The sequence below is a fragment of the Myotis myotis genome, unplaced genomic scaffold (assembly GCF_014108235.1).
Source record: "Myotis myotis isolate mMyoMyo1 unplaced genomic scaffold, mMyoMyo1.p scaffold_m19_p_17, whole genome shotgun sequence".
Taxonomy (NCBI): Eukaryota; Metazoa; Chordata; class Mammalia; order Chiroptera; family Vespertilionidae; genus Myotis; species Myotis myotis.
Window position 1 is genome coordinate 24,413,328 of NW_023416321.1, and position 69,879 is coordinate 24,483,206.

The window sequence follows — 69,879 nt, forward strand, 5'->3', positions numbered from 1 at the left end:
GCACAGGAAGGGGACTCCACTCTGAGTCCAGAGAGTGGAAAGGGCTACCAATAAGGCTGGACATCCCATCAGCTTTGCTGAGTGGAAGCTTGCAGTCAGATTTAATTTAACAATATATATTATTGTAATTATTCATTATATAATTATATGCACTGGCTATTTTCTATGCCTCAAATGTTCATTCTCTAGATATCCACATGGCTTGTTCCATCACCATCTTCAGGTATTTGCTTAAATATCACAGTTTCACTTAGTGTTTCCCTGATTTCCATTTTTAAACATTTCAAACTCTTCTCCTCTTGACAATACTTATCATCCTTCCTTGCTTTATTTGTCTTCATGGAACTGACCACCATGTATTGTACTCTGTATTAGTTTTTTATTTGTTTACTGAATATCTATCCACCCCTACCATAATGTAAATTCCATGAGATCAGAGACTGTATATCCCCAGGACTTACCACAATGCCTGCCCCACACAGAAGATGAGCAATAAATATTCATTAAATGAATGAATGAATTAATAAATTGCAAGACAAATAGACTTAGAGACATAGAAGCATAGAACGACTGTGGAACCTCAGAGGGAAGGCAGGGGACAGTGGGTGAGTGGTAAGTGATCAACCAAAATAGTTGTGTGTGTGTATATATATATATATATTACCCATGGACACAAACAATAGGGTGGTGAAGGCCTGGGGCGGTGGTGGGGGTGGGGGCGGGGCGGAGGTGGGCTAGAAGGGGCCAATTCGGGGGAGGAAAAGGGGACATATGCAATACTTTCAATAATAAAGCTTTAAAAATTAAAAAAAATAATAAATGATGGGACAAACTCATAACTATCAACATTTAGGGGCTCAGATAGGAATGCTGAGAATCCTTACTTAAAATAATTTGAATTACCACCTAATGTCAACCCCAATAGCTAAAGCCAAATGATTCTTTTGAGACAATAGCCAAAAATTTAATTCAAAATTAAATTGTGTAGATGAATATAAACTTTCAAAAGGTCATTACTGCTTTGGGAAAATTCAGTGAACTTTAATGAGATTAAACTTGAAGAATCCTACAGTTGGCAGAAAATTCTGTCACTTATTAGAATTTATTGAAGAGATTGATTTCTTTGTATTTCCAGTAGAATGCCAAGAAAGGGAAGGGCATTGAAGGTGACTTTTAAAGTTCCTGTATTTCTTTTTATTTATTTATTGTTTAAAGTATTACATATGTCTCCCTTTTCCCTGATTGAGCCCTCCTCCCCCAAGTTCCTGTATTTCTAAAAATAGAAATGTCTTCTTGGAGGGTGAGGCGTCATAGAAGCCAATGTCATCAGAGTCCTACTATTTAGAACACTCCTATTGCTCTAAGTCTTGACATGTCACTGAAGACCTAGGTTAACCTGTAGGGCCACACTGTAAGGGAAAGGGGTTTCCCAAGATAAAGGCTGAGTATGTTTCTTGGGAAAAGGCAATTGAAATCTGGCTTTGACATAAATGAACTTTAGAGGTGGAGCTTCTGGGTCCTGCTGACCTGTCTTGTTCTCTTACTGATTTGGATAGTGTCAGTTCCAGTAATACCCATGTGGTCTCACCTGTTCTACCTGTTGGCACACTACCTGGAAGGGGCTGGGAAAAGGTAGAGATGCTCACTCTCTTGGTGCCCTGAGTAAGTTGGCCTGGGTTTAGCCTACTCCCATATCAGTGTTTCCTAAGACACCTTTGCAAAATGTACCTGTAGCAGAAGCTGTTGGTGCCCTGCTCAGGTCCTCCTGACCAGCTGCTGAACACCGTGGCTGTTAACAGCTCATACCTGCACCATCTCAGGATTCCCCTTGGCTGGGAGCTCCCTAGCCTAGAAATGCCCAATAGACTCCATATGCCTCTTTCGGGGAATCAGTCAACCCTTGATTGCTTCATCATTGAGAATGGTATTTAGAAGCCAAGATCTGGACACTGGGAGTGCTCATTTCTATCAGGGAGTGATTGCTTCTAGCCCAGGGAGGTGGGGGTGGGGAACTTTCTTCTGCCAAGGGTCATTTGGATATTTATAACATCATTCGCAGGCCATACAGAATTATCAACTTAAAAATCAGCCTGCTATATTTGCTCAAGCATTTAATTAACTCACCTCTAATGCCTTGGCAGGGCCAGACCAAATGATTTCTCAGGTCTTATACGGCCCAAGGGCCGGACATCCCCCACCCCTGTTCTAGACTGTCTCAATGGACATAATTAGGAACTATATGTATGGATACCAACTCATGCATATGTACACACATAACTATATTCATTTCTGACCGTGTCTTTATATATAACCATGAGTTTTTACTCCTTACTCCAACTACAATCTACATAGTTCATTCTTGCCTTTACCCCTGTTGTAATGTACCCCGCGAATCACAGAAGGATGCCTCAAGAAGTCGAATTAAAGAGTCACATTTATTGCAATCCGGGACTATGAGGGGCCATTCCCAAATCTCATAGTAACCATTTGGTCACAGTTCCAGGGTTATATAGGCAAAAATCATAAAGGTATTGATTACATCTCAGGGTTTGGAATGAAGCACCTGGCTCGCAAAAAAAGCAGATTACAGAAGCAGAATTAAGCATGTTAATTACAGTTTCGGGTCTCGGGGTCACTGAATTGACAGAAATACATTTTCTAGAGCCTTTGGGTAACCTGGGTTAAACTTAGGCATGTTATCTAAATTACAGTTCTGGGTTCACTCATTATCTAGAGCCATCGAGGCAATTTAGAGTAATTGCACTGTCCTGGTCTTAGGACCACTGAGTCAACTGGAACGCACCATCTGTGGCCACTAAAACAATTTAGGATAATTGTGCTGTCCTGTTTCCCAGGTACAGAAGAATGTGCTTCGATAACCAGTAAGATCACAATCAATGGGATAGTCACGTTACAATCAATAAGGCATTCAATCGAATGGGATGACTTATACAATTTAGAAAAATCAAAGTAACCTTTCTATTGTTAAGCCAAGCAACAGGGTTAGAGTTAAACTACAGTTTCAATCTGAAATGATTGCTACCATACTTCACCCCTTTTCTTATTTATAATTTCTTTCTCAGACAGTAAAAAATATGGCTCTTCTTACTTACAATATATTTCCTTATTTTTTCAACCTTAGTGTGTGTATATATATATATATATGTAGTTTTCAAAATTGCTGAACCATACCCCTCTGAGAAACAAATTTACCAACTAGAGTACAGCATTTATGGATAATTCTTTTTATCTTTAGCCTTCAGTTGCCAGTCAAAACACTGTTTCCCAAAGTTAAATAAGGGCGGCTCCTTTCTTTCTCACTCCCTTCAGTGTGGTTATGTGAACCATTTGTAACAAAGATTCCTTTGTAATAGACTATATTCCATTTTAGGTACCTTTCAAAACTTGATAAATAGTTTACAATTTACATACTGTAAAACCACTCATCATGACAGACAGTTCTATAGGTTTTAATAAATGCAAGGAGTTGTGTACCACCACATTTCCATATCGAACACTTGCATTATCTCCCAAATTACCTGCTCCTTTGTAGTCAACCCCTCTTCCAAGCTCAACCCCAGGCAACCTCTATAGTTTTTCTTTTTTCTAGAATGTCATATAAAAGGAACTACACAGGATATAGCCTTTTGTGTCCAGCTTCTTTCACTTAGCACAATAATTTTGGGGATTCATCCATTTGATGTATCAGTAGTTACTTTATTTTTATTGTGGAGTAGAATTCCATTGTATAGATTTTATACAATTTGTTTAAGTATTTACATGTTGGTAGACATCTGGGCTGTTTCCCATTTTTGCTGTTGTGAATAAACTTGCTATGCACATTCATATATAGGTCTTTGTGTGGATATATGTTATCACTGCTTTTGAGTAAATAATTAGGAGTGGGATTGCTGGATCACAACTTTAACAAGCAAATGTTTCACTTTGTAATATTCTCCTTCTTTTTCTTCTGCTTTCCTAAAGTCTAGTAGTGAGGAGAGCCCAAGTAGATTATAAAGTGCCAATTAGGAAGGGGAAAGGGAGAGTGGCGGGCTGTTCTGATGTGGCTCAGATGGGCTGGTTTAGGAAAGAAAAAATTGGGGGAGGGGATGGGAATGAGTAGATATAAGGAGGCAGCACAGTTGGGAGGAGAGACCATGGGTTTGAGTCAGAATATCTGGACTTACCTCCCAGGCTCTTTGATTCCTTTCCTAAGACTGTGAGAAATGTAATTAATGCCTTTGTTTCTAAATATGTGAAATGGAAGCAATAATATTTAGCCTTCATGATGATTTGTGCAAGTATTTTCTAAACCCCAAAATTTCTCCAAATTATGGTGTTGTTGCAGAAGACCCCAGAAAAACCAAGCAACGCTTTGAAGAAGTGGAGAGACATTGTTTTAATTACACTGGCGGACTCCGGGAAGCAATTTCCAAATCGGAGTACCGAAACATGCAGGGGCCTTCATTTTATATCTCCCTGTGGTCTTTGTCCCACAAATATGAATTATGCTTCCGGTCTTTTTTGCGGACTTTGCAAGAGGCCCTCAGGTGTTGGGGGTTTCCAGGCCATATCTGATGGCCTGGCCTGGTGCCAGCGATAATAACCATAACCCTCCCTCTGGGCAGTGCACTGTTCACAGGTTTATGGCCTCTGTAACAGATTCTGCAAGACCAGTTTCTGGGAAGGAGGTAATGACTTAATTATACATTAGCTTGCTGGCATGAATTCCAATTGCTAGCCCCCCAAATATCAGGATTACAATTGAATTAGCCCCTTTTCACCTTCTCAGTGTTATTTCAGGGAGAACACAGTAATGCAAGCTCTGAACCACCCTGATTGGGGACGAGGGTGGAAAGGTTGCTGGTGTTGGTACAAAGGTTGCTCTTTATGGTTTGTAATCCAAACTTTTTTTTTTTAAATATATTTTATTGATTTTTTACAGAGAGGAAGGGAGAGCGATAGTTAGAAACATCGGTGAGAGAGAAACATCGATCAGCTGCCTCCTGCACATCTCCTACTGGGGATGTGCCCGCAGCCCAGGTACATGCCCTTGACCGGAATCGAACCCGGGACCTTTCAGTCCGCAAGCCGACGCTCTATCCACTGAGCCAAACCGGTTTCGGTGTAATCCAAACTTTTGACTTTTAACAAGATGTTAGTATATAAGTAGAGTGGGGATCATGATATCATTCTTCATATTGGGGTACAAACTCCTTTAAGAATCTGATAAAAACTATAAACTCCTTCCAGAAAATGCTCCCCACAGAATTCTAGGAAAGAGTTTATAGACCCTTTGAACACCACTCATGGACTCCAGTTTTGAGAATGCTGATTTATAGATACCAGTAAACAAACATAAAAACCTAGTTACCTGTATAAAAATATATCAATTATGCTTACTTATACAAATAGCTTATATTTCCATACCATGTGGTACAGTCCTATTTTGCTTCTAATGATGTCAAATTGACTTTGATATAAATTTGATTTGGTTATAAAACTAAATTGTTGATGCAGTCTTCACATGTATCATTTGTTGTTCATGTGGCAGTTTTGTCTATTCACAACTTTAAAAGGAAAAATTAGAGAGCTTGTTTCTTAAGAACTAGTATTCTGACTCCACGGTTTCATCTCTTGAAACAATTATTTCCCGGTTGAAAATTATTTGCTTTTATGGAATAAACTGGTAGGTGAGAGGCTGTGAGGCAGAGTGGAAGGTGTTCAGGCTTTAAAAGACAGACCTGGCTAGAATCCCAGCTCCTTCGCCACTTATTAGAGTTCTACCTTAACAGCGCTTTCAGCCCTAGCATTCACTAACTCCATCAATTAAATGGGAACAACAATATCTACTTAATGGTTTCTATGACATTTAGGGACAATGCAAATGAAGTGCTCAGGCTGTATTAGACGTTAAATAATGGTGCTACTATTATAGTGAGTCCTTTGTGTTACACAACAGCAGCTATGTTGACCAGGGCTCCCAATGCTATATAATCAAACTGGCATAAGATTCCTGATTTCAGGGAACAATGGCTTACTCTGTTTGAGGGAGTAGCAAAGGTCAAAGGCTGATAGCTGTTGACACCACCTTGGGGGTGCCAGGGAGCCAGACAAGAGGTTATGGTGTGCCTTGCCTTTGATAGTCCATTGAAGCATGACTTCTCAATGGCACTTTCCTGGCTTTTCAGGAGGCCAGTGCAGTCTCTAAGGTCTAAAAAATCCGGAACTAACTCATACAGGAGAAAAAATAGTTCAAGAACATCGTTTCCTTCCTTACTGCTAGCTTCCTTTCTCTGGCTTAGTGAATACCAACACAAGGACGAATGAATCTTCTGACAGTTTTTATTTTCTTCCAAGAATATAAGAATATGTCTGTATAAGTGCCGTCACCTTCCCTGACTCCTTCGGGAAGAATGGAAACATTCTGTGAGTCACATCCTGATTTTCAGGCCAAAGCACTGAGCATTCCGTGAAGTCCGTGTGGTGTGGTGTGGTGGCAAAAGTAGTGGTTGGGCGTCAGGGAACCTGGGGCTGGTCCCCATCACCATTTCTGGATCTCCCTGAAAAGGGCCAACGGCTCTGCCTTCGTGTCCTCATTTGTAAAATGCACGAAGTCGGCCTTGGGTGTGCGTGAGCTATGGTCACACTTGTGACAAGCGGCGACCCCGCGGGACCCCAGCACCGGGGCGCATAGGAGCTTGGCCTCGGCTGGGACTGCACCGGGCTGGCAGCGGCTGCGTTGCGCTGGGAATCCAGGATCGCGCACGCAGCTCCTCCGCCGCCTCCCTCACCCGGCGTCTCCGTTGCCAGGGGAACTGGGAGCGGCGCGCTTTCCGGCGCAGTCGCGGCGCGTTGCAGCTGTCATGGCGGAGACCGTCTGGAACACCGACACCGGGGAGGCTGTGTATCGCTCCCGGGACCCCGTGCGCAACCTGCGCCTCCGGTAGTCGCATCGTCCCGGAGCCCCGTGCTTTTTTGCTCTCAGCTAATTCGAGCCTGAACTCACTTCTCAGCGTTCGGCGGCCCCCACTTTTGCTTACAACCCCGACCACTGCCTCCGCGGTCTCCCTGCGTCTCCCCTCGTTGCCGGCACCCTCTCCACGCACAGCTTTCAGGCTCCCAGGTTGCTCGGAGCTCTGTGTCCCCAGTACACTCTCCCATCCCACTCGCCGCCGGAGGACCCGGCGCCCCGCTCACCACCTTTCATTTGCGGGCACCCGGCACACCTTCGTAGGCCCACCCCACCCTCTTCTGTATTGCGTTTCCCCATCTTTGCTCCGTGTTCATCTCCTTGTGTGTCTTTTAACGAGTATCTGGGCTTCTCTTTTCCTGACAGAGTCCACTTGCAAAGAATCACATCAAGCAACTTCCTCCATTACCAGCCCGCTGCCCAGGATGGGAAGGACCTCATAGACTTGGCCACTTTTAGGCCTCACCCTACCGCCAGTGGGTGTTGATGGTGATGCGTCCCCGGGAAGGGCCTAGGGTGGTGGTTACTTCTTAAGACAGAAAAGGCCCATGGCTCTAGTCTGAGCAAAGGCAGGGAGGTTGGGTTCCTTGCTAAGGTCACATGGCCGGTAAATGTTGAAGCCAGGGTTTCATGAGGCGATTTTAACTACTATATTATGTTGTGTTTGAAAATTGAATACGGCATGATTCCTGCCATCAAGAGACTGATCTTAATTGTGGTTCAGTGTAGTGAAATTAAAAAAAAACACCCATTCTTTAGATATGTTATAAATGTTCCTGGCAACCTAAATTCCTTTTGCGGCATTTTTTTTTTCTAAGACAAAATATGCTCCAAATTCTAAGTACACATCTGAACACTTTAAAACGATTTGAAAATTGGTGTCAGCTTGAAAAATGTGCATGTTAACATGCACTGTGCTCCTGCAGTTTTCCTTATCTGGGAAGGCAGCCGAGTGAGGAAGAGGGGACAGTGTGCTTCTGTTAGGCCACTAGTCTCTCTGCTTTTGTTTCTGTTAAAAAATAGTCTTGGGCAAGAAGAGTGTGGGCTGGTGGATTGTGAAGCATGTGTCTCTGCCAGGACTGTATTCTATTTGGTTCTTTATATAATCATTTATTTGCTTTTCCTCTTCTCTCCTGATACTTGGTCCTAAGGCACAATGTTTGTGATTCTAGATATATAGCTTCAGGAACAGTAAAGAGGAAAATGCCATGATTCCTTTTAAGCAAATGTAGACAATTAGGATTGAGAAAGAGCTATTCAGCCTCGATCTAAATTTCAGCTACTGACACTGAATTAGATTAAATAATTCCTAGAAGGCATGTCTTCCTTTTCAAATTAGAGTAGTGATTAAGACCCATCCTTCTTGGGTCTTCATCCTGGCTTCTACTCATCCCCAGCCTCTCCAGCCTTTGCCTAGAGTGAGTACTTCATAAATCCCTGAACTCCAACTGGTTTTGTGGCAATAGAAGAGCAGGGACTTGGATTATGACTAACCACAGAGCAAGAAGTAGTGCTGGTTTGGCTCGCACATTTGACTCACCCTGTTGTCTTTGGAGGCGGACACCGCCCAGATGAAGATGAAGAGGAGGAGCTTGTGATTGGTTGGCAGGAGAAGCTCTTTAGCCAGGTGAGCCCGTGTCACTTGTCTTCTCAGTTGACCTCCACCCAGGCCACCTCCACCTGGCTGGTGGCAGGAAGAGATTCTTGATACAGATTGCCAAACCGATTTCCAGAAAGCTTGTAGCGGTCTATACTCCCTCCTGATGTGTTAACAGGGTCAGTGTAGCGTAGTGACTGTCATTACCCAGTTTTACGATCCTGAGTGAGGCACTTTTCACCTCTGGACCACATGCCATTGGTGACGGCAGAGTTCGATTAGACCGTCACTCTGGTTCCCTTTAGCTCTTACATCCTTTGGATCCCCCGCGCTCCATTAGTTTAGATAAATGAGAGTTGGCCATGAAAAGATGTCAGATTGTATCAGCTCTATAGAACCGTTCTAATTAAACAGTTACAGGAACAAAAGTTTGACATGGTCTCACTAGATCTTCCTTTCCTCATGACCTCAGTTTGAAGTAGATCTGTACCAGAATGAGGCAGCCTGTCAGAGCCCTTTGGATCAGCAGTACCGTCAAGACATCCTGAAGCTGGAGGGTTCCGGTAGAAGGAAGAACCGACGGATCTTTACCTACACTGACTGTGATAGATTCACCAATTTGGAGGAGGTATTGTTCTTCCCAAGGTCCCATGGCTCCCTCTTCCTTTGTCTCCCTGAGCTTCCTGGCCTCACTGGGTTCTGTGTGTGAAATCAGGAGCCTGTTAAGGGATGATAGAGAGCCTGTCTAGGATCTGCCTTGCGCTGCTGGCAGCCAGGCTGGAATAGAGCGGTCTCAGTCTATAGGTGGTGTGGCTTCTGCTCTCGTCTCCGCCTGCTGGAGGGCCTGGAGGAGCTGGCGGAGTCTCAAAGGCTAGGCTTGCAGGCTGCAAACAGGAGCTTGACTTCCCCCATGCCTCATGAGATAAGAAAGGTGGTTGGCATCTAGAACCATCTGGATCAGTGATTTTCAACCTTTCTCATCTCATGGCATACATAAACTAATTAGAATTCCGTGGCACACCCGAAAATACATTTTTTGCTGATCTGACAAAAAATAGGTATAATTTTGATTCATTCACACTGGACAGCTATTGTTGTGTTGGCTGTTGTCATTTTTTTTTTTTTTTTTTTGACAAGCTAAGGAAAAAGGTCAGTGCCCCTGACTAAATTAGTCAGATACTACATGTTTTAAAAATTCTTGCGGGACACCGTCTAAAATTGCTGATCTAGATAAAATTCACCAGGGATTTGGCCAAAACTCTGAGTGTATGGGTTTGAAGAGGAATTCAGTGCAGCCAATGGCTTACGTCCTCAGTTTGCCTCAGTTCTACCCTAGTGCAGCGGTCGCCAATCTTTCGGACCTCGCGACCACCAGTGTTCCAAGGACCACACGTTGGTGACCGCTGCCCTAGTGGACTTAACATTTTCTTCAGTCACTGCCTGATGGGTCTGTCTTCTCAGGGAGATTTTAGACTCCTTGAGGGAGGATAGAGCCTCTATTTTCTGATTTTTGTCTACAACCTTGTAGATCTGTGCGAGGAACAGTTGTTAAGTGAGTATTTTTGAATGGTTGATACTTTTATTAGGAAAGTTGTGGGTTGGTAGCATATACAATTTGGATTGTCCGTTTTGGAAAAGTGAATACAGTCGCAGTTAGTGCATGGTTCCCATGTGAGGATTTCCCACAGAACACTTGTATCCCGTTTGCCATCTTCAAGTTACCTAGCGAATGTCAACATCTACCAGGCAAACTCACCCAACTTTGTGTTGGTATGTGCTCAGACATTGCAGGCTCATTTAAATATTAGCATCAATAAACTCACTTCCAAAGGTTAATATCCCGCTAATCTCGGGGCAAACCAAGGCATGGCAGGAGTCTTCTCTGGCTTGTTTGTGCCACTCGCCCTCTACATACATTAGCATGTATGTTGTAAGGAATAATTTTAGATTCAGGGGCCAGATGAGGTTTCAGAAGGAAGACTTCCCTCTTCCCTCTGGGTGACTGGTCCCACGTGGCCCTGACCAGCTGGGTTACACAAGGCTGCTCTCTCTTCCCAGCACTGTCGGAAAATGACCACAGCCAGGGAGGTGCCATCGTTCTTGGTCGAGCGAATGGCCAATGTCAGGCGGCGGCGGCAGGACAGGCGGGGAATGTGAGTGCAAGTGTGCATGGGGACTCGGGGGGCCTTTGGGGTCCTTTCACACCACTGTTCTCGGTATGTCCACCAACTCCAGCTTCCCCTTCTGCAGTAGACCTCCACCTGGGCGCGCCCCCCTGTGTTCCTCCTTCAGGCTCTCCAGGGGGGGCCCAGGGAAGTAACCCTTCCTGTGGTGTCTCCCAGGGAGGGCAGCATCCTCAAGTCACGAATTGTCAACTGGGAGCCCTCAGAAGATTTCGTCAAGAGCCAGCACGTCATCAACACCCCTCTTCAGACAATGTACATCATGGCAGACCTGGGGCCCTGTGGGAAGTAAGTGAAGCTTCGCACTGCCCAGCTCAGGTCCGCATCCTCATCGCCCCCACTAACCATCACCTCCCTGGTGTCGTGACCCCGGGGTATACGGGAGGAAGGGACTTCTTTTTCTTTTGATGCTTCTTAGTTGTTCTCAGAAGCTTTAGTATTTTACCATGATAATTTTCACTGCAGCCTCTGTCCTCTCCCCTCACGGGGTCTGACTACCCCTTCCTGTTTCCCTGGCGGTGGGACCAGTGATCCTGTTGATTCTCTGGTTTCTAGGCTCGGCTATAAGAATTATGAGCATGTCCTCTGTACTCTGAAGGTGGACAGCAACGGTGTGATCACAGTGAAACCTGACTTCACGGGCCTCAAAGGACCCTACAGGTGAGGAGAGAGAGAAAGGGGTGGTGAGACTGCCATTTTCCCCTTGGCTTGACTTCTCGCCGCTGGCTGAGGGGTGCTCAGAAAGCCCTTCGTCTGTTCTGATTTTAAGTTCCCAGGTAGTGGTCCATGTTCTGTTCTGGGTCATTGATCCCTGGGATGCTGGGGATGCTGTTCTCAGAAAACGTGCGACCACACCAACTTGAAAGCGACAGCCTCAGCAGCGTGCTTAGTGACAGTAATTCTCTGCGCTGCTGAATAGAGGGACTAACCAGAAGGGGTGGTGAACTCAGCTAGGTCTTTCCTCCGGGCTAATTCGTTTTCATCTCTATGTCCGGGAATAACAGGGCTGTAAATTAGAAGTTACCTAGACCCTCCTGTCCGTTTCTGAGGTGAGAGAACTGGGTGCCCGGGATGTCGTGCTTTTGGGTTTCACCATGACTTTGAATCAGAAACGGGCCCAGAATCTATACTCTCAGTCTAGTCTGGTGCCCTTGCTTTACCATTTTGTTTCCCTCTCCCAGTCATCGTTCTATCTCTGTCATCGTGTCCTCTAAAGGAGGCGTACGGCCGGTGATGGCTCCTCCCTGGGCTAGGTCTGGAGGGCCCCATCTCTTGTTGTTAGAGTCGGTCCCTCGGTGGCTTTGCCCTTACAGGATTGAGACCGAGGGAGAGAAGCAGGAGCTGTGGAAGTATACAGTCGACAACGTGTCCGCCCTCGCACAGCCGGAGGAGGAGGAGCGGGAACAGCGTGTGTTCAAGGATGTAAGAGCCAATTCATCCCTGGCACCCGGCGGGTGAGCCTCAGCGCCTGGGAGCTGAGACCATGGCCGAGGTTGATGTCAGCAGTTGCAAGGTCTGCTCTTAATGGCTCTCTCTGACTTAGGAAGCATTGCTGACATATCAGCCCCAAGTGCTGGATCATATTAGAACATCGTCATCATCATGACCATTTATTTGAGCACTTACCGTGCTCTGGACATCCTTTATTTCATTTAGACCCTACCACAGCTCGTTGAGGTAAATACTTTTCTTACTACCATTCGTAAGTGAGGAAACTGAGACAGAAGCTAAGCAGCCTGCCCACGTTCATACAGCTTGTACGTGTGAAAGCCAGGAGTGGGTCCCAGGCCAGCGGATTTCACAGCCTCTGTGCTTCACTTGCAAATGTCAGTGGCCGGGATGCTTAGGCCTCCAGTTCCCTGTGACATTTCCTTTTATTGCATTTTTTCTCCCATTGGGACCTGAACCCTGGTCTGGCTTGGGTCACAGTCTTGGGTTTTGGTTTGGTTTCCTCCCGCAGCTCTATGGCCGGCACAAGGAGTATCTCAGCAGCCTCGTGGGCACTGACTTTGAGATGGTGAGTACGTGGCTTCCTGTGAGCTGGGTTCAGGCTCTGGCCGAGTCACAGAGCCTCTCTTAAAGGCCCCCCAGGACAAACTCTACTCTTCAGTGTCAAAGGAAATTAAAAAATAGCAGATAGAGGATAGTCCTCGTTCATGTTTTAAAAAATATTTGCATATTGATAGAGAACTGTTATACAAAGAAAATACCTTAAAGGGTACGCGCATGCCATGGATGGCTTTTTCTGGGGCGAGGGGAGATTGGGAGATGGGAGATGAATACTCGAGGTGAGAGTGATATGTCAGGGATGTTTAATGTAGTTCTGAATTTCTTCAGTGGTAATACACTCACGTGCTACTTTATAATTGATTTTAAAAATAAATATAAAGATGAAAATGCCTTCATGTGGATATTTTTCCTAAGGACCCCATTGAGAGGGAAGGGGTGTCACCTTTGCTTATCACATAGTTTGGCTCTTTACAAACAAAACAAAACCGTTTAGGCCAGTTCTTTTATGGTCCTGTTCTTTGTGTCCCCTCATTCTGGGAGTTCCATTTCTAGATCTGGGAACAAGGATAGAGTTACCTGCTGGTCTCCCTCTCTCTTTTTAAAAAATTAACTCTCATTATTCTTATATTGCATTAGCAACAGATGGTCAGTGTTTAAAAGTTAGATAGCTACACAAATAATTAAAACGGGAAACTCCCTCGTTCCTTGAGTTTCTCAGCCATCTAAAGGGAACGGGGTCTCCACCCCCCAGGACACACGAAGGACAGCTGTTATGGCTTCCCTTCACTCTTGTCAATTTCCCACACTGTGTTGCCCTCCCCACCATTTAAATGATATACTTTTCCCCCTAAATTACAAACTTTAGGTATTTTAGGAACGAGATCTCTGAGTAGCGGGGTGGGGAGGAAATGCGTTAGGGACACATCTGATCTGATGTCCAGTGTCGGGTCCTCTGGGGGTCTGTGGACAGGCCGGGGAAGTGCTGATCTCCACACCGCCTGACCTTTCCCATTTCTCTCTGCCTCAGACGGTCCCAGGCGCCCTCCGGCTCTTTGTAAATGGAGAGGTAGGTAAGTGTCTTGCCAGGCAGAGACCTCCTATACTTGGTCAGGGGCCCCACGGAGCTGTGAAGTAATCCGCCCGGCCCCACGGAGGCCGTGGGCGGTCTGCAGTACTTGGAAAACTCAGCCATGAGTCTTTCCTGGACACACAAGGCAGTTCCTGGCCCTCGAGGGACTTTCTTCCAAAAGTACAGAAACCCTCAGGACTGGGTGGGTGCTCAGGGTGATAGGAGAATAAGCTGAAATCGTTTCCTGTTTTTCTTAGTTTCAGCCCAAGGCTATGAGTATGACAACCTCTATGTCCACTTCTTTGTGGAATTACCAACTACTAGTAAGTAATATTCATGAATCTTTTTTAAAATCCATTCTGAAAGCTTCTATAGGCATTGGGTCAGGCCTCCTTCCCTGCTCCTGCACCAGAACTGCTACTGTTCTTTTCAAGGCCGTAGGTCATTTCCAAGCTGTCAAATCCGTGGTGTCCTCTCTGCTTCCACCTCACTTGACCTCGGCAGCATTTACACGGCACGTTTCCTCCCTGAGACTCTGCTCCTGCCTCCGGCGCCGTGCTCCTCTGTTCTCTCGTCAGCCTCCTTGGCTGATTCCTCATCTTCTGTTCACCTTGAACCCTTCAAGCATCCAAGGCTGCGCCTTTTCGGGACCATGTTCTGTGTCTGAACCCCTTTCCGTCACATCTTTGCACGACTGGTTCTTCCTGAGTTCAGGCCTCTGGGAGGTCTTCCCCCACCACTCAGCCTGCACGGCCTCCAGGCCCCTCGGTTTTCGTTTAGCGCAGCGTTGGTCACCACCTGAGTCTCTTGTTGGTGGTCAGTCTCCCTTCCCCCTAGAACAGTGGTTCTCAACCTGTGGGTCGCGGCCCCTTTGGGGGTCGAACAACCCTATCCTGAGACCATCGGAAAACACATACATAATTACATATTGTTTTTGTGATTCATCACTATGCTTTAATTATGTTCAATTTGTAACAGTGAAAATATATCCTGCATATCAGATATTTACATTATGATTCATAACAGTAGCAACATTACAGTTATGAAGTAGCAACGAAAATAATTTTATGGTTGGGGGTCACCACAACATGAGGAACTGTATGAAAGGGTCGCGGCATTGGGAAGGTTGAGAACCACTGCCCTAGAAGGTTAGGTCCGTGAGACAGGGATTTTCTCTGTCATCACCACGTTGTCCCCAGTGACTGTTCAAAGCAAACAGTGGACACTCAGGAAATGTTCAGTGAATGATTGATTGAATGAGCAGATGAAGGAACTTGTCTCTTTCTCGACGGCTTGCCCTCCTCCCGGGTAAACGTACTGTCTGTTGTCTTTGGCTTTCAGACTGGTCAAGCCCCGCGGCCCAGCAGCTCTCAGGAATAACACAGACCTGTGCCACCAAGTCCCTGGGGATGGTATGGAAAGGGGGCCGGGTGCCTGGAAGGGAACAGGACTCTGATCCTGGGGTGGCCTCTGAAGATTTATCAGGCCCCAGCCACGCCCTCTGGGAGGTCCCAGAGTTGGGTCTAGCCCTTCTGTGGGGGCTCTGCAGGGCTGCTCGGTCCCAGGGTCCTCTCGCTGCTTCGGGGAACATGGGAGCAGCTTGTAATCGGGTGTCCCTTTGCCTCAGCCTTTTACTTCCTACCTGGGGTGATCATTTTCCTTTTTCCCTTGTGAAGATGGCCTTGTTGGCCACAGGGAGAATCAATTTCAGCTGAGACCTTGCCTACCCCATGACACCGAGTATAAAATGATGCTCTTCTTTTTCAGGACAAGGTGGCCTACTTCTCCTATCCATTCTCATTTGAGGCCTCCTTCCTCCATGAGGACGAATCAGCTGGTGAGTATCTCAGCAGCTGATCCCGGGCTCAGGTCTCTGGGGCGGCGCCCCCTCCGAGTGAGGCCTCCCGTGACCTGCCGCTTCTCTCTCTCGCTCACAGAGGCTCTCCCGAAGTGGCCTGTGCTCTACTGCGAGGTCCTCTCGCTGGACTTCTGGCAGAGGTACCGTGTGGAAGGCTACGGGGCTGTGGTGCTGCCCGCCACCCCAGGTGACCTCTCGTCCCATGCCCTGGCTCCTAGGAACAAGGCTGACACCTCCAAAAGATCCACCCGCTTCCAGGGAGAAGGGGGGTGGTTAGGAATTAGAAGCGGCTAACGTGCAGGATTCCTGGCTCCCGTTGAGGAATGCCCCCCTTCATTTGAGACAACTGAGCGGGAAGTACACCTCGCAGTGAAGGGGAGCAGCCCGGGTGTGTCTGGACTCTGCTCAGTGCTCCTCTGATTGGATTGCAGCCCCGAGGGAGAAGCTGCCGGGCAGAGTGGCTCAGCCTTCATTTTACCTCATGGTGTGCCAGACATTGTGCGCTGTGCTTCTCTTTAGTTCTCCCAACTGCTCTGTGAGGTGTAGGTGTTATTTCCATTTGACTAGGTGGGAATGAGGCTCAGAGGTTAAGACACTTAACCTGGGCACACAGGTATTAATGGGCAGGGCTGAATTTGAATTTCTGCCTGATTGATTCCCCATCGGTGCCCTAAACTGCTACCCTGACCATCTGCACCAGAGGTCAGACTGTCACCAGAACAGGTGTGGTGGTGGTGACTAGGCCAGTGCCATCGCTGGGGAGTCAGCAAGGGACCACGCGCCCTTTCTGGGCCTGGCCTCATTTTCCTCCTGCACAGGCTCGCACACCCTGACCGTGCCCACGTGGAGACCCATGGAGCTGGGCACGGTGGCCGAGCTGCGGAGGTTTTTCATCGGTGGGTCTCTGGAACTGGAGGACCTCTCCTATGTGCGGGTTCCAGGAACCTTCAAGGTGATTTTTCTCTCTCTGGGCAGACTTCATGCTGAGAACTTAGGTTCCTGTTTCATCTGTAGCAGGTGGGGTCCGGGTTAGGGCCCTTAATTGTTCGTGGCTTCCTTATTCCTGAGCCCCTTCCTTCCTGCTGCTTCAGCTGGAAGTCATAGCCACAATCTGAGCCAGGTACAACTATCCCACTGCTCTCGTAGGAGGACTCTGGGAAGTAGCAGGCTCCAGATTCCCGGCCCCATCACACTAACCAGCCCCTCCTCCCAGCCCATTGCCGAGGCCTCGATAACCAGGGATGGGCAGGGTCAGCAGGAAGCTTGTGAGACTCATTCTCAGTGAGGTTGGCCCCTGCTTTAACGGTTGGGAGCCCAGTGATGGAGTCCGGTGCTGGACTGGGAGTAGGAGTGAGGCCGGCATGGGGTCTAGAGACTGGAGACCTGATGCGTCTATCTGTGCCACAGGGGGAACGTCTGAGCCGCTTTGGGCTCCGCACAGAGACCACGGGTAGTGTCACCTTCCGCTTGCACTGTCTGCAGCAGTCCAGGTGAGTGCCCCGGCCCTGGGGCTGGCTCGCTATCCCAGGGGGCTGGCGAGCAGCCTGGGCCATGTGGCACGCTCCCCTGCAGGGCCCTCATGGAGTCCAGTGCTCTCCGGAGAAGGATGCGGAGCGTGTTGGACCGTCTGGGAGGATTTAGCCAGCAGAGTTCCATTCACAATGTGCTGGGTAGGTTCCCCCCGTCCTCCCAGCTGACCACCCAGAGCCAGCATGGGCCCTGTTCCTCCCCGCACCATGGCAGCTGACCACTGTGTTTGCTTCCATCACAGAGGCTTTCCGCCGCGCCCGGCGCCGCATGCAGGAGGCCCGAGAGAGCCTTCCCCAGGACCTCGGGAGCCCCTCGGGAACCATGGTCTCCTAGCCCTGCCCCTCCGTGCAAGAGGACACAAGCGATAGCTAAGGCCGGTGCTCTCCCTCCTCCTCACCTTCCTTACTAGAGACCAGCTGAGAACCAGAGAGCAGAGAAAATATCAGGCCAGCCCCTCTGCCTAGTCTTCTGCAGGGTCTTCTCCGCGCCGTGTGGCAGTAAAGCCCGAGACCCTGAGGCCCCATATTCATATGTCAGCTACTGCAAGTGGGCATCGCCACGGACATTTTTTTTTTTTTGGTTTGAGACTAATTTGGGGGAACCAAATTAGTAAGCTCTTTCCTCGGCACAGCTCCTCTGGCTTGTCTCACAGTCTCAGTAGCAATGGGCTGCAGGTGCCTCCTCTACAACCTCAAGAAAGGAGGCTCAAGAAAGAAGGAAACCTTAAATCCCCAGCCCCGGAATCTCAGCCTCTTCTCTCCAGGGTGGCCTCGTCCTGCTGCTCGAGGCTTGTTTGCGATACAACTATTTCGGGAGCAAATGAAGGCTGAAGGCGGGGCCCAGTCCTCAGCTAGCTGGGTGGTATCTTTTATTGTGTTTTTTATACATAAAAGCTTGTTATACTGACTGACGTTCTGTCGGCTGTTTCTCTGCTCAGGTCGCTGGCATGGTTGAGGTATTCCCCTTAATAGCGAGGCCTGTGTGCTGCCACCCTTCCCCCTTTCTGCCCCTTTCTACTCCGGAGTGTTTCTTCTGACTCTCGTCACTCCGCCCCCAGAAGAGGCTTAGAGGTTAGTGCCGGCTGTGTCTTATCAGCAAAGCATGGGACTGGGGTCACGCCCTCCCCAGCCCAAGGCAGAGACCAGCCCCTGCCCTCAGCAGTGCTTTATTGGCAGAAGCAGAGCATGTCACCCAGCCTGCAGGCTCCCGAGGAGGACTCTGGGGTGGCTGGAGGCAGGGACTAGGTGGTGGGAAATAGACAAAGTGGCTGGAAACCCTCCTGGTGACTTCTTGCGTAGGCCTCAAGACCTCCTTGCTTGGCTCCCAAGGCAGGTGGGCTCATTGCTGCTAGACACCCTAGCTATCACTCCCAGCCGAAAAACAAACTCGGAGCTGTTGCCAGCAAAAGCATCAGCAGGATATGGTTCCTGGGGGGGGGTGGGGGGGGGGGGGAGCGGAGGGCAGGGAAGAGTGCGCACGGGATGGGGGGGGGGTATAAATTGTAGTCTTCCCTGGTTCCCTGTCTCCAAGGTCAGAGGCTTGGGATGGAGGCCTGTGGAAGCAGCAGAAGTGGACATGTGAGGAATTGCTGGACATCCAGAAATGAGCTGTTTTAGGGTGTTGATGACTAAGCCCAGGCTAGCTGGACACTTGCTACCCATGCTCCTACCCCTCTCCCCAAAGTTCTAGGCCCTGGGTGGGATTGACTATCAGCCCAGAAGCCGGAAGCTAGCATACTGGGAACCCTGTATGGAAGGAGTACCTTGTCCCCAGTGACAAGTTCTGTTGTCCCTGCTTAGAGGCCTAAGAGGACTCCGCCATCCCATCCGGGGAAGGAAGTGAGGGCCTGACCCAGCCCAGGGCTCTTGGGGAAGGGCCTCCCCTTACCTGCAGAAGCCTCATTTGCTCCGCCAGGCTGACAGGTCCAACCTGGGGATTCTGCTGCAGTGCTCGAAGTCCCGGGGGTAGGTGTTGGCTCTGAAGATGTCCCTCGGAACCATGGTGATACCGGTATTGTCACACACAATCCGAGACAAGGAGATCTGTCCCAGGGCCCTGCGCTGCCCCTTGGTGAAAACACCTGGTTTCTCCCACCAAAACCTGCCAAGACAATCGAGAGATGTGGGTGAAGGTAAAATGAGCACCTGCTGTGTGCCAGGTACATTATGTCATTCCATCCTCACAAAGTTCCTGCAAAATAGGTATTATTCCTGTTCTATAAATGAAGAAACCAGTTGAGTAGTCAAGTAAATTGCCCGGTATTAAAGGCCTGGTGATTTACGTGGCCAGGGCTGGATCTGAACCTAGGTAAAGGTCAAATCCAAATAAGAAGTCCTGTCTTAAACCATGAGCTTATAGGAGGCAAACCAGGTTTAGCCTTTTCTGCCCATGTTTTCTGGGACCCTTTAGCCTGGAATAGCGAGGAGGCTGAGAAGTCTCCTGGGTTAAGGGTGCCTCCAGCTCAGGCAGCATCAGCCTCCTGGGCCAGTGGTCTCTCCCTCTGACTAAGGTCTCCAGGAGCCTCCTGGTCTCAGATCTTGTGAATGTGAAAGAAATGAAGCTAAAAAGAGCACTTTCCCCCATTGTTGGGTCTTTAAATGTTAGTGCTTCTCTTCCCTGCTCTGGGGCTGGTTTCTTTAGGGTCGGGTCACTCACCTGTCTCCACTACGGGCCCTTGTGAACTGGTTCTCAAAAAGACAAGCCAGAAGAGGCCCCACACGGGCCCCTGGCAGAAGCGGCTCTGCAATGGCCCCCATCCAGATGTCAATGTTGTCAGGTGTCCCGTATAGATTCAGGAACTTTCTTGCCAGACCCCGGTTTTTCAGCACACGGCTAAGCTGTGCCAGATTCCTGGGCTGGGAGAGCCCACAGAAGCGCCGCCAAGCATTGTACCCTGAGGGGAAGGGGGCAGAAGCAGATTCAGTCTTACCCCTGCTGCCCTCCCATTAGCTTCTGCTTCTCTCCACATTTCTCCTGAGAGCTCTGTGGTCTGGCCATATCAGGCAGAACAAGAGCCCCGCAGGCAGAAGAGGCCCTGAACCAAAGACCAAATGCCAGTGGGCAACCATGCTTTGCGTGCATCAGCCTGAGGAGTGCCTAACACTCAAGACAGTACCCAGGACACAAAGGACTCTCAGTAGGGTTTGAGAATGAATGAATGAATGAATGAATGAATGAATGAATGAATGAAATTAGTGAGTGAACAAAACAAGAAGTGAAAAGAATGGATCAAGTCTACTCAGAAAGGGACCACATGCTGTATGGTTCCATTATATGAAAGGTCCAGACCAGGCACATACATAGAGACAGAATGTAGATTCGTGGTCATCAGGAGCTGGGGTGGAAATGGTGACTGACTGCTATTACAAGGTTTCTTATGTGAATGAAAGATACTAGATATGGTGATCGATACATGACTATACTAAAGTCATTGAATTGTATACTTACAAAGGGTGAATTTTAGATGTTAACTATACCTCAATAAAACAGTTAAATTTTTCACCTACTCAGAAACTTCCAAAGACTAGCCATGCTGATTTCTCAGCTATCAGGATCTCACACCAGGATCAGGCCACGTGATGTGTGGGAACATCAACATATGCGATGGCTTTGCCATCATCTGAAGGAACCCTAGCCCAACATCATCCATTGAACGACAGCTCACAACACCATCCCCCATCTGAACTAAGGACAGCCATGTCATGTTTTACCATTGCTAAGCTCTGGTGCGTGTATCTCTCTCAGGATCCTCACAACACCTTTCTAATTACCATTTTATTAGTGGATACTTGTTGAGCTTAAGCAACCATGACTTTTACTAGTAAGTGGACTTCATATCTTCCCATTCCAAACTTGGTGTTGGATTTGGGAAGGGATTGGAATAGACTGTAAGAGACAGTATCAGGAGAATATTTCTGGGGCAGCTTGCAGGGAACAAATATTTGGGGAACAATATCTCTGTGAGGCAACTTGAGTGGTTAACAACCTCAGTTCTCCAGCAGGGGGCACCCACAGCTCTTTAGCTGTCAGGAGCACTCAAGTGTAATGAAGGAAAGAAACTGGTTCTTGAGTGCCTGCTGTGTGCCAGCCAGGTGCTGTGTTGGGTGCTGTAGAAATCCCCCCCCCCCCACTCTGTTATAACACAATCAGAGATTAGCTGAGGCAGATGGAGCAGGTGGGGAGAGGGAGAGGAGCAAGGTGGTGGTCAAAGCCTTCCCCTGACATTGTGGATTGAACAGGGGGAAGAAAGGAGAAATTCTGAATTTGATTCACATTTTCCTACTTCTTAGTTACGTGGCATTGGGCAAATTACTGGATGTCTTTGAGCTTATTTCCGTTTCTATAAAATGACTGTGGTCACTGGAAAGACTAAACGAGTTATATCCATGAAAGTGCCTCATTTGTCTTCTTCCCTGGGATAAAGCTTTCTGTGTCCTCACCAAGCTGCCAAAGCAGCCTTCGTTTTACTCCGCCCATTCCCTGCCCCTCAGGCTCGGCCTGTCTCCACGTAGAGCCAGTTTCTCTGTCCCTGGAACCCAACCTTTCTCCTTGGAACTTGCTAGGATGCTGGGGAATGGAGCAGTTCATCCTTGCCTTTTAGATCTGTTTCTCTCTACGTGGAAATTCCAGATCCCCTTTGTTCATCTCCCGTGCCCCAGGCCTGATCCCATTGTGAACCTAAAGATACAGACCCTGCAACAGACGGAGATGTGGCAGGACAGCAAAAAGGTGGTCCGAGAGATGTTCTACTGCATCAGCCTTGGCCTCGCCTGCCTCTGAGCCACAGCACAGACTGTAGACAGTCCCAGTCAGAAAAGAGGCACCCAGGACCTCCTGAAACCTGTCCCCACCACACCACCACCAGCACCACACCAAGCCACGCCTGGTGAAGGGGTGGGCAGCCCCTCACCTGGGAGGCCGTGGTCCCGGCTGCGCTGCATGTTGAGAGCCGCCAGGTCCAGACCGATTCTTCTCACTTGCTGAAACAGCCGTTCCCGGAGTTCGTCCACTAACATGGAATCCTGCCGGTTCAGCTTGGCGGGGGTGGCCATGAGGCCTCGGAGGATGGGGTCGATGCCACCTGGTGGCGGGGAATGTGAGCAGCACAGATTGGAACAGCTCTGGGAAGCCCCTGTGTCATCACAGGAGGCCCAAGTAGCTCAGAGCTGGATAAGCCAGTCACTTTTATTCTATGATGGTTATTTCAGAAAACAGAGGCCTGGGTGGCCATGAAGAGAGCTGGTGCTGTCAGGGCAAGGGGTCACCCCTACTTCTTAAAGGAGTGGAAGGCAAGCTTTCAGGCCCACAAGCCACCAGTCTGACAGCTGTCTCCTCCCCTTTTAGAAATCCCTCATCCCAAAGGGGATGGGAGTCCCGTGGCTGAGGGTCTCGGTGGCCCCTGCCTTGTTTTCACTGTCCTGGGGAGAGATGATTAGCCGTGGCCTGAGCAGCAGCTGGCCTCCTGGCAGTAGGCCTGGCCCAACTGGCGGGGATATGCTCTCCAACCCCACTCCCATCTGCCTCTGGAAAACCTGGTCACCTTCCTGCACGATTCGCCAGCTGGCAAAGAAGGCAGAGCTGAGCGGAACACGCGAGTTGGGTGCTGAGGCCTGGTACTGGCTGTCCAAGCGGTACACAAAGGGCTGGAGCATGGTGTGCCCAAAGCGGAAGGCCAGGGTGAAGACATTGGACACGCGAGGGTCCACGCTGGAGCAGTACCCCAAGTAGGGCCCCAGGGTTCTCTTGGCCCGGGCCCTGCCCAGAACCAGGGGCAGAAAGTCTCGGTAGGTGATGATCTACAAGAGAAGACGTAGGAAGAAATGACCTTAGCGGCTGCCTAGCCCACTCCTTTACCTTTGGACAGACCTTGGGCTTTTCGAAGGGCTCCTCAGACATAAATTCTTGAATGTCTATCATGTCAGATGTCGCAACATTGATTTCCCATTGGCTGATGAGATGCTGAAGCCCAGAGAGGCTGAGTGACATGGGTAGGCTCACACCGTGAGTTGGTGGCGGAACTGAGGGGACAGGTCAGATCTCAGGCATACACACTCAGACCTGGCTTACTTGAGGCGCATCCCCGAGGATGTGTTAAGGAGGGTGGGAGCCACTTTTTCAGATGCTTCTCATGCCAGATTTTCTCTAGGGGATGCTGGGACCCCAGGCTCCCTACCTGGACCATGGCCCCCACGATCTTCCGCGCCTCCTGGTAGAGCTGGTCTCCAGTCCACTGTGGATTCAGGCGTCTCAGCTCGGTAGCCAGCCGGTTGTGCTCTCGCATAAAGAGGGTGTGCATGGCTGTCAGCGAGGGGTTTTCGCTTGTTCGAGAGTCACCTTGAAAACCCAAGTTCAGAGTCACCATAGCTCTTCCCAGAGAAATGTCTTTCTGCTAGGGCAGACAGAGTTCTGGGGACTAGGCAAAGGTGGTGGGACTTTCTGACCCGTGTCAGGCTCCTGGTCCTCACTCGGCCTCCATCTCCTCAGCTGTGAGGCCACTCACTGACCACCACCCTCTTCCCCAACACGACGGGTCAGGGCGGGAAGACAGTGGGGTCTTGCATCCTTAAGTGATTGGAACAGGTGCCGGTGTGAGAAGAAAAGCTCAGGGCAGCTGCCAGCCACGGCAGGAAAATCGTTGCCGAATGATTCTACTCCACAAGATGACCAGCTGGTGCAGAGACCTGGATGACTAGGAACCTTGACTTGGGGACCACGGGCCCCTCTCCCAAGGAACTGCATCCGTGTGCATGTTCTCTATCGAGGGCGGGGTCTTCCACCAGCTTTGGAATTGCTACCATGCAAGAGGGAGGGTTGGGCAGAGCCTCTTTCTGCAGCTAGACCTTTTCTCCCAGAGGCCAGGAGGCAGAGTAAATGCCTGACAGTGGGCCTTCCAGTCATTTGCTGGCTCTGAACTAAGCCCTTTTGTATAAGGTCTCATTTAATCCACTTTTCAGTAAACCTCTCGTGAAAGTGCAAGAAAAACCCATCTTGCCCTGGCCAGGTAGCTCGGCTGGTTAGAGCCTTGTCCCGATACACCAAGGTTGTGGGTTCGATCCCCAGTCAGGGCACATACAACAAGGAACCAATGAATACATAAATAAAGGGAACAACAAATTGATGTTTCTCTCTCTCAAAATCAATCAACAAAAAATTTAAAAAATACAGTCTTTAAAAAGGGGGCTGGAGCCAACTCCCTGCTAAGAAGGCGGTGGAATAGCATGGAAAGAGCACAGACCTGGACGCTACCCTGACCGCAGTGCCCTCTGTGGGCTCTGCCATCTGAACTCTGTGCTCTGGACACATTAGTCATCTTCCCTGCGCCCCAGTTTCTCATCTGTAAAAGGAGGTGATAACCGTGGCCTCCTGTCATGGCTGCTATAAGATGGCACCTGTGAGTATCTTAAATAACCAGAAAGGATGCCCATATCAACCAGCACTTGGTGGCAAAGAGCCCGAGGAGGGTTCAGATGATGCATCTGGAAGAAGGTACCAGGTACCAGTGTCTAGCAACAGTGGGGGATGAGAGGTGGGGAGTAAACCTAAGGCCGTGGTCGGCAAACTGCGGCTCACGAGCCACATGTGGCTCTTTGGCCCCTTGAGTGTGGCTCTTCCACAAAATACCGACTTCTGCGCATGGGCCGCGAAGTTTCAATCGCACTGTACGTGCGCGCCCGCACGTGGTATTTTGTGGAAGAGCCACACTCAAGGGGCCAAAGAGCCGCATGTGGCTCGTGAGCCACAGTTTGCCAACCACTGGCCTAAGGGAATTTAACCCAGAGAAGATTAAAAAAAAAAAAAAAGTAGGTGGAAATAAAGCTTCTTTCAAGTAAAGAGGCTATTAGTGAGTGAAAGATGGACGGCTCCTTCTCTGGGGTTCCAGAAACATGAAGAGCACTAGGTGGATGTTGGATCAAAATGGGAAGAGCTTTCTAAAAGTCAGCACGGCGAGAGAGAAACAGGCGTTTGCAAAGGGACTCCCGACAACCTTCGGGTCCTGCGACAGCTACACGTCGATCTGTCCTAGGCTGTGCCTAACGTTGAAGTCTGAAGACGTGTACCCCCACCGCCTCCCACCATGGCCTCCAAACCCAGACCCCCGGGCAGCTGTTTCCCAGGAAGACACCACCTTCCCCAGCCTGACCTCCCAGGAAGCAGGGGATGCGCGCCGGGCGGTTGGTGAGGACGCAGGGGTCATCGTGCAGGTTGTCGAAGGGCAGCAGGTCCCGGCCGTTGTCTCTGAAGCGCTGGTTGACGGCCAGCAGCCCGTGGTAGTTGGTCCGGTTGCGAAGGCGCAGAGCCAGGGTGACCTCGCTGCCGTACACCATGCTGGCGTCCACGAAGGAGGTGAGTGCATTGATCTGGTTTCGAATGATGTTCTTGTTTTGGGGGCACGAGACGGCTGAGCGGAAGAAGGGGATGCAGTCTTGCTGGTTCTTGATTCGGGGGTCATTGGCCGGAATCTGAGGTGCAAGAGGAGACAGTGACACTGGGGCCTCTTAAGAGCAAGCGTATCCTTCTTGGTCCTCCCACACTTGCTTCAAAACCTTGCTTCAAAGTCTCCTCCTTCAGGAAGCCCTCCTTGACTCATCCGGACTCACACTGCTCACCAGGTCAGTTGAAGGTCCTTAGGACTTGGTATCACAGATTCATGAAAGGTTAGAAATGGAAGAAACCTTAGCTCCTCATTTTCCCGGTGGGGAAACTGAGGCTTGGAGATGGGCAGTGACCACTAGTTAGCAGGAGAGGAAATAGTGAAACCTAGTTCTCTTGACAGGCCTGGGCTCCTTTCATTCCATTCAATTCAACAGATATTTCCTAAGCCCCTCTCTGTGCCGGGTGCTCTGGAGATATGAAGACCAGCAAAACCCAGTACAGGTTGCAGGAAGCTGGCAATTCAGTTGAAAACAGACACATATGTAGAGAATGTAACTCTAAATTGATGTGCTCTTTGCTATGCTTGATCTAAAAGCCAAAAGTGACAGGTGAAATAGGAAGATTTCGGAAGGCTTCCCAGAGGAGGTGCCCCTGACCCAGAGCTTGAAGAATGGGCAAAGTTGCACCAGGGAGGAGCCAGCCAGGGGTCCTCACAGGTCAGGCCTCATGGAGATCCCCTTACCTGTCAGGGTGAGTGCAGGGGTGAGGGCGTGCGTGGAGGAGTGTGTGCACCTACGCCGCCCTCCCACCCCCACCCCCAGCAGAGGCTCTGCTCCCTGGAATCCACACCACCCTTCCCTGTCAGCCTGAAGGATAGCTCCCTGCTCACAGCCCACCCCCGGAAGGAGAGAAGGTGAGAGCTAAGAGACTCTAAAGCAGTGGTTCTCAACCTTCCTAATGCCGCGACCCTTTAATACAGTTCCTCATGTTGTGACCCAACCATAAAATTATTTTCGTTGCTACTTCATAACTGTAATTTTGCTACTTTATGAATCGTAATGTAAATATCTGATATGCAGGATGTATTTTCATTGTTACAAATTGAACATAATTAAAGCATAGTGATTAATCACAAAAACAATATGTAATTATATATGTGTTTTCCGATGCTCTTAGGCGACCCCTGTGAAAGGGTCATTCGACCCCCAAAGGGGTCGCGACCCAAAGGTTGAGAACCACTGCTCTAAAGGCTTCCAAAAACAGCAGCCTAGGCTTCCACCATCAGGATCAAACCTACGGGTCAAAGCCAGTCTCTCGATTGCTTCCCCTTCCCTGAAGCCTGCACGGGACCTCCTGGCAGATTGCCCACCCCCACCCCCGCCCCTCCAACCGCTAAGAACTGGAGTCCATAGCGGCTGTGCTTCCTGTCTGTCTGGTCCTCCAGCGTCACAGACAGCTCCTTAGGGGTGGTACTAAGTCTTCCAGATCCCACCCCCAGCTCTTGGCCCAGCGTGGAGGCCAGGGGCCTGGGAGTTGGCTGCGGGTACCTTGATGGGGAAGCAGGGCGGCAGCTGGGCACAGGTCCTCTCGCAGTCAACGCCTGCAGTGAAGCCCACTCTGGCCGGGGTCTCGGGGGAGAAGTCCAAGTCGTGGTCGATGAACTGGCCCCACTGCATGAACATGAGGGCCCGGCCCTGGTCGGAGGTCACCCTCTCTTGGGGGAAGCGCACGATCTGGTTAGAGACTGCCCGGACCTGGTGGGAAAAGAGGGCAGCGTTGGGTGGGGGAGCGGGGGAGGCTCTGGGCCCTGAAACCCAGGCCTCAGGGGGCAGCAGGTTGCCTCTGCCAGAGTTAACACAGTGTCTCCTCCTCTCCTGCTCTCCCCTCCCCTTTCCTGCGTTGTCCCACCTCCCCTGGCTGTCATTCCCAGAAGGGTGGGCTCTGGCCTGGCTCCTGCGGGTTCCAGGAGGAAAGAGAAGGGGAGAGGCCAGGTTGGCTGGCTCAGACTCCACCAGCACTTCCAGAGAGGTTATTACATCAAACTGATAGATCAATTTATAAACTGATGGAAAACTGGATGATAGAAATGATTGATAGGTGCATGGATTGGCTGTTAGGTAATGGATAATGTAGAGAGAATGGATAGATCAATAGAAGAAAAATTAATAAACAGATGTTGATAGATTGTTATATTGACATATGAATAGAAATTGATAAATTGATAAGTATGAAATAGCACAGATCAATAGATATAGCTAGATTAAGATGTATGGCTCTTTATACAGAGGTGGGCAAAAGTAGGTTTATAATTGTAACACAAATCAGTAATACAATAATTAATAAATAATACAAGAATAAATTCTGTTTAAATTCATACTCAACTGTAAACCTACTTTTGCTCACCCCTGTATTTAGCAAGATACTTTGATACTAATTCTTTGAGAAAAAAAATACTATAATGGCTAGTATTAATAAATTATATCCTATATGGGTGTTTCTTTAATACTAGAGGCCTGGTGCATGAAATTCGTGCATGGGTAGAGTCCCTAGGGCTGGCCAGCAATCAGGGCCAACTGGGGCCTTCTGGCTGCCAGCCGGGGCCTTCCTTCGTTCCACTCTGCCCCCTGGTGATCAATGCACATCATAGCAAGCAATCAAATTCCCAATCTCCCAGTCAAACTCCCAAGGGGACAATTTGCATATTAGCCTTTTATATATATAGATTCATGCCAGCAACATGAGGCAGGTTTTACTGCCGTTTTACAGATGAGGAAACCAAGACTCAACACTATCACCTGCCCAAAGTCACCCAGCCCGCCAGAGGGAGAGCCTGGGTTCCAGTCTGTCTGGCTGACTCCGGGCTGTGCTTTTACACCTCCCTCACCCCCTTGCCCCCAAGTTTAGCAGAGATCAAGCATCCTCTAGGTCCTCAGTCCCTACTCACAAGAGGGAGGAGGAAGCCATTGCGCCTCTTGCCAGGGGTCCAGCCGAAGGGGAGCGACAGCCCATCCTCATACTCGGCCGGCAGCCAGCGAGCCAGGGCAGTGTTGGAGGCCCCCAGCCAGGGTCTCCTCCTGCAGCAGTGGGAGCGTTCGGGTCAGCAGGGTTCCAGCGTGGAGACCATTCAGCGTATAGGGAGGGGTGGTGAGGGAAGGGAGGCTCCCCCGGGGCAGGTGCAGCCCCTCGCTCCCACCTGTTATTACATCTCCCCGTGATGGTTCGGTACTTGTCACTGCACTTCTCTTCCTGCTTCTGGGCAGAACAGCCACTGGCCTTGGACAGCAGCCACAGCTGGGATTCCGTCAGCAAACCTGAGGGTGGGGCAGGTGGGCAGGACCCTGGATCCAGGCTCCTGGCTTCTTCCGGAGCTGGTCTATTCTGTACCTCCCTTCCATCCGTTTACTCTCTCCCCTGCCAACACCCCAAAGCTGTGCGCCCCCTCCCCCTCCTGCCTTCCTTCCACTCCCAGCCCTGTGGGCTCAGTGGGGAGCATGGTACCAGTGACATTGATGGAGCTGGACCCCTGGCGTTGTAACTTCTCCTCCAGCAGCCCCAAAGCCACGTGCATATAATCGGCAGCCTGAGTGATTGTCCTGGTGGCCGCTACCGGCTGTTTGAAGTAGAACAGGAGGTCCGTGGGGCGGGCAGAGCCACTGAGAAGGCGCTGCTTCATGCTGCCCAGAAGAGGAGGAGGGAGAGCTGATTTAAGGCTGCAGAGCCACCCAGCAGAGCCCCATCCCAGGCAGTGGGCAGTCGGGACAGCGTGAACAGATGGATGGAAGGGAGGATCTCTACCAACATGGCACTGCCCCCGTGGTGCCCAGGGGCAGGGTGATGGGTGAGATGACCATGATTGGAGCCCACCCTCCCTCAGCGACCCTCCCCAGGCCCACACAGACCCCAGACCCACCTCCTCTGAGTCTGATTGTAGGCGGCATCCACCAGGAATTTGGCCTCTGTGATGCAGCTCTGAAGGACCGAGGTCTCCACGGCCCCGGGGGAAGCTGCTCAGAGGGAAGGGGACTCAGGATCCATGGGAGCCACAGCCCCCCAGGCCCAAGCAATTCCCCCTCCATCGCCTTCTCCAGGGCTGTCCAAGGGGCTATTACCTGGGGTGGTGCCCTCACAAGGCTGGGCCAGGACGAGTGTGAGGACGAGCCCTGCCAGGGCCAGGAGCAGCTTCCTCTCCACAGTGAGACCCTGAGCCACACGAGTAACACCCGCGTCTCGCATTCTGGCGGCTCTCCTGCTCCCTTCTCACCCGGGGGCCCCACGCTGACCTCTCCCCTCCTGCTCTTCTTCGGAAGCAGCTGGGAAGGGACTTTTATATCCAGCCCTAGGGTGGGGCAGGGAAGCTCTGGGCCCCAGAAGCCCAGCCTCTTGAGGTGGAGCTCTAGAATTTCCCTCTTGAATTTTTGGGGGGCGGGGAGGGGGGTTGTGGGACTGAAATCCCCACCCCACCCTGCCACTCAACCAGCCTCGGGGCCTCCTTCCCTCCTGTCCACTCACCGCGTCCCACCCTCTCTGCTACCGAGTTCACGGATCCTGCACATGCCTCTCAGGGAATGTTTGCTGGATGCCCGAGGAACAGCCTGCCTCGGCAGAGCCCTGGGCTTGGTCCTGCCACTCACTAGTTGTTCAGTCACTACCTAGACTCAGTTTCCACATCCCGAACGTGGGACTTGGGCCAGATGACTGGAAACGCTCCTCTCCTTGCCCAACAGGGCAGAAACTGGGTCTGCCTTACTGTAGTATCTCCCCATACCCCACCCCCCACCCCCCACCCAGCACAAGGCCTGGTATTCAGTAGGTGCTCAATAAGTGTTTGTTGAGTAAATTCATGATGTAAGATTAATGATTCAGCCCCTACCCCTTACTCCCTACCCTACCAGCTCTCTCCAAGATGCCAGTGGAGGGTAAGGTGATGACTAAGTCAGGGCCTGAAAATTATGGGGCTATTTCATGAGGTCATCTGGGGACACAGTGAGATGTCACAGTAAAGCACCCAGCAGAGCAATGGCAGCAGCCTCCATCCTCCATAACAGCTGAGGACCTGTTAGACTTCGTGCTCCTCCTCGAATTTAAGCGCTTAGCAGTAGTAGGTGGGCGCTGAGTAGGAGGCGTGAATTCTGACTTGCCAGGCTGATCAGCAGTAGCTTCCTGGAGGGGGCTTGCTGCAGGGGCTCAGAACCACCTGGGTTGGGCCTGGCTCTGTCACTACCTGTGCGCCCTTGGCTAAGCCTTCATTTCCGTATCTTAAGGGTAGAACACCCCAGTCGGTCTTTCCCCTCCAGGGACAGGCTCTCTCTTACCCTTTCGTCTTTCCTCTTGCAGTTCCCTCCACTGGATGAGCCAGGCTCACCCTGTGCTTGGACCCCTCCCTGGTCTACCTGGAGAACCCTGCTCATCTCTCCATACTGAGCTCCAGAATCACCCCTGCTGAGCCCTGCAGCCTGCCTGTCCTCCCCGCTCCTTCAGGTGGACTTGCCCATCCCTGTCCCTGCTCCAGACTCCCAGCAGGCCTCTCTGAGTGTCTTGTCTCCCACCCTCTATCCCCCATGCCCTACCGAAACCCAGCCCCACGCCTTGACAGCCCCCTCCTCCCACACCAACGCCCCTGCCTGACAGTTGCTCTTGAAATAGCCCCTTCAGCAATCCCTTTCACAAGCTCCCGTTGAAGGCCTGGGCCCTGATCTTATCTCCTTATCTTCCGCAGGGGCGCCTCTCCTGTGACAAGGGGCCTCGGATGGTGGAAAGTCTCCGGGGAGTTGCCAAAAGTGCGCTTACCCCCTGCACGACTTGGGGTGAATCACACCACTCCCTGGACCTCAGCGCCCACATCTGTGACACAGGGACAGTGAGCCTCATGAAGGAGAGAGCGTTAAAAAGTGGACGCCTGCTCCTCAAACGTGCTTTCCCTTTTGGACGTCAGGGAGCCAGGTACCCCCAGAAGGCTGGCAGCCAGGCGGGGACCCAGGTTGCCTACCTTCCAGCACCCGCAAAGGAAAACTCAGGGTGAGCTCTGCTTGCCCTCCCAGAGGACTCTAGTTCAGCAACAGTGAGTGTGCGAGGGTTTGCCACAGCGGTGGGCTGCTGCAGGCTGTTGGGACAAGCCGGAGACAGGGCCCTGGGCTCTGGACCCCGCCTGCCATATTGGCTGATCTGCTCGAAGTGCTGATGAGAGACAAGCACACAGAAAGGGACCACCGAGGGGCCCTATGCAACCAGTCTATGGAGGGCAGGTTTCCTGGGCTGGGGCAGGACCGGCAGGCAGAAATGCAGGCAAGGAGACCAAAGGGAACGCTGGCATCTGCCACCTGGACTCCTGCCCCTCAGCCTGTTTCTGCTGCCCGCCCTGCCACAGGACCCTGCCCCTACGCTCCCGCCACCTGAATCCTCCACACGCAGCACCCTCCCACCCCACCCCTGCCAGCCAGTTTCTGTTTTCTCAATTTTTTTTTTTTTAGTTTTAAAAATAAACAAGAAACATTTTTAAAAAGGATAAATTTTAATGGCAAAGATATTCAAATTCCGTAAAATAGCCATGCATGAAGTAAAATTTGCACTTAAAAGTATTATACAGTTTGCATTCTGTTTCAATGTTTTACATTTTAAACACAAATTATAACTCCCAACGGTCACATGGCATGACAGAATGGAAGGACACCCAGTTCTGTCTCTTCACCTTTACCATCGCTGTGGGATCGCTGTTCATATCAGCTGTTCAAATGCACGAACATGCATCGCTGCAGGGGCGGGAGGCGTGACGTGTCGCCGATGTCAGCTCAGAGATTCCAAACCCAGATGATTTGGAACTCACTCTCAAAGCAGATGCATGTGTCCGAGGGAGCCACCATGGAACTGAGAACTGACTTCCACGTAGAATGCAATGCTTCTTGAAGGATAAGGAACAAAAATGCCTTCATTTGAAGCTTACAGGCTTGGGCCTGGTTGGACCGCAGGTGGGGGAGTCATGCAGGAGAGCTCTGCCTCTGAAAGGGAAATGGCCAAATCAGACTCCAAGACCGAGCCACATAGGAAGAAAAGATTTGTAAGGAGACACATCAAAAAGAGTCCTCGGGGTAACAGGAGGAGACAGGCTGCTTGGAAACTGTGACTAAGGGGGCAAGAGGAAGGATACGGGCATCCTCAGGGATCAGGGCCCTGACCAGCCAGCTCTTCAATGGCTCTCCCTCCCTCCCTGGTGGCCATAGGACTCTGTGGCCCTGGGAGACTGGGAACCACTGGTCCCATGAGCATGCCGTCCCCTCTGCCAACACATCTTGGTCCTCCATGCAGCTTCTCCTAAAGAAAGAGGCCCCCAGGCTCGCACAGTCTCACTCCTGCCACCTCCCCTCTTCCAAAGCCATGTCTCCTCTCTCTATTCCTCTCTCCTCTAAACCCACTGGCTTTCAGCTCCTGCAAGGGACCTACCCTACCTGCAATGGATCTCAACCATGAAGACCCTTCCCCTTTTGTGGCTGGCGCCTCCTACTGACCCTCCAGGCCCCATCCATAGGGAGCCTTTCCTGTCTCAGGCTCTCTAGATCCAAATCAAGTGTCTGGGTCTCCCTGGTCCTTACTCTTATAGCTCCTTTCGTAGAACATCACATCACTGATTACACGTGTATGTCTGTGGTGGATCTGGTGAAGCTACAGCTCCCTACAGGTCTGTGAGTGCCATACAGAATAGGTGTGTGCCTGTCCTGTTGCTCACTGTGGCCTCGGCCCCTAACACAATGCCTGGCAGGGCCTCAATGCGAATTTGTGCAATGGATGCATCGGTTGTGACCTTGCCTGTCACAGCCCTTGGGTCAGGCTTGGGTTTGTGCTTGAACAGCTATTAGGACCTGGTGCCTTTGGTCAGGGGCAGTGTTCGCCCTGGGTCAGGCCAGCCCTGGGTCAGTGGACACCTTTGCAGAGACTGGTCCTGCCAGGCTGAGGCTCAAACCCAAGACCATGAGGGAGCCTTCCCTCCCTGGCATCTTCAGCTGTAATACCCAAGAACCTTCTTCCCGCCCTCCCCTGCCCGCCTCAAAACCTCAGCATTCTGCAATCACTTTCACAAAAACTGTCCTCCAGCCACAGTGGGACTGCTATTGGCCACAGGCCTGATTGGATCTCTTTATCTCTCAGCTCCAACGGCCCCCATGGAGACAGCTGCAGCAGAGCAAGGCTCAGGGCCTAGTGGGCCTGCTCCTGTTCCCAGGGGCTCCTGGGAGTGGGGTCCTTGCACCTATTCTCATGACAAGAACACTGAGGTCAATAGTGAGAAGGGGCTTAACTCAAACTATGGTGGCTTCACACTGGGTCGAGGCTGGGGCAGGCCAGGAGTGTGTGCACATGTGTGCATGTGTGTATGTACATGTTCCGGTGCTGAGGACTCTCCTGAGAGAGGCAGCTTGTTCTGTTCTATTTTGTTTGTTTGTTTTTTATTGATTTCCGAGAGGAAAGGAGGGGGGAGGGGGGAGAGAGAGAGAGAGAGAGAGAGAGAGAGAGAGAGAGAAACATGAATGACAAGAAAGAATCATTGATTGGCTGCCTCTTGCATTACCCCCACTGGAGATCGAGCCCACAACCCAGGCATGTGCTCTGACCTGGAATCAAAGCGGGGACCCTTCAGTCCACAGGCCGACACTCTATCCACTGAGCCAAACCAGCTAGGGCTGGTTGTTCTGTTTTTAGCAAGACCAGAAAAACTTACTATGGGGCCTTGGAGAGCTGGCCTAGGAGCCAGTACCACCCTGGGGACCTTGAGCAAGGGGGACCAAGGCAGAGAGGAAACTAGGCACAACAGTGAAGTGGGAGAGGGACACCAGATGGATGTCAAGACTAAACAGGCCAAAAATCACTGTAGGGAGGGAGGGAGGGAAAGGGAAGGGGGATAGAGAGAGGATATCTATCAATGTAGGAGGGAGAAGGAGATAGTCCATAAACTGTTCTAGAGCCCTTCCTAGAAGACTATATCAGGTCCCAAATGCATATTTACAAATACGAATGAATGAACAAATGAATGGACCTCCCATTCCTGTTTGCAAGATGCGTAGAGTCTGAAAATGGGGGTGGGTAGAGGAACAACAGTAAGAAGTTGAGTCTTGCATACATTCCCTGAATTTATGTGCTTTCTCTTCTCTGTCTCACCCTTGGGGAAGTTGCATAGCCCCTTGGAGTTCAGCCTCTACCCTTGCAATGCCTCCCTCACTGCACTTAGGAATTTCTGCCATATTTCCAAACCACTACTCAATTGATAAAAGGATAAATACCAGGCATAATAGCAACAATAACAATAATCCTTACATAGGTTCGATGATTTACATCATATTGAATCTTATAACAAATCTGTGAGATTATCGGAAAAGATATTGTTTTATGCCAGTTCAGTAAGAAAGAAACCATCTGCCCTAACCGGTTTGGCTCAGTGGATAGAGCGTCGGCCTGCGAACTGAAGGGTCCCAGGTTCGATTCCGGTCAAGAGCATATTCCTTGGTTGCGGGCACATCCCCAGTCGGGGGCATGCAGGAGGCAGCTGATCGATGTTTCTCTCTCATTGATGTTTCTAACTCTCTATCCCTCTCCCTTCCTCTCTGTAAAAAATCAATAAAATGTATTTTTTTTAAAAAAGAAAGAAAGAAACCATGAGTCCAAGAGAGACAAGTGGCTCAGCCAAGGTTACAAGTTTGGAAGATAGTGGAACATGGGCTTGTAATTTAGGGCTAAGTCTCCAGGCTCTGCACTTGCTCTATCACTCTGGACAAAGGCCAAAAGGGGTATTGGGAAAAGAGGTCAAAATACAGAAAATAGAACTGCTCTTATGGAGAAATGCTATCATCACAGAAGGAAACTATCCATCAAGAAGGTGGAAAGGAGGGAGTGATTTTCCAGAATGTTTCTATGGAAATATACTTTATTGTCACAGGAGTGTTCAAATCATATATCACAATCAAAAACAAAGAAATTTTCCTTTGCCTAAAAATCTGAGTAAGTTGCTTAGTTCCAGAACTCACTCACTTCTACAGTGACCTTCACAACATATCCACAAGTGATGAAGAGAACAGATACTAGCTCTCTGTCCACTCTACAAATGGAAAACAAAGCCAAAGAGAAGTGACCTACCCACTGTCAGTCCTTTTTACAAACCAGTCGCTGTCTCCCTAATCTCTTCACTGCCGCCTGCATCTCCTGGTTCCTCAGGGTGTAGATCATGGGGTTGAGCATGGGGGTCATGACCGTGTGGCTGATAGACACAGCCTTGTCCATGGAGAAGGCAGTGAAGGGCCGGGCATAGAGGTAGATGCTTGGAATGAAGACCATAGACACCACGACGATGTGGGTGGTGCAGGTGGAAGCTGCTTTCCTCCTTGCCTGCTCTGAATGGGACCTCAGCATCACCAGGATGACCAAGTAGGAGGCCAGGAGGAGAAAGAACCAGATGACATCCAGCAGCCCACTGTTGGAGATCATGAGGAGCTCTAGGAGGGAGGTGTCAGTGCAGGCAAGTCTCAGCACTTGTGGGACGTCACAGTAGAAGTTATCCAGGACATTGGGGCCACAGAAAGGCAGGGGGAGCATCAGAGCCAGCTGGACAATGGAGTGGACAAAGCCCCCTACCCAAGCAGCCACCACCAGCCCCACACAGAGCTGAGTGTTCATGATGGTGACATAATGGAGGGGCCGGGAGATGGCAACAAGGCGGTCATAGGCCATCACTGAGAGGAAGAAGACCATGGCACCACCCAGAAAGTGGAAGAAGAAGACCTGGGCCATGCAGCCCCCGTAGGAGATGGTCTTCTTCTCAGAGAGGAAGTCCACCAGCATCTTTGGGGCAGTGACTGAGGAGAAACAGAGGTCTAAGATAGCCAGATTTCAAAGCAGAAAGTACATGGGGCTGTGAAGCCGGGAGTCTGCGGTCACTGTGACCATGATGAGGAGGTTTCCCAGAACAGTGGTGGTGTAGACCAGCAGGAACACCAGGAACAGGAAAAGCTGGAGCTCCCGAGTCTGTGAGAGCCCCAGGAAGACAAATTCTGAGATCCCGGTGAGGTTCCCTGACTCCATGGGGTGTTTTCCATACACCCGAGGAAAGCGAACCACACACGGAGATACATGAAGTCACTTTCAGTGCTCAGGAGCTCAATCGATTGGTCCAGGTCCATATGATGGTCATCCTCATGTGCAGACCATGTAACCAGGTGCTGATTAAGTGACCTTATCACTGGAGAGTTTACAGTTGCTGCTGGAATAAATATTTATGAGATCGTCAAGCCAGCCAGAGACACATGCAACCTGCCTTTCGAAGATTCAGTGTAATAAATCGGTGGGAAGACACCTGGAGTCCAACAGACCTGCAGTCAAACTTCAGGGCTGCTATGTCCTCAAGATTTGACCCTCAGTAAATTACGTAACCTCTCTGAGTCTCAGTTTCCACATCTGCAAGGTGAGAATAAAAATGTTTTCTTTGTAGACTAGTCTAGGGAATTAAATAAAATACACATAAAGTTCCTCAAACAGTGCCTGGAATAATAAATGATAATCACTCTCCTCTGTATAGTCTCCTACTCCAAAGACACTCTCTTCTTCCTAACTCTAATGCATTTTTCTACCCATCATTTTTCATGCAACGTTTAACACATTATAATGTTGATGAACTTTTCATGTGTCTGTGTTTTTCCGCCATAATTCATTAAAGTTCCCAGAGACATAAATGTGGATCTTATAGTTTATTTGTGCCCAATCTTGCTGATAGATAATACTCAAAAAGCTTGTGATATTGACTGCTGGATGGGTGACTAGCTATAGGGTGAGTCCCCTGCACCTTTCTGATGTAGGTGGCCCCTTACTGAGTGAAGACCGGACATACGTGGTGTGTATATTGAGACAAGAGAGATGGGTGAGAGAGATTCTCTGGATTAAGAAACAGATGATGATGAAACTGTATGCAGGGGACTCAGAGAGCTCTTTTGAAAGGAATAAGAATTTTAAAATATGTTACTGAATACAAGGGTGGAAAACAAAGGGTGATATTAAAATAAGAGAAATAGAATAGACAAAGGAATAAAGAAGGGCGATTAAGAGGAAGTGAGGTAAAGGAATAGAGCAAGTGAAGGAAGGGAGTGGAGAGGTAATGAAGTGGAAGGGGGAGAAAACAGGACCAAAGTGGTGAAGGGGATGGAAGATGAGAGACAGAGGCTAACAAATGAGGGGTTAGGTGGCCTCCCAGTCCCTCCACCGTGTCTCAGCCTCCCATCCTCTTCCAGCTGCCTGCTGCAATCTATTGTCTATTAGAAGTCTTTTTAGTCTCATCCTTCTGCTTCCATTTGCTTCCACTCCAGCCCATTTCCTAGATAGCTGTCAAAGTGATCTTTCTAAACTCATATCTGATCTTGCTTCTCCCTCATTGTGTTCTTTTGATTGTGTGGTGCCCACAACTTAAAACGCAGACTCTTAGAAGTCCCCTACCAAGCTTTTGTAAATCAATTTAAGGTAGAAAAACATGCTTATGTTTTCTAACCTAATGTATTAGTAGGCAATTTTTGTGATCTTGTTTTATGTGACTACGTGGAGAACTTTACGGTGTATTTCCTTACCCTTTGCTCTCAGCATCCTCCCTCTAACCCACAGGGCCAATGCCTCACTCCATCCTTAAAAGCCTGGGTTTTCACATGCAACCTGAGGCATCAGTTTTCAACATCACATTCCCCTGCATTACTGTCTGAGGGTCTCTTCACATTTGAGACTTACTCCCATCAAGTCCATGTCACTTGTTTATTCTCCCCACTCTCCAGCAAGTGTTTCTAGATCCTTCTTATAGCTGATCTATTTACCGCTGGGGAAACCCTGGTCTCTCACAGTTCTTCAGCCCAGGAGAGAGAGGCCTCAGGCCTTGCATCTTCTTGAAGATCCTTTTCCTACAGCCTCAGTTTCCTACCCACGGCCCATACATCATGTGCACAATGGGAGTGACCCTAGGGGATGAGACAATATCTTCAGGGAGCAACGATTGGACTGGGCTCAGGAAGCAGGACTGGGCTGATTACCGCTGGGGCCGAAGGAGCAATGGGAGTTGTTAAAAAGTTTCTAAATGTCTCAAAAACACATACTCTTTGAGAGTTCCTCCTTGGGGGCCAAAGGTACCAAGGATAATGAACATTTAGAGATGTGTGGAATGTAGGATTCTCAGGTCAAGATCCAAAAGGTCAAGAGTCTCTTCAAAAGGAACAGACTTTCTGCGAGTTTTAGAAACCGTTTCTTAGGCCAGTGATTCTTATCCTTGAATCACCTGCAAAGCTTGTTGAAAAACAAATTAGTGTGCCCCAGCCCCAGACTTTTTCATTCAGCTGGTCAACTTCGAGGCCAAGAATTTGCATTTGTAAGAAGCTCTCAGATGCTGCGGACGCTCCTGTTCCTGGGCCCACACATTGAGAACCACTAACTTGCTCCTCAGCACAGCGGACTGTTCGCTCTCACGGAATCGTCAAGATTAACTGGTTTGAAACTTTTCTTTCTTCTCCTTCTCCTCCTTTCTTCCTCTTTTTTCCCCCCATTTTTAAACTTAATATAAAATCTTTACTTAGATAGGAAAATGTTTGTATATAACATTGGAAATTTATTACCCTGTAAACCTTGTCCTTTATTTTGCCAACCAGACCCCAATGTTGATTCACCATCCATATCCTAGTCTACTCACATCATCTATAAAATGCTAGCATTCATGCCCTGGCCAGTTAGCTCAGTTAGTTAGAGCATCATGCCGATATGCCAAGGTTGTGGGTTCAATCCCCGGTTAGGGCACATACAAGAAGTAACCAATGGATGCATAAAGAAGTGGAACAACAAATTGATGTTTCTCTCTCTCTCACCACCCCTAAAATCAATAAATATATTTTTATTTTTTAATCTTTGTTGTTCAATGTATTACAGTTGCCCCCACCCATCCCCCCCATTACCCCCCTCCATCCGGTTCCCACCCCACCGCTGGCCTTCGCCACCCTACTGTCTGTGTCCACAGGTAAAATCTGTGGTTAAGCTCTTCCTGCCCCCCTCCCCCCTTCCCTCTGAGATTCGTCTGTCTGCCCCATGCTTCCATGCCTCTGATTCTGTTTTATGCACCAGTTCATTTTGTTCATTAGATTTCTTGTTCTTTTATTTTGATTTTTAGATTTAATTGTTGATAGATGCGTACTTGTTGCCATTGTGGGAGAGCTGCTGTGGGGGAGGTGAGGCCTAGCTGTGAAGCAAGTAGGCTGGTGGTAGAGCCGGGTCTTGGACCTTTTATTGATGGTTTGGGGAACGCTGTCATCAGCTGCAGCTTGTTTGAAAGATTTTAACAAAGTCTGAAGCCTGAGCCAGGACAGGCCATTCATATGGAAAAGCTGCCGCAAACGGTTTGGGTGGGGCTGCAAATAGGAGGGGGCGGGGTCTCAGGGGATCCCCAGGGTGGAGCAAGCAGTGTGGGCCACGCTGATATGGCTGCCAGTCAGCCCTGGGACAGAGGAGGTCCCAGCACAGGAACAATGATCCTTGCGAGCACCCTCGTCTGGGAGAAAGCCACCCCTGAGTTCCCGCCGCCACCACCCCTCCCCTAACACTGGAGATCAGAAAAAGCAAGACCTTGTAAGTTTGTGCGCGGGTCCCTTAAGAGGAACACGTGGGGTTCAGCAGCCTCTGTGTCACTCAGCCAAAATCCCCTCTGGTTTTTAAGGCCCAAAGTTACGGGGACTTCTCTCCCCAGCGCTGGGGCCCTGGGCTGGGGGTCTGGTGTGGGGCTGGGACCACCTACTCCTCAGTGGCGGCCTCCGCAGAGCCGATGTCCCTCACGATTAGAAAACGGCACACGTGGGTGTCGAGCCAGCTAGTCCGTGGGCCTCCGCCCTCCTACCCACCTCAATGTGCTTCTTCTTTACTTCTCTAGTCGTAGGACTTCCATTCAGTCAGCTTTCAGGTGATTCTGAATGATGTGTTCTGTATTTTAGTTGTAATTTTGATGTGGTTTTGGGAGGCGACAAGTACAGGCCATCTTGGTTCTCCATTAAATATATTAAAAAAATATTTTTGAGTCAGGCCAATCATGTCTCTTTCTACTTCCAGGAGCTTCTACCTATATGGCAGACACCACTGCTTGCCATTCCCAACCCCGTTCTTCCTGGCTGAAAAAGCCAGACATTCACCCTTCCATTTCCCTTTGCAGACGGGCTGCCCATATGACCCAGTTCTGGCACCAAATCATAGGAGAATTCTGCTGAAGTGGTTCTAGGAAAATTTTTGTCCCCTGGTAAAAATTAAAACCCACATGGACGCCTCTTCTAATACTTCTTGCTAGATTATTTGAATATAAAGATCTGATGCCTGGAAGTTTAGCAGTCATATTGCCATCAGGAGGAGAAAAGCAAGGAATTTCAGAGCAGCCAACCCAGAGCCCTAAAATGTTTGAGCTGTTGAATTAACCAACTTTGGAATTTCCTATCTTCTAGTCTTTCTTTTAAAGTGAGATAATTTCCTCATTATTTTTGCCATTGTTTTATTGTTGTTGTTGCTATTTGCAGTCAAAAGCATCCTTATCCTGTACTAGAGGCCCGATGCATGAAATTCGTGTAAGGGACTCGGCCCTTGCAGCCCCAGCTTGGTTCAGAAAGTCATCCAGAAGGACATCCAGAAGGTCGTTCAGCTGTCCGGTCTAATTAGCATATTACACTTTTATTATTATAGATAATAAAACCCTAATATACAAATTGACTGAACGGCAGAACGACTGGTCACTATGATGTGCACTGACCACCAGGGGGCAGATGCTCAATGCAGGAGCTGCCCCCTGGTGGTCAGTGTGCTCCCACAGGGGGAGCGCTGCTCAGCCAGAAGCCAGGCTCCCAGCTGGCGAGCTCAGTGGGGGTGGCAGGAGTCTCTCCCACCTCTGCGGCAGCCTCTTCCACCTCCACAGAAGCACTAAGGACCCCTTGGGGGACCCGGACTGCAAGAAGGCACAGGCCGGGCTGAGGAACATCCCCCCCTTCAGTGCACAAATGTCGTGCACCGGGCCTCTAGTAATATATATTTAAAGTGGGATAATCATTTTCTAAAGAGTTCACACCCCCAGTACAGCAGTGTGTCACGTGGGGAGCATCTCATCTTAAGGAGGATGTTGTCATATGAGGGTGATGTCACAGAAGGATGGTGGAGTCGGGAAACTTGTCACAACAGGTACAATTGAAGGAATACAGATGCTGCATCTGGGGAAGAGACACATTGGGGAATGAGAAACGTATCATCAGTTGTTTAAAGGAACTTAATATAAAAGCAAGAAAAGCTGTTCTGAGGGACCACACAGATCAAATATGACACTAAGTCCATTTTCTCTCCCCTCATCTCCATAGGTCCACTGTGAGTAGGGAGCAATGTGTGACACGAGGACAGGAAAGTGGAGGTGAAAGAGGGTGGAGTTGCCATGATGGCTTAGCGCAGTGGTTCTCAACCTTCCTAATGCCACGACCCTTTAATACAGTTCTCATGTTGTGGTGACCCCCAATTTCATTGTTACAAATTGAACATAATTAAAGCATAGTGATTAATCACAAAAACAATATGTAATTATATATGTGTTTTCCGGTGGTCTTAGGCAACCCCTGTGAAAGGGTTGTTCGCCCCCGAAGGGGTCGCGACCCACAGGTTGAGAACCGCTGGCTTAGAGCCCCAAAGGACTTTTATTTCTTGGCTGGGATGGTTGCCGGGAGGGAAGAAAACACAAAAAGTTTCTACGTTATCTCTTAACTTTGAATCAACATTATACCTGACCAGAGACTTTTACAAAGTGAGGCATACTTCAGAGGAGATGGCGGGAGTAAATGTTAAGGTAGAGAGACAGAAATAAAAGGTAGATTCTGAAATTGACAGGGAAAGAACAAGACGCAGGAAAAATGGAACCGCCTCTCTGTGTAGGGTACTGTTCAAGGTGCTGGGAGGACTGAAAGGTGAAGAGAGCACAGCCCCTGCCCTCTAGGAGTTCTCATCCCAGTGCAGGAAGTACAAGAGAAAACCCACGAGGTGTCTCTTTGTTATGGGGCGGGGCCACAACATTAGTAACAAAGAAACAGAATTTCCGGAGGATGAGGCCCAGAAATCAGGATTTTAAAAAGATTCCCAAGTGATTCTAATGTGCAGCCAAGGTTGAGAACCACTGTTCTAGGTTTTTCCTTGTGGCTGTGGGAGACCCTGAGTTTTAAATCCCATCCATGTCTCCTATCTCTAAACTTGGAGTCAGAGGAACCCCTTGCTGCTCATTACTCAGCAAGTCATTTCTCTCTGAGTTTCCTCATTTGTAAAACTATTTGATATAAAAATAAGGTATTCATTATGAGTTTTATGAGAATGAGATATAAGTGTGGAAGTGCCCAACACAGTATCTGACACAGGAGTGGGTCCGTAGAAATATTGATTTAACCTTTGTGTCACACTCTGTAAAGACTTTTCTCCGCTTTCACTTGGGGTAACGAAAGTTCAGAGAGAAGTTTGTCATTTCAAGTCGGCCTATTTAGTTCACTCCCTGTTGTAAATCACTAGGTGTTTGCCTAACCTCTTCATGGCCGCCTGCATCTCCTGGTTCCTCAGGGTGTAGATCATGGGGTTGAGCATGGGGGTCATGACTGTGTAGCTGATGGACACAGCCTTGTCCATGGGGAAGGGAGTGAAGGGCCGGGAGTAGATGTAGATGCAGGGAATGAAGATCAGAGACACCACGATGATGTGGGTAGTGCAGGTGGAAGCTGCCTTCCGCCTTGCCTGTCCCGAGTGGGACCTCAGCATCATGAGGATGACGGTGTAAGAGATCAGAAGGAGGAGGAACCAGACGAGGACCAGCAGCCCACTGTTGGAGATCATGAGGAGCTCTAGGAGGGAGGTGTCAGTGCAGGCAAGTCTCAGCACTTGTGGGACATCACAGTAGAAGTTATCCAGGACATTGGGGCCACAGAAAGGCAGTGGGAGCATCAGAGCCAGCTGGACAATGGAGTGGACAAAGCCCCCTACCCAAGCAGCCACCACCAGCCCCACACACAATCGAGTATTCATGATGGCGGCATAGCGGAGGGGCCGGGAAATGGCTATGTAGCGATCATAAGCCATCACTGAGAGAAAGAAGACTGTTCCACCTCCCAAGAGATGGAAGAAGAAGATCTGGGCCATGCAGCCCTGGTAGGAGATAGTCTTCGTCTCGTGAAGGAAGTCCACCAGCATCTTTGGAGAAGTGACTGTGGAATAGCAGAGGTCTATGACAGCCAGATTTCGAAGCAGGAAATACATGGGCATGTGAAGCCGGGGGTCAACAGTCACTGTGACCATGATAAGGAGGTTTCCCACGACAGTGGTGACATAGACAAGTAGAAACACCAGGAACAGGAATTTCTGGAGCTCCCGGGTCTGTGAGAACCCTAAGAGGACAAACTCTGACACCCATGTGAGGTTCTGTGGTTCCATGGAATCTCCCCCACATACCCAGAGAGAAACCTGCAAAACAAAAATTGTGAAGATTCACCCGTTTTCCTGTGGAATGTCAGGATGGAGGTGATCACAGTCATTATTCTGTATTATTCCAAGAGGAAGCGTAGGGGAGCCTTCCATGGAGTTGAATACATTTTTCAAGGCTCTCACGGGCTTATCTCCCTAACCACACCCTACATTGTTTTACTGGCATAGATGGATCTTTCCCCCTTTGAACCATGCTGTCCTTGTCCATGGGTTTCATGTCTGATTCATACCTGCTGTGCCCAATATGTGCCTTGTGAACCACAGGCTCCACAAATGCAGTTGAATCAATCAATCAATGAATAAACATGCCAGCAAGTATCCGTGACCACAGATACCATCAACCTAGGTGCCAAAATCTAAAGAGTGTGAGAAGTAGAGACTAATAATTTTAAATACACAAATAGATGCTTCTTCACCACAGAGGTTTCAGGAGATTCATATGGGTCATTTTGAAGGAAGAGAGGTGAGCATGAGACAAAATTGTCATGGACAAATTCAGAGACAAATGTGAAGAAAAACAAGCAGACCTGGACTGTAGTAAATGTGGGATGATTAGTGCTTCTCAAACTTTTGTGCAGAAATATTTCTCTAGTGGCATTTGTTGTCATGGGGCCATGTGCAGGGGGAACCCAAGCAGCCCAGGACACATGCAAAATTTCCTTTAACTCTTGTTTCATATTTTTACATTTATGTGAATTTTCTATTGTATTTCAACATGAACACATAGGTTTCATGTGTGGATTTCTATGTTACAAAATCTGTAATTTAAGTATTGTGGCTTGTAAAACTTTGGTAAGTCCAAGGTGTTATATAAAATAAATACAGGAGAGGGAAGAAACACGTTCTTTTGTTCAGCAGGTGAAGGTTCTAGACAACATTCACTTGAAAAATGAACTGAGTTCTTTGGTGTTGAAACCCATTCCCTTGGGCTACACTTTTCCAAAATTTAATTGTTCAGGAAAATTTGCCAAGTCCCCCACCCCAGGAAGATCGTAATCCTAGCACACTCTCCCTTCCCTGACTTCCGCCTGATTATATGGCAGGGACAGCAGAATTCCACTGATGCTCTTTTTACAAGGGAATTGAAAAAAATGTATGCCAAAAAAAAAGTCCTATCAACTTATTATACAAATAAAAAACAGAATGATCTCTAACATTATCTGCGAGGTATTACAGTACTCAAAATATCACCACATTTGTCTCATCCAAAACTCACATTTATCCTAAATATTTGTGTAAAGATGATGCTTCAGGGAGAGGCACTCTGTTTATTCTGTGGCTCACTGACTCCCAGCATAGGACCATTTGAAAAGTGTCTCCGTGGGCAACTGAGAACCCCTGGAAGACTTTTGAAGGAAAATGACCTGATGGTGCAGGGTTATAGTGGGCGTGTCCCAGCTCACTAGGGCAGGAAGCCCTGAGGCAGGCAAGAGTGGAGCGGACACTTCTGGGCCTTTGTCACAGCAACCCCCGCAGAGGGAACATGTTTTTGTCTCTGGCTTTGTGTCCTTGTGGCGGTGAGACTGGGTGGGCAGCAGCCTAAATGGCGTGGTTTGGTCTCTCTGAGAAAGCCCCTGGCCCCTAACCCTTCATCCCCAACCCAATTCTCCCACCTGGTCATTGATTCCTACAATGCCAAAGCACAGCTTTAGTATCTCTATTTTCATCTCTGTCCGTATTAAGATTCCAACTACCATACCCTTTTATACACCTGTATCAGTCAGAGAGGCACTGTGAGGGCATCAATATATCTGACAATTTCCACAGAAACAAGTTGAAGTATCTGGCTTTCCCCGGCAAGCAGATGGTCATCACCCCATCCTACGGCCCCTACCACTTCCGAGCCCCCAGCTACATGTTTAGGCAGACTGTGCACGGCACGCTGCTGCACAAGAACAAGTGAGGCCTGGCTTCCCTGGACCGCTGCAAGGTGTTCAGTGGAATCCTGCCGCCCTATGACAAGAAAAAGCAAATGGTGGTTCCTGCCACCCTCCAAGCTGTGTGTCTGAAGCCTATATGGAAGTTTGCCTACCTAGGGCGCGGGCTCCTGGAGTTGGCTGGAACTGTCAGGCAGTCACAGCCACTCTGGAGAAGAGGAAGGAGAAGGCCAAGAGTTATTACTGGGAGAAAAAACAGCTCATGCATCTACGAAACAAGCCCAAAATAACGTAGAGGGGGGAAAAGGACAAATATAAAGGTCCTCAACACCCATGGACTTCTGGTCTGAACCCAATAACATTGATTATTCTTCAAAAAAAAAATTTCCCCCATGGTGCTTCATTGTCTACTGGAAAGACTTCATACTTGGATGGGTTTTCATGGGCTTCCTCACAACCTGGCTCCTACCTTTCTTTGCAGAGCCATCTGCCACTCAGCAGCAGCAGAAGTAATAAAATCCTCATTGTTAGTGGTAGTAATTATGGCCATTGCAGTAGTAAACATTTATTGAGTGTTTCTTATATGCTAGTCCCTATGCTAAGCATTTTGTAAGCGTTGTCTTGTTTGATTGTCATGCATTATTCTCATGCTTATAAAATGTAAATATATTTTTAGTTTTTATATTTAGTTAATTCACGTTGAGTTCATTTTTACATATGGAATGAAGTAAGGATCCAACTCTATTGTTTTGCATGTGGTTATCCAGTTGTCCTCACCATTTTTTTTTGAAGAGAGCCATTTTTTCTCCATTGGATGGCCTTGGTACTGTTGTAAATAAAATTTCAAGAAATTCTCAAAGTTTACAAGAACTAAATCCCTGATAATTAAGTACTATTAATTATCCCCACTTTGCAGATAAGTAAACTGAGGCTTAAAGAGGTGGCCCCAGGTCAAACAGAGAATGATTAGTCCCAGAATTGTATTCTTAACTATAATTCCCTTTTTTACTTGTTCCCCCTCTAAGAATCCTTGAGCTCCTCGGTTCCGCAGGTCTCAGTGCCTTTTGTCAAGCCAGTGACCAACCTGATCGCCGTCCCATCCTGTTCCCTTATCTGAATTCTACCCCTCCTTCAAGGCCCAAAGAATTAGCTCTCCCATGCACTGCCATGTATCGGTGTTTTTCCATAAGGAAGGCTCTGTCACTTCACACGTGTTTGCAATTCAGTGTAAATCTGATATGTTTGGTGCTACACGGTTCCTGGTGCACACATAACCTTTCTCATGGGTGTTATCCAAAAGAATGCTTGATATGTTTACAGTGGATGGAGCAACAGGATGGGCCAGACCGCTGAGAGAGGTGGAGGAGAGAGAGTAGCCACTGCATGAAAAGGTTCAGTTTAAGGGACCTTGAAGGTCACCCAAGGATCCGAATTCCCAGCATCACCAGATTTACGAACCCAGAAGCATTGTCTGAGCATGGCCAGCATTCTCTCTACACACTCATAATATTCTTTGGACATGATTCTTCAACCGACCTACACAGAGATTAAATTTAGAGGGCGTCTAGATGGGGAAGAAAACAAAGAGACCTAAAAAGGGGGCCTGATATGTATGGGGTAAAGGAAGGACTGCAGGCTCCTTTGTGCTGTTACTCAATCTTGTCTCCCATCTGTCCTGCTCTCAGGAAATCAGTCCTCACAGGACTAAGAGAGAGGAGGGGAGTGAATCTAGTCGGTGATCATCTTGGAAGCATTAGCAAGTTTTATTAAACGCAAGATTTAAGGACAGATAAGATGGAGGTATAGCAATAGAGAAGGAATGGAAGCCTGAAGCGAGTGGGAGAAGCAGCAGGCAGGAGGAGGAGGAAGGTGAAGGAATGAAAGAGGATTAAAAGGGAAACATTAGCGGGTGGGAAGTGTGAGAGAGGCTTGGTTTGCTGTCTCCGAGGTGTGGGAAGAAGCTGTAGATTGTTTGTGGGAGGTAGGGGAGAAAGCAGTTGCATCTATATTCCTCTCTCCCTCCTACCCTCTGTCCTAAATTCCACCCAACATATAAGCCAGGACAGAAAAAAGTCTTAATTCTTGATAAAATCAACTGTTCCCCAAATTCTGCCCCCACCCCGCAGCATTCTTGCCCAATGAATTCCCATACCTTCCCTCCACCCCATGCTTATCTTCTTAAAAAAAATTATTTTTTAAAACATTTTTTTTTTTTAATTTCAGAGAGGAAGGGAGAGGGAAAGAGAGATAGGAACATCAATGACGAGAGAGAATCATTGATCAGCTGCTTCCTGCACACCCCCTATTGGGGATCGAGCTCGAAACCTGGACATGTGCCCGTGACCAGAATTGAACCCAGGACCCTTCAGTCCACAGGCCGACGCTCTATCCACGGAGCCAAACCGGCGAGGGCCCATGATTTTCCTACAATAGGCTTTGGCAGGAGCATTCTCAGTGCTGATTGTCCACGGGCAGGACACTGGGCCCATCACCTACCTCCAGCCCAAAGTGGCCAAGTGGACTTAGAGCCTCCCATCTTCCAGGCCACCCTTCTCCTGCAGCTCCATGTTTCTGGCCTCGGTAAGACCAGGAACACATATAGGATTGGCCTTCAGGGAAGGGACAAGCCTCAGAGGACAAAAGTTAAGCTTAACTTGTGAATTGAAGCTGGGCTCAGGCTGTTGAGGGTAAGAGCAATGGGAGTTATTAAAAAGTGTGTGAGCTGTTGCATCAGATGCACCATTATAAACTCTTCAGGGGCACTGAGCATAGGACCCAGATGAAGGAGGCTAAGAGCCCTTAAGGAAAATGAATTCTCAGGAAGGTTTATAAGAACTAAATCCCTGAAGTTGGCACTAAGGACAGTACAAGGCTCCACCCTCTGCTACCACCACTGTAGGTGAAAGAGTGAACTATGTCCTCGGACATGTCCAGGTCACACCCTTCGAGGCCTTTTCACATGTACGGCTGTTAAGGCATCTCTCACTCCAACCTCTGGTCTGTCCTTACAGCCATAGTGACCTTCCCAATATAAATGAGTGTAATTTACCTTCAGGATTTAATTCACATGCCATAAAGCTCTCCATTTTAAAGCGCAGAGTCCAGTGGGTTTTACTATATTCACAAGCTTTTGTAACCATTACCACTATGTGACTCCAGAAATTTTTCATGACCCCAAAAAGAAACCTCATATTTTCTAGCAGTCGCTACCCCCTCTGTTTTCTCCCCAGTCCCTGGCAACGACTAAACTACTTTTCGTCCTTATAAATTAGCTTATTCTGGAAAATTTGTATAAATGGAATCATACAATATGTGGTATTTTATGTCTTGCTTCCTTCTCTTAGCATAATGTTTTCAAGCTTCCTCCATGTTGTAGCATGTGTCACTTCATTCCTTTTTGACTGAGTACATATTCCATTGAATGGATGTAGCACTTTTGTTTATCCATCAATTCGTTCTTGAACATTTGGATTGTTTCTACTTTTTTAATATTATAAATAACTAGTAGCCCTGCGCAGGAATCCGTGCGCCAGTAGCTCACTGCCCCGCCCTCCTGTAACTCCCCCATCCCCCTGCCCCCCTTCATAGCTTGCTGCCCTGCCCCCTCCGTAGCTCTCCGCCGCCCACTTGTAGCTCACTGTCCCACCCTCCTGCTGATCCATGATCCAGTCCTTACGCGATCGGTCGTTACGCTTCACGGCATAACGACCATTTGCATATTACATCTTTATTATATAGGATGCTTTGAATTATCTTGGGTATATACTTAGCAGTGGAAGTACTGGGTCATATGGTAAGTCTATGTTCAACTTTTGAAGGAACCGCCAGCCTGTTTTCCAATGGCTGCACCATTTTATATTCCCAGTACAGTGTACAAACAGTGATGATCTCTCCACATCATCACCAACACCTCTTATTATCTGTCTTTTTATTTTAATCATCTTAGTGGGAGTGAAGTGGTATTCAGTGTGGTTTTGATTTGCATTTCCTTAATGGTCAATGGTATTGAACATCTTTTTATGTGCTTGTTGGCCATTTGTATATTTTCTTTGGAGGAATATCTATTTTGGTTCTTTGCCCACTTTTCAATGGGGTCATTTGTCTTTTTGTTGTTGAGTTATAAGAGTTCTTTCTGCATTCTGGATATTAGACCCTTATAAGATATGTGATTTACAAATATTTTCTCCCATTCTGTAAGTTATCTTTTCATGTTTTGATAATGTGCTTTGAAGTACAAAATATTTTCATTTTTATGAAATCTAATACTTCTATTTTTTTCTTTTGTTGCTCGTGCTTTTGGTGTCAAATTTTTAAATCTGTTGACAAATCCAAGATCATGAAGATTTACTTCTTTAAGAGTTTTATATATTTAGTTCTTATATTTAGATAATCAATTAATATTGAGTTAATTTTTACTTATGAAGTTAGGGTCTAACTTTATTGTTTTGCATGTGGTTATTCAGTTGTCCCCACCAAATTTTTGAAGGAACTATTCTTTCTCCATTGAATGGCCATGGCACCCTTGTAAATAAAATTAATTGACCATAGATGTTTTGGGCTATTTCTGGACACTCAATTCTATTCTATTGGTCTATCTGTTTATCTGCGGGCTGGTATCACACTATTTCAATTACTGTAGCTTTAATAAGTTTTGAGATTAGGAAGTGTAAATTCTTCTGTTTTTCTTTTTCAATGTTGTTTTGCTAATTGGAGGACCTTGTAATTGCATATGAATTTGAGAAATTGGATCTTCCATTTCTGCAAAAAAAAGGCCATTGGAATTTTGGTAGGGATTGCATTGAATCTGTAGATCCCATTGGGGAGTATTGCTATCGTAACAATATTAAGCTTTCCAATATATGAACACGGGATGTCTTTTTAATTTATTTAGCTCTTTATTTTTTTTTCAGCAATGTTTTATAGCCTTCAAGTGTACAAGTCTTTCATCATCTTGGTTAACGTTTTCCTAGGTATTTTATCCTTTTGGATGCTATTTTAAATGGTATTTTTAAACTTACTTTTATAGGTGTCTTTTACTAGTTTATAGAAGCACAACTGATATTTTTATTTGATCTTGGACCCTGCAACTTTGCCAAATTTTCTTATTACCTCTAATAGATTTTTGTGGGTTATATGGGATTTTCTATATATAGAATCATGTCATCTGCAAATAAATGAGACAGTTTTCTTTCTTCCTTCCTAATGTGGGTGTCATTTATTTTTCTTGTCTAATTGCTCTGGCTAGAACTTCCAGTACAATATTGAATAATAATGATGAAATAGGCATCTTTTTCTTATTCCTTATCTTAGTGAGGGAAGCTTTTAGTTTTCACTATTGAGATAATGTTTGTTATGGGTTTTCCCACAAATAACCCCCTTATATTCCTAATTTGCTAAGTTTTTTCCTCATGAAAGGGTGTTAAATTTTTTCAAATGTTTCTTCTGCAACTATTGAGATGAATATGTGGGTTTTCCTTTATTTCATTAATGTAGTGCATTACATTGATACATTTTTCTTATGCTAAACCATCTGTGCATTTCTGGGGTAAATCACCCTGGGCATGGTGTATAATCCTTTTAATTCACTGTTGAACTTGGTTTGCTAGTTTCTTTGTAGTTTTTTTGAGGATTTTTGCATCTCTGTGTATAAGAAATACTTGTCTGTGTTTTTTTATTTTCTTGTGGTATCTTTCTTTGACTTTGATATCAGGGTAAAGCTCACCTTATAGAATGTGTTAGGAAATGTTCCCTTTACTCCTATTTTTGGGAAGCATTTGAGTAGTATTGGTGCTACTTCTCCTTTAAATGTTTGGTAGCATTCACCTAATAAAACCATCTGGTTCTGGACTTTTCTTTGTTGGGAGGTTTTTTAATACAATTTTTACTTCTTTTAGATCAGTTGAGATTTTCTATTACTTCTTAAGTAATTACTTTGGTAATTTTTGTGTTTTAGGAATTTGTCCATTTAATCTAGATAATCTAATTTATTGGTATAGAATTCCTCCTAGTATTCTATTATAATCCTTTTCATTCCCATAAGGCTGGTAGTAATGCTCCCACTTTCATTTCTAATTTTACTTATTTGTGTCTTCTCTCTTTTTAAGTCAGTTTAGCTAAAGATTTATAAATTTTGTTCATCTTTTCAAAGAATCACCTTTGGTTTCATTGATTCTCTCAATTGTTTTTCTATTGTCTATTTCATTTATGTCTGTTCTAATCTTTATTATTTCCTTCTTTCTTCTGACTTTGGGTTTAATATGCTCCTCTTCTAGTTCCCTAAAGTGGAGAGAGAATGCAAGAAGCCTGGAGTCCCACCTGAAGGGACCGGAGCTGTCTCAGTCACAGGAGCTCTCAGAACCAACCAACCAGAGCCTCCTCCCAGCACACACCCTACAGGTAAGAGATACTGCTGGGGATGGGTTCAAAACAGATTCAGATGAGACAACAGAGACAAAGGAAACAGAAGGTACAGACCAAAAAGCCTGGGAGGACAGAGTGAGCTCTGACAGAGCCAATCATTCTCAGAAAGCAAGAAACCACATTTTCAGATATTACATAAAAACAACGGGAGGGGCTGGGGATGTGTGAATCGTGCCTCTTCTAAAACTTTATCAAAATTACTTTTACATAAAAATGAGCCACAGAAAAATATCAAGGAAAAATCGCACACAAAGTTGTTATCAGAAATAAATGACTAAAGAGCAGAGTAATATCCCAAGGACAATGAGATCACACCAGAAAGGCCACCAAACAAATCAAAACTAGACTCAGCCCTGGGCAGTGTGGCTCAGTTGGTTGGGAGTCCTCCCGTGCACTGAAAGGTCCTGGTCAGGGCACATGCCAGGTGTGGGCTCGATCATTGATTGGGGTTGTGCAGGAGATGGCCCATTGATCAATTCACTCTCACATCAATAGTTCTCTCTTCTCTCTCTCCCTCTCTCTCTCTCTCTCTCTCCCTCCCTCCCTCCCTCCCTCACTCCCTTCCTCCCTCTCCCTTTCCCTCTCTCTCCCTCTTCCTTCTTTTCTCTCTAAAACAACACTAACAAAACAAAAAAACAAACCTATGACTTAGAAATTATAAAACTCCCTCCATCTCTTCCCACTTACTACAAATAAAATGTGAGGACATTGAAAAGAACAACAGCTGGCAGTTTGGGGAGGGAAGTCAAAACTTGACTCATCAACCAATACAGAGCAATTGGTTCCCTGGTTGTCTTTCCTTCCATGGCTACTGATTTAAACTGTAGAGTCCTAGAAATGTACAGGCAAAACAAAACTCCAAGGAAAGCCCTCTCTCTTTATGGCCAGAGGACTGAGGAAAGGAGCCCCTGCAGAACTGAGAATGTGTAGGGAAATCCTCGTTTTCTCCTCCTGCTCCTAACCTCCGGTCATGGAGCTACAATCCTGCAGCGACTGCACAAGCACTTCAGATTCTGAACAAAAACCCTCTCGTGCTAGAAGACTGGGATAAACAGGTTCACAGAGTCCAAATGGCATGCAGAGAATCCCTATGATTTTTCTCTCTTTACTTTCACCGCTTGGCACAGAGACAGCCCAGTCATGGGAAGTTCGTGACAGCACAGGAAGGTTAAACCCATGTCTTCACAGCCAGAGAAAAGGGGACCCTACGAGCCAGATGGCACAAATCACAGAGAAGAAAGGACCCTTAAATTTGAGGGGTAGTGTGGACCACAGCCCAGGTCCCACGTGTGAAGCACACCCAAATAGCCCACAAAGGCTTTGAAAAGTTTGCTGATATTGGCACCACACCTCACACAAGACAGGTCAGGGTTAACTGACAGCTCAAACAATCAAACAAACGAAACCAGCATTTTTCAGAGGATACTGAAAGGACTGATATTTCACAATCTGATATTTCCAGGATACAATCCAAAATTATTCAGCATTAAAAGAAAAAATAACCACCAAGAAATAGGATAACTTCAACAACTTGCAAGGAAAACAATGAACAAATACCAACTCTCAATGTTGAAATGACCAAAGACTTTAAAGTCGCTATTATCACCATATTCCCCGAGGTAAAAGTGAACACCCTGCCGAAGCCGGTTTGGCTCAGTGGATAGAGCGTCGGCCTGCGGACTGAGGGGTCCCAGGTTCGATTCTGGTCAAGGGCATGTACCTTGGTTGCGGGCACATCCCCAGTGGGAGATGTGCAGGAGGCAGCTGATCGATGTTTCTCTCCCATCGATGTTTCTAACTCTCTATCTCTCTCCCTTCCTCTCTGTAAAAAAATCAATAAAATATATTAAAAAAAAAAAGTGAACACCCTTGAAACCTGTGGAAAGATAGCAGTTCTCAGCAAAAAGTAAAAACTCTAAAAAAAAGAACCAAATGGAAAGTTTAGAACTGACAAAAAAAATACAAGAGAAATATAAAATTCACTGAAGGAACTCAATGGAGATGACAGAAGAGTCTGTGAACTTGAAGATAGAGCAATAGATAATATCCCATCTGAAAACAGAGAGAGATCACAGTCAAGGCTGAGTTCACACATGGTCAGAGTTTGCCCGGGAGACTATGTGTGTGGGTCGATGATCCCAACGCCACATCTTCCACCTTTCCAGCGTTTCATCCCGTGTGTGTTCCCTTCCCTTTTCTGCTTTCAATGTCACCCTTGCTGGAGTAACTCTGAGGTCTCTCGGCTTCCCTGGGTAATTTCCCTGGATTAGTTTTCCTTCTCCAAAGACTCAGCTCATTCCTGCTTTAACCTTGAGGCTATTTTACAGCTTCACAAAATGTTCATATCTGCCATTGGTTAGGTGCCTCTCCTGTCTCCTTATGATACACTATCTTTCAGAAACGTCTCTGCTTATAGAATCAGATTTGTGTTTTTTTTAATGTATCTTTATTGATTTTAGAGAGGAAGGGAGAGGGAGAGAGATAGAAACATCAATAATGAGAGAGAATCATTGATTGGCTGCCTCCTGCACATCCCCTACTGGAGATGAAGCCCGCAACCTGGGCATATGCCCTTGGCCAAAATCGAACCTGGGATCCTTCAGTCCTCAGGCCGACGCTCTATCCACTGAGCAAAACTGGCTAGGGAAGAATCAGACTTATTTTCATCTCACTCTTTTAAAAGCTGCTTTGCTCAAGGTTGAGGATATGTGACCGAGTTGCATTCCTTTCCCTCCCCCCAAAAAATGCTCCAAAATGTGACTTGGCTATTTCCTCCAAGATTTTCATCACTTCTATCCTGGATCATCCTTTTTTATGGCCCAGATTTAGGTGCAAATTGTTACATAGCTCTGTTTGTGTGGGGTTTGTTTTTCATCCACCCAGCCCTCTCCCCTTTCCTTCCCTCCAGCCAAGTCTTTCTAGCTCAACACAGGACAGAGGAGAAGGAGGTAGAAGCCACAGCTTCCACTCATTCTGGAGGAAATTCTCATGGAGGAACTCAGGTTATGTGTGGTGTGATCAGATAAGCATTGACCAAGTCAAACAAGCCACCAACAAGCCATGTAACCTTGAACGGGACCTAGAGCCATGGGATTTTAAAGCTCTCTGAAGCCTTAAGAGGTCATCTACTCCAGCTTTCTACCTTCACATATGCAGAAACTGAGGCCTGGCGACCTGACAGAACCTGCTCCCAGTCATGTGGTTGGTTAATGGCATATCTGGGTACACACAGGACTATAATATCAATGCTCTTTCCATCACCCCTTGCCGATTGCCTCCATTTCCTCATCTGTACAATGGGCACAGTGAGGGTTATAGATTAGAACAAATGACCTAAAACTGCTATAGAAACATGGGAAATAGAAAATAATATTCAAATGAGAGGTTATTAACTTTATTGATAATCCCCACTGGAAATTGATTCTCTGCTGTGCCCCAGTGGAAGGTCAGAACCCAAGGGAGGTCTAAGCTGGCTCATCCACCTCTCCTGAGGCCGGTAAACTTTTAAAGGAAACACTGGGCAGAGAGCCATGGCCACTGCAGCTAATAAGGCTCGCTGGAACCACTTTAAAAGTTGTGTTGTTCAAAAATACCTGCAGTCAATACTCAGATCTCAACAATCCATGTTAAGGGACATGGGGTTATGAATGGTTTATTCTCTTCCTTTCTCTATTTTACAAATGGATTGCAATGTGATTTATTGTTTTGGCATATCATACTTAATCTATTATAGGCTTTCAGCAAACTTTTGTTAAATATAAAATTAATAATTTGAAATGAAATTTCTTGAAGACTTAAAGAGCTGCAAGAGGCATGCCAAGGCATTCGTGTGTAAGAAGCTGTAAGAATTGAAAAAAGCAAGGATGCCCACTCTCACCAGTCCTATTTAACATCATACTGAAGTCCCAGCATTAAAGCAATAAAAAAAAACATTTTAAAAAGTATACTGAGCCCTAACTGGTTTGGCTCAGTGGATAGAGCGTCGGCCTGCAGACTGAAAGGTCCCAGGTTCGATTCCGGTCAAGGGCATGTACCTTGGTTGCGGGCACATCCCCAGTAGGAGGTGTGCAGGAGGCAGCTGATCGATGTTTCTCTCTCATCGATGTTTCTAACTCTCTATCCTTCTCCCTCTCTCTCTGTAAAAAATCAATAAAATATATTTAAAAAATAAATAAAAAGTATACTGATATCCATACTCTCAGAAAACATGATTGTCTATATAGAAGTTCCTAAGGAACACACAAATATAAACCTAAAATTAATAAGTTTAGCAAGATGGCAGTATACTAGCAATGAACAAAGTAAAAATGTAATAAAATCAAAATGTAAAGAAAAACATTTAAAATAGCTCTAAAAATGAAGAGCTTAAGTATAAATCTAACAAAATGTGTATAGGATTTGTATGTGAAAACTACAAAATAATGATCAAAGAAGTAAAAGAAGATCTAAATAGATGGAGAGACATACCATGTTCATGATCTGGAAGACACAATATTGTTAAGATGTCAGTTCTCCCCCAACTGATGTATAGATTCAATGCAAACACAATAAAAATCCCAGCTGGTTTTTTGGGTAAATACTGACAAGATGATTCCAAGATGCAGGTGGAAAGGCAAAAGAACTAGAATAGCCAAAACAATGTTGAAAAGAATAAGGTTGGAAGAATCACACTCCTCGATTTTAAGAGTTACTATAAAGGCACAGTAATAAGTCCAGTGTGGCATTGATAAAGGAATAAACACACAGACCAGCAAAATAGAGTAGAGAGTCTAGAAATACACTCACATAATATGGCTAATGGACTCTTGACAAAAATATAAAGACAGTTCAAAGGGGGAAAAGAATATTTGTTTCAACAAATGCTGTTGCAACAATTGGACATCCAGATACAGAAAAGTGAACTTTGCCTTAAATTCCACACCTTATACAAAATTTTCAATTCTGGTGGATATTTCCAGAATGAATTCATATACAGAAACCTAAGTAAACAAAAAAGAGGCAATTATAAACTCCAGAAGATACAAAAGTTGAAATGTAATTATAGTATAATATGTGGCTCACCCATCAATATTAATTGTATTATCTTGATAATATAAACACCCAGGGGCATTCCAAGGGCAGGATGGTGAGAGCAATCTGCTCCAAGTGCAAGCAGTAAGCATGCATTCTCTGCAGACAAATTAAAAGCAATAATAAAATTTACTTAGGCAGTCTGGTTTTCATTATCACTGTGCACTAGCAATTCTAAATAATATCAGTGATAAAAAAAAGTACTCCTCTCCCAAAATATCTTTTGTTTGTTCTTATTTATAAATAAGATTTGAAGTTACGGCTTCCTGGTACTTACCACAGGCTGTGTTCTTACACTGACTGTACAGAAATAGGAGGCAGAGTAAACCCACCCCATATACACCTCAGCTCAGGCTCTTTGCCTGGTCTGTATTGTGAATGGGGAGACTTTGAAAAAAAAAAAAAGATTTGAAGTTACTGTTGAGCTTTAAAAATATATCCACCAGCCCTAGCTAGTTTGGCTCACTGGATAGAGTGTCACACTGAGGACTGAAGGGTCCTGGGTTCGATCCTGGTCAAGGGCACATGCCCGGGTTGCAGGCTTGATCCCCAGTGGGGGTGTCCAGGAGGCAACCAATCAATCACTCTCTCTCATCATTGATGTTTCTCTCTCTCCCTCCCTCCCTCCCTGTCCCTTCCTCTCTGAAATCAGTAAAAAGAATATTTAAAAATAAAAATAAAAATATATCCACAAGCTTCAAATGAACACATTTTTGTTATTCACCCTTTAATGAACATTTTATTTGACATGAAAGTTAATTTGAGGAGCTCCCAGTTGTAAGTAGGTCTCCAGCGCATGTGGATTCCACTACAAGCAATTGATTTGAGAGCAAATTTCTAATGGTTCAGAATCACTGCTCAAGCTCATTTCAGGTCCAGTTCATGTCTCCAACCCTGTGGTACCACATAGCCCTGCTTTTAACCCGTAGAGTAAAGCAAACAAGGCAAGCAGTGGTTGTAAAGGCAGCGAAGCAGAACTCGAGTGACTCTAATCCTGCCATTCCATGTGACCACTCGGAGCTCTTCTTTGTGCTTAAAATACAAAACAGTGAAACATCGTGCAAACAACGTGCAATTTGGTCGGTAAATCCAAATTTTAGTGTATACAGGATGTTTGACCTAATTTGAGTAATTTGAAATGTATTCTTCCTTTCTAATCATTGCGTTTTTAACCCAAAGAATGAATCCAGAAAATCAAATGTGGCATTGGGGGTGTTATTAGTAATTTCCTAAATGGACCTTTCAGTTTTACAAAAACTTCACACTGAAACAAAAGAAAAGCACTTGATAGCTTATTGTAGAATTACTTACCTAAAATATTTGATCAGACTTTAACCAAAGGATAAATATGTATTAAGTATCTATAAAACTTGTTAGATAAATAGTTGTGCTTTTTTGTCCCGTGTGAACTTGGAAGAACTTGTCGACATTTGTAATATGATTGTGAAACCAGCCACTGATTCAGCCCATAAATATTTTGAATTTCATAAAGAAACTTGAGGTGCAGTACCCATATTAACATGAAGCAATATTAACCCCGTAGAGTTCAGTAAGGAAAATGTACAAAAGCAATATATGGAACTATTTAAAAATATATAATACCTTCAACATTACATAAAGGTAATGAAAAATCTTAAGAAATTCAAGTTGAGACACCCACAGCACTATGCTTGAGACAATAAAATTGGATGATTACTTTTTCCTTTTTTGTACTGTAATTTGAATTATTTTTGACTGGCATTATCTATATGAAGTTCAATAAAAGAACATTTTCACTCTGTATTTCTTTTCTGGCTGTTGTTATTATTTCATGATTATTACTGATGTCAAAATAAATGGTCCCATGCTGGCATGCCCTGCACTGGTTATTGATTCAGTGGAAAGTGGTGATCATTATTTTTGGAGGATGAGAGGAGGTTGAGTGTGGGCATGTGCATTCAGGAGAGGGCCCAGTAAATGATCTAGAGCCTCAACTGCCACAGCGGGGAGCCAGTGCTTTGGGGTGTGGATGTGATAGCCAAGGAGATCGCTGTAAATGGGGACTGCACCCCCAGAGCAGTGAGGTCTGGATGGGTAAGGACATGGAGCAAAGAAACGCTATCTTTCATTGAGAGCCAAGTGGTAAAACTTGACTTTTAAATCAATGTTCATATCTTGCTTTAAAAGGAAATAATTGTAAAAGCAAAAGAACTTAAGAATGGAAATGCCAGTATAAAAAGACTGGGCAATCAGCTTCAGACACACTTAACTATATAATCTTGAAATTATTATACAGGACAGAATATAAATAATATAAACCCCTATGAAAGGAAAATCAACAGAAGTTAACAAATTGGGCAACTGATAATGGGTGGAGGAAGTATAACTGTGCTAACCACCTCACCTTTTATAGCAGGGAATCAATCAATATTGTCTAAAATTGAACCGTGAAATTTGAGAAATCAATCACTCTAACCTCTTTATGGTTTTATGGTTTTTTCATAATCACTTTTTCTTAACCCTGGGGGGCAGGATCTTTTAGTAATCAATATATCATATGATGGAAAAATATTTAAAGTACATTTTCTTCAGATCTTTTTCTGCTATTGAATTTGGTGATAATCTTGCATGTTGATAAAATGTAGAATAGGGATCAACTTTACAAAATTATTTCTGTCTAACCTTATCTAAAACTTTCTCTCAGTTATCCACTCATTATTCTTTTGTATGTAAGCACAGGGAGTTATTGGAAATAATGTTTAGCAGAGTTTCTGTTCTCATCCATTCTAAAGGGCAGCTTTATTGTGAAATCTAGTGAGCTCATGCAACGGCTGTGGGTTAGGTGCCAGGAGTGAAGTAGTTGTCACTGTTGGTAAGACAAAGCGCCAGCATCAAATTTACACCTGGGTATCAGTACTTCAGAAGAAAAGTCCAGAGCACTCTTGGGGCACTATTGTTAGGGTGCTGTTCTCAGAATGTCCACAAGAGGACACCATTGCGACTACTCCCTTAAGGGTTGTTCTCAGAACAGAGCACTCTTACACTGCATTCTCCATATCTTGCAGCACAAAAGATTATGTTGTACACACACACACACACACACACACACACACACACACACGACTTGGGGTCAAAAAGTGATTAAGAAGAGTTGAACTATAAATGTAAAGATGGTTTAGGAATACAATGTTCAATTTATTTCATCTATATTTTCCTTTTTATATTTACACTATAGGTCCAGTGCATAAAATTCATGCATGGGAGGGGATGGTGGTCCCTCAGCCCGGCCTGTGCCCTCTCGCAATCTGGGACCACTCAGGGATGTCCGACTGCCAGTTTAGATCCTTCCTTCGCCGGCTGCCGGCTGGGGCCTTCCTTCATTCCATGCCGCCCCCTGGTGGTCAGCGCACGTTATAGAGACCAGTTGTTCTGCTGTTCAGTCGATTTGCATATTAGCCTTTTATTATATAGGATGATAATAATATATTATTATCTTAAATATATATTTATAGTTAAATATATATTTAAGCAAGTCTAAGAGTTCTTTCAATAAGAATTTGAAGTGATAAAAAGCACTATGTCATGGTTTAAATGGCAGCATTTTTTAGTGATACAAGAAATGATTTGTCTTAGAGTCAAAACCTAGATTTTATGAAATATGCCATTTCCAAGTGACAAAACAGGATGGTTCATTGCTTTCTTCTTTAAAGTTTTCCATATGGCTTAATTTTATAGTGAATATGTAGTAATAAGTATTATAGACATTACATGTAACATTATATATTATAAGTAGATATTATGCATAAGATATTATTATCATACTAGAGGCCTGGTGCACGAAATTTGTGCACTAGGGGAGGGGGGATCCCTCAGCCCGGCCTGCACCCTCTTGCAGTCCAGGACCCCTCGGTCCTTACCACCCGCCTGCTCACTGCATCTGCCCCCTGGTGGGAGGGGCCTTGGGAGGACTCCAAGGCATGTCCGACCTGTCTTGCTCAGTCCCTATCAGCCAGACCCCAGCAGCAAGCTAACCTACTGGAGCATCTGCCCCCTGGTGGTCAGTGCATGTCATAGCAAGCAGTTGAGAGGCCTTAGCATATCATTAGCATATTATGCTTTGATTGGTTGAACAGCTGACTGGATGACCAGACACTTAGCATATTAGGCTTTTATTATATAGGATATAATAAAAGGCTAATATGCAAATTGTCCCCTCAGGAGTTCGACCGACCAGGAGTTTGACTGCTCGCTATGACATACACTGACCACCAGGGAGTGGTGCGGAATGAAGGAAGGCCCCATCCGGCAGCCAGCAGCCAGGGGATGGAAGGCCCCAATCAGCCTTGATTGTCGGCCAGGCCTAGGGACCCTACCCGTTCATGAATTTCGTGCACTGGGCCTCTAGTATATTATAATTAGATATAATGTATAACATATTTTACAATATAATATATTATACAGATGTTATACAGATATACATAAAAATTTGTACTATCATGTGTTGTATTATAAATATACATATTATGTAACTAATATGTAAAATTTTCATATGGTGTGATTTTATTAAAAATATGTAATAAGAAATAAATATTATGAGCTCTTTAGTATGACTGACATTTCACTTGAACCATCCTGATATTGCTTTCCCAATCTTATCTATACTCCCCCATATTTGCTTAGATTAGTGTTCAGATTTCTACATATCCTTCAGTTTTTCAGTATTGGGGCCATAGTCTAGGTCTAGGGTGGTTTCTTTCATGGTAAAAATTATTTTAAAACCAAAGGGCTCTTTGGTCTTTCTAACAGCATCTCTTCTCTCTCTCTCTCTCTCTCTCTCTCTCTCTCTCTCTCTCTCTCTCTCTCGCTCTATATATATATATATATATATATATATATATATATATATATATTCTCCTCATTCATCTCCTTCTATTTTCCTTCACCTCTTCATTCCTTACCTATTTCAGAATCTCTGAACGGCATTCCACAGGAGTTATTAATGTCCCTTGGTTAGAAGAAACAATCCTATTTTAAGGAGCAACAAGACCGTTCAGGACCAAGGACAGTAACCCTGAAACCTGAACAAGCTCCCAGCCCTCACCCTGCAGATTCCTCCAGGATCTGAGCCACAAAGCACACCCTTCTAGTCCCCAAATAGTTAGTATCTTGTCCCCTTGGCTGTCTCTACTCCCTGAGGTTTCCACCATTATAGATCGTCCTTATGCTTCAGGCTTCCAAGAGTCCAATACTGGTAAATACTATTATCTGGGAAGGCTAAGACACCACACCTTCCTCTCCTAACCAAGAGTCTCTTGATTTCCATTAACAGGAACTCGTCTAAGCGACCTTGAGCAGAAGAGGGAAAGTGACTGTGAGGACAGAGGTGTATCTCGCAGAACTCGACAGCAGGGCCTCCTGAAGAGGAGAGTAAGGTGCCCCTCAGCCTGTCCTTCTCTAGGACACCTCACTGAATGCAGTTGGGTACCAGGCTCTGTGATTGGTCAAACACAAATGAGATAAGGTTTGCTTCCTCAAGAAGGTACAGCCTGAATGGAATGATTAGACATAACACACAAGCTGGAGCAAAGGTGGGAGGAGCTATGAGAGCAGGAGATAGAAAAGGGTAATCTGGGGCCGGAGCCCAGAGGAGGCAAAGCCACAGTGTCCTTGGTGAAATTATGGAGACGGCGAGCATGGGCAGTGAGAAATAGAATGGGAAAGTAGGTTAGGATGATATCATGGAGGGCTTGGGTGCCAGGAAAATAAATTTAGCTTGGATCTAGCAAAACAACAAAAATCAGAAGCCCCTGAAGGACTGAGGCAGTAGAGTGCTGCGATCTCACTTGGGCCAATCAAGGGCCCATCTGTCTTTGACCTCGAGGGAGAAATGGGGACAAGAAAGACTTGCCCCAGGGAGGCTTTCCGAGCAGCACGGGGAGGAAGGGGCTGATGGACCAAATGAGAAATAAGCAGACAGAGGTCATCAGCACCTATTAACTCCTCTGCACCCAGACCCCGACATACACAGGTCTCCGGCTAAGCATGCATCAGCCCCACAGGGCCTGAGAGGAAGGGCCTCAGGCCAGGGCCTCTGTCTGGGGGTGGGATGGTGGCAGAGTGTCAGAAAGGACCCAGAGAATGGAAAGGTCAAGGCAGGAGTGGAGGTGGGGGGTGGGGGCAGGCAGCAGGGGACAGGGTGGGAGATGAACTGTTGATAGTGTTGAATACAAATGTACCTGATCAGAATCACACAAACATGTGTGCACACACCAGGCAAGCACACAATGCAGTGACTACAGCAAGAGCTAGAGTCAGTCAGACCCTGAGTCAGTCCTGGCTCTGCCCTTTTCTAGCTGTGAGATCTTATGTAACCCTCTCAACCTCTCTGAGCTTCAGTTTTTTTCATCTGGAAAAGGTTGATGGTAAGATCCACCACCTGGTTTGTTGTGGGAATTGAAGTGGAATAATAGCTACAATAGACTGGTCCTTTAAAATGACTATAATTCTTACCCTCTTGCATTCAGTGTGACCTTGTGCTTCCTCTCATCAACCCCTTGAATCTGAGTTCATGACTTGCTTTGGCCAAAGGGACAATAGCAAACGTGATGCTAGAGTAGACTTGAATATTGTTCAACATGGAGCCTGTTCTCTTGTGTTCTTAAAACCCAGCCACCGTGTGCACAAGGCCAATCTAGCCTGCTAGATGAGGAGAGACACATGGTCCAGCTGCCCACCTCACTCCCAGTCAACACCCAGCAAATGCCCAGGAAGCAGAGCCACCTGCTGGCTCATCACTGACTGCAGACCCAGGAATTAGCCCTGCCAAGACCAGCAGAACGACCTGGCCCAAAGTGCCAACCTGCCCAATATGAGAAAAAAAAAAAAAAGGTTAAGCCACTACATTTGGGGTGCAGCTTTGTTATGCAGCAAAATCTAATTGATAGACATGTGCTCCTGCCAAAGATAAAGTAACAGGGATCAGATTTATTTTCCTGCCTGAAACAACCAAAATAACCAAGCAAGACTCTGGACACTGGGTGGGTAATGAAGGACAATGATCCCCCCAAAACAGGAAAAGAAATGATGTGAGCCCTGAGGTCACCCCACTTACTGCCAAGAAAAAGTTTCCAGGCTGCAGTGCACATGGGGAGTCCCAGGTGGATCCCAGGCAACTCCTGAGTTGAGGAGACCTAACTGAGTCTGGGGAAACTGAGGTGGGGAGACTTCTCAAGACAGAGTGCTGGAGAGGAGAGAGAGAACCCCAGAGAAGTACAGAGGGTCCCCCTCGAGTATTCAGCAAAGTACTGATCAGAGAATGTGTGTGAGGAAACTCTGAGGCCAGGAAAGAACCATCTGAACAGATGAGAGAACAGAGCCAGAAATGGTGCCTGCTGCCGCCAGCCATACTGTGAAAATGTGTGATTCCCAGGCATTGAGTAACATACTCAGGAAGTAGTAGGGAATACTTAGTCCTAGACAGAACACACCTCCAGACCTGCCTATTAAAAGCAAGCTCTGAAATGATCAGACGGTTACTAAGTAACTCACTGCATCCCAGAAAATTTGACACAAAACCTAAAACTCACGGAGTGCTTACTAACTATATTTCAGCAACTTTACATATATATCAGCATTTACAAATATGACTACAGTTACATTACTTTATTTATAACTAGTGTCCCCATGCACGGATTCATGCACATTGAAAGGAAATTAATTAGAAGAAATATTTTAATATCGCTATTCGCCCTTTCTCTATAATAGGAGTGTCAACCAAATTCACAATCAACAATGACAGATCGAAACACAAGTGTGCGATTGGCGCCAGCGAGAGCTTTATATGTATTGCGAATGTGTGAGTCAACTTAGCCTTTATGTATATAGAATAAACTTGCTTAATTAGACCTGCTTTCTGATTTAGCTAAACTTTTCCCAGCCCAGTGAAGCACCCCAACTTCTCTTTCAGGTAATTGTCAGCAATACTTCAGTAAATATCAACGCAAAGCAGATTATTATTGTAGGTCACGCAGGAAGAACAAAAGGTAAAATATTTAACTGCAGCAGTGTTTGACTATATTCTGCACAGTGAGAAAACCTGAAGTCATTTTCAAGGTCCACCATTTCTTACTTCTTTTCAGTCGGGTCAAATTTCTAAGCTTTCTAAACCTCCATTTTCCGGCTAATGAAAAGAAAATAGGATTCTACCAAGTCTCCTATCTACCTGCTCCAGGACTTCTGTGAGGATCAAATGAGATGAGGCACGAGTAAACACTTCACAAACATTTGGTTAAAGTGTGAAATGTTTGCACCTGGCTATAAAGCAAGTCGTGTTTCTGGGCTGAAGAAACTCCAAGGAGGCTAGTCGCTAGGGAGAGGAAGCTGGGCGTTGCTACGTCATGTCATTACGCAGCACCCACAGCGACCATTTCAGGGCTGGACTGAGCTGTGGGCCGCATTTTGCACCATGGCGTCTTGGCAGCGTTGACTGCGATTTGGTGGTGTGTGACTCCGGGGTGGTGGCAGGGCCTGTGTCCCACTTGGGGGAAGCCAAGTGTGGGTTTGTAGGCACCAGGTTCCTGGTGCTGTTTATTTTTAAGTGGCCATTGGGTGTCATGGCAGCTCCTGCATTGAGCGTCTGCCCTCTGGTGGTCAGTGCATGTCATAGCTACCTGTGGGACAGACAGACACTTAGCCTTTTATATATAGAGACTAGAGGCCTGTTACACGAAGAGATTCGTGCAATAGGCCTTCCCTTCTCCTGGCTGCTGGCACTGGTTTTCCTCTGGCACCCAGGACCCAGGCCTTCACTCCAGCTGGAGCCGCCTTCTGTCTTTGTGGCTCCGGCTCTCCTTCAGTCTTCACTCCGCCACTTGGAGCCATCTTTGTTGGTGGTTAATTTGCATATTTCACTGATTAGCCAATGGGAGGCGTAGCGAAGGTATGGTCAATTACCCTGTTTGTCTATTATTAGATAGGATAATCATTTGAAATAGCTGCAATTATCTCCATTGTACAGATGATAACGTCTAAGATAATACATATCAAATGCCCAGCACATAACTTGTTCAATAAGTGGTATTTCCCTTTACTCCCCACCCTAGCTCCCTGTGTGTAACCATCAACCAAATGACTTTTCCCAAATAGCTCATCCATTTCAAAGAGATGACAGCTTTAAAAAGCCACAAATGTCAGCCTTCAGAAGGAAAGTGTTCTGTGGTTGGGATCTTAGGGAGAGTCCTGAATGAGGAGTCAGGCATGCTAATTCCAGTCCTGGCACTGCCACTACCTTGCAGGGTGACCTTGAGTGAGTCTTCACCTCTCTGAGCCTGATTTACCCGTCTGCACTGTGGGGGCAAGGGGGTGATTCCTATCAGATTTCCTCAAAGCAACCCTCTCATTCCAGAGGCCAGAATGCCTCTACCATCCTCAGGCTAAAAATCTGAGGGTGGAGGATCTCTCTCTTTCTCTTCTCTTCTCTTCTCTTCTCTTCTCTTCTCTTCTCTTCTCTTCTCTTCTCTTCTCTTCTCTTCTCTTCTCTTCTCTTCTCTTCTCTTCTCTTCTTCTCTTCTCTTCTCTTCTCTCTCTCTCTCTCTCTCTCTCTCTCTCTCCCCCCCCCCCCACAGGTTTCTTGCACTGAAGAGATCTCTCTCCCGCCCCAGTGCAGCATTACCCATTTTGGCCAGGTGGTGGTGCTGCTTCCCTGTGTGCAGCATTACCCACTTTGGCCAGAAGGTGGTGCTGCTTCCCCGTGTGCGTGCAACTACATTTATTCTGTGCACAAATCGTAGGTACAGAATGAATTCAAAAGGGAATACAGTATGGCCCTTCCTTTGCAGGACCTCACATTGAGTCACAAGCAACCAAAGATAATAATTACAGTTCCTCAACTGGGGAATGGAATTCCGTTGAATTGGAAGACTGCCACCTGGTCATTTTGGGCTCCTCACGCCTCTGAATCAATAGGCAAAGGAGGGAGTTGTACTGCCTGGGGTGATTGATTCTGAATACAAAGGGGAGATTGGGATGCTACTATGGAGGTAAAAAAAAGTATGCCTGAAATATAGACGATTCCTTAGGGCCCTGTGATTCAAGCCAATGGAAAACTCTAACACAATCCAGCAAAACTTCTAATGGCACAGACCCTCAAGAATGAAGGTTTGGGAGCATCCCGTTAGGAAAAGAACCACAACCAGTGCCAAGGTGCTTACTAAGGCAAAGGAAAGAATGCAATGCATAGTGGTCATTCCACCTAATTGCAGAGATTAGGACTGTAATTATAAGTATTTATTCTTCATTTTATCTTAAATTTTATTTAAAATAAAATGAAGAATGTTAATTTGTGTATATTTTTCTCCCCTCTTATCTCCTTGTCATCTAAAATGTATTAATAATAGCTAATTTCACATTATCGAAGTTACAGGACTGTCGGGAGAAGAGTGAACATCACCCAGACTTCACATCCTCCTCTGGGGAAAGGGTAAGCACATTTTCAGTTGTAACGCAGGATAATTGTATCGTGTAAGTATGACTTGTTATTGGTTTTACTGGAGACTAAGTTTGTTTAAGGAGATGTATGTGGGTGCCAGGTTGACTAGATGTGAGCTGTGATCAGTTTGGTGTTAATTTGACTAGCCTTAATTTGGCCTACATATTCAATCAGTTCACTTTATGTAAAGGAGATTTTCCTGGATAACGTGGGTGGACCTGATCCAACCAGCTGAAAGGCTGGACGGAGGCTTCCCCGAGGAAGAAATTCCACCTGTGGACTGCAGTGTTGGCTCCCACCTAAGTTTCCATCCAGCCTTACCTTCTTTGCAGCCTGAAATACAGATCCCAGACTTGCCTCCTCCCCCCGCCCCCCCCCCCCCAATCATATAAGCCAATTTCTCACCATAAATTTTGAGGGATGGATAGGTAGATGATAAGAAAAATATGCTACTGGTTGTTTGTTTCCCTGGAACTCTGATAGCACAAAAACTACCTGAGATGGACTGAGAAAATCTTGCAGCCCTTGAGACTCAGAGCTTGTTTTTGATCCAAAAGGGATCAATGAACACATTCATCAGACATAGTCCCCAAAATTCCTGGGTATGTCCCATGAGTTCAAAAGATTATTCTAACAAAGGAGTCAGTTGGGTAAGTCAGGGTAACACTCCTAGAATAGTGTTCTTTCAGGGCATGCCTGCAGATATGTTAGTCCTTTCATGTTTATTAAACTACTAGAGGCCTGGTGCACAAAATTCGTGCACTGGGGGTCCCCCAGCCTGGCCTGCACCCTCTCCCAATCCGGGACCCCTCGGGAGATGTTGGAGAGCCAGTTTCGGCCCTATCCCTGCAGGCCAGGCCAAGGGACCGCAACCACCCCCCACCCCCCACCCCACTTCCCTCTGAGATTCATCAGTCTGTTCCATGTTGCCATGCCTGTGGTTTCTGCTCCTGAATTGAGCGTCTGCCCCCTGGTGGTCAGTGCACGTCATAGCTACTGGTCGGCCAGCCGCTTAGGCTTTTATATATACAGTAGGTGCTCGGGTTACATCGGAGATCCGTTCCTACAGCGCGACGTAATGCAATTTTTGCCGTAAGTCAGAACCCTACATAAGCACCTACATCACTCACATGGAACACATACACAACAGTAATGAAGCGAAACAGTAAAAAAAATTTAAAATAATTCCTGACCTTTACTTGTGGTAAATAATGAAAACATAAAGCACATATGTACATACGTCGAGGTGACGGAACTTTTTTTTATAAATACTGTAAATGGGAGATGGCAACATAACCACGAAACGACTTACGTTGAGTCTGACGTAGCCCTAGGACTGCCTGTATAGATGCCCAGGATAGGCAAATTCATAGAGAGATTAGTGATTTCCAGGGACTAGGGGGAAGGAGTAATGGATCTGACTGCAAATAGGAACAAGGTTTCTTTTGGGGAGTGAAAATGTTCTGGAATTAGTGGTGATGGCTGTACAACTCTTTGAATATACCAAAAACCACTGAACTGTACACCACCACCAAGTATAGGGCATTCCACAGTTCAGTAGGGGCTCAGTACCTGGTGATGAATTAGTCCTCTCCATCACCTCAAACCAGGATCAGACCGGGTCTGAGAGTCTGGAGACCAAGTTCTATATTCCAATTGTCCCAAACATCCATGTGACACTATGTTTCTTTCCCTGTCTGGTCCTTAATTTCTTTCTACATAAAATGGGGTAATTTCAGGAGACTGACTCCCAGAATTCTTTATTCTTGCAGTGTCTTCATCATTGTTTTCCAATTTCAAAGCACTTACGATGTCATTTGATCCTAATAACTATTCTTTAAGGTAGACTGGTATTATCCCCATTTTACAAATGAGCCTCAGAGAGGTCAAATGACTTGTCTAAATTCATACAGTAATTGTTGGAGCTGAGACTCAACCCCAGGA

At 46.7% G+C, this 69,879-nt stretch overlaps 4 protein-coding genes, 1 non-coding gene and 1 pseudogene across 8 annotated transcripts; 3 read left to right on the plus strand and 3 right to left on the minus strand.

Annotated features, from left to right (window-relative positions):
• The first annotated feature begins 6,484 nt into the window (after positions 1–6,484).
• On the plus strand, positions 6,485–18,127 carry MKS1 (MKS transition zone complex subunit 1). Of its 4 annotated transcripts, none has more exons than XM_036341900.1 (18): positions 6,485–6,946; positions 7,340–7,449; positions 8,530–8,600; positions 9,043–9,198; positions 10,629–10,723; positions 10,913–11,041; positions 11,309–11,413; positions 12,067–12,175; positions 12,714–12,770; positions 13,791–13,833; positions 14,090–14,155; positions 15,174–15,244; positions 15,600–15,669; positions 15,770–15,877; positions 16,509–16,642; positions 17,098–17,180; positions 17,263–17,360; positions 17,630–18,127. In XM_036341900.1, exons 1-18 carry the CDS (start codon positions 6,867–6,869, stop codon positions 17,638–17,640), a joined length of 1,596 nt encoding a protein of 531 aa, XP_036197793.1. In that variant the 5' UTR covers positions 6,485–6,866; the 3' UTR covers positions 17,641–18,127. The 4 variants fall into 4 exon arrangements, with proteins under 4 accessions (XP_036197793.1, XP_036197792.1, XP_036197791.1 ...); XM_036341898.1 differs by having other exon boundaries at positions 6,486–6,946; positions 17,462–18,127; XM_036341899.1 differs by lacking the exon at positions 15,174–15,244 and having other exon boundaries at positions 13,791–13,829; positions 17,462–18,127.
• Positions 18,128–19,118: 991 nt separating this feature from the next.
• On the minus strand, positions 19,119–29,844 carry EPX (eosinophil peroxidase). The gene is made up of 12 exons (XM_036340574.1): positions 29,703–29,844; positions 29,504–29,597; positions 29,092–29,267; positions 28,787–28,904; positions 28,538–28,667; positions 27,141–27,347; positions 25,361–25,679; positions 23,393–23,553; positions 22,760–23,015; positions 22,130–22,300; positions 19,876–20,113; positions 19,119–19,320 (listed from the first exon to the last, which is right to left on the minus strand). Exons 1-12 carry the CDS (start codon positions 29,824–29,826, stop codon positions 19,119–19,121), a joined length of 2,196 nt encoding a protein of 731 aa, XP_036196467.1. The 5' UTR covers positions 29,827–29,844.
• A 5,668-nt stretch (positions 29,845–35,512) lies between these two features.
• On the minus strand, positions 35,513–39,296 carry LOC118672420 (olfactory receptor 4D2). Its single transcript, XM_036342076.1, has one exon. The coding sequence runs from the start codon at positions 36,406–36,408 to the stop codon at positions 35,713–35,715; it is 696 nt and encodes a 231-aa protein (XP_036197969.1). The 5' UTR covers positions 36,409–39,296; the 3' UTR covers positions 35,513–35,712.
• A 3,795-nt stretch (positions 39,297–43,091) lies between these two features.
• Positions 43,092–44,129, minus strand: LOC118672419 (olfactory receptor 4D1). The gene has a single exon (XM_036342075.1). It carries the CDS (start codon positions 44,050–44,052, stop codon positions 43,117–43,119), a length of 936 nt encoding a protein of 311 aa, XP_036197968.1. The 5' UTR covers positions 44,053–44,129; the 3' UTR covers positions 43,092–43,116.
• Positions 44,130–45,780: 1,651 nt separating this feature from the next.
• On the plus strand, positions 45,781–46,330 carry LOC118672421 (annotated as a pseudogene).
• An 11,400-nt stretch (positions 46,331–57,730) lies between these two features.
• Positions 57,731–57,862, plus strand: LOC118672561. Its single transcript, XR_004973122.1, has one exon. It is a non-coding gene; the product is annotated as a small nucleolar RNA SNORA51 (small nucleolar RNA).
• Positions 57,863–69,879: the final 12,017 nt, after the last annotated feature.

Excerpts from the sequence above, each read along its gene's own strand:
- MKS1 (XM_036341898.1), top strand. The coding sequence starts at position 6,867 with ATGGCGGAGACCGTCTGGAACACCGACACCGGGGAGGCTGTGTATCGC. Across the intron at positions 6,947-7,339 it reads GTGCGCAACCTGCGCCTCCG|AGTCCACTTGCAAAGAATCA; the intron begins GTAGTCGCATCG and ends TTTTCCTGACAG. Across the intron at positions 17,361-17,461 it reads TTCCATTCACAATGTGCTGG|AGGCTTTCCGCCGCGCCCGG; the intron begins GTAGGTTCCCCC and ends CTTCCATCACAG.
- EPX (XM_036340574.1), bottom strand. The coding sequence starts at position 29,826 with ATGCGAGACGCGGGTGTTACTCGTGTGGCTCAGGGTCTCACTGTGGAG. Across the intron at positions 27,348-28,537 it reads ATGGCTTCCTCCTCCCTCTT|GTCCGGGCAGTCTCTAACCA; the intron begins GTGAGTAGGGAC and ends TTTTCCCACCAG. Across the intron at positions 25,680-27,140 it reads CGCCCTGCTTCCCCATCAAG|ATTCCGGCCAATGACCCCCG; the intron begins GTACCCGCAGCC and ends CTTGCACCTCAG.
- LOC118672420 (XM_036342076.1), bottom strand. The coding sequence starts at position 36,408 with ATGCTGGTGGACTTCCTCTCTGAGAAGAAGACCATCTCCTACGGGGGC.
- LOC118672419 (XM_036342075.1), bottom strand. The coding sequence starts at position 44,052 with ATGGAACCACAGAACCTCACATGGGTGTCAGAGTTTGTCCTCTTAGGG.